This window comes from Zootermopsis nevadensis, unplaced genomic scaffold (genome assembly GCF_977971745.1).
Source record: "Zootermopsis nevadensis isolate Lab colony 2312 unplaced genomic scaffold, Znev_1.0 Znev_ptg000057l, whole genome shotgun sequence".
NCBI classification, from domain to species: Eukaryota; Metazoa; Arthropoda; class Insecta; order Blattodea; family Termopsidae; genus Zootermopsis; species Zootermopsis nevadensis.
The window spans coordinates 2,106,242-2,162,634 of NW_028259188.1; the positions used below are offsets into that span (position 1 = coordinate 2,106,242).

General features: G+C 35.8%; 4 protein-coding genes across 9 annotated transcripts; 2 read left to right on the plus strand and 2 right to left on the minus strand.

The window, feature by feature from the left end:
* Window positions 1–380: 380 nt before the first annotated feature.
* On the minus strand, window positions 381–15,531 carry LOC147871427 (sex-determining region Y protein-like). 4 transcript variants are annotated; one of them, XM_087361410.1, is made up of 8 exons: window positions 10,712–10,808; window positions 9,393–9,465; window positions 8,433–8,637; window positions 7,625–7,719; window positions 6,787–6,977; window positions 6,385–6,528; window positions 5,728–5,811; window positions 381–1,507 (listed from the first exon to the last, which is right to left on the minus strand). In XM_087361410.1, exons 1-8 carry the CDS (start codon window positions 10,736–10,738, stop codon window positions 1,442–1,444), a joined length of 885 nt encoding a protein of 294 aa, XP_087217536.1. In that variant the 5' UTR covers window positions 10,739–10,808; the 3' UTR covers window positions 381–1,441. The 4 variants fall into 4 exon arrangements, with proteins under 4 accessions (XP_087217536.1, XP_087217534.1, XP_087217535.1 ...); XM_087361408.1 differs by lacking the exon at window positions 381–1,507 and adding an exon at window positions 5,051–5,171; XM_087361409.1 differs by lacking the exons at window positions 381–1,507; window positions 10,712–10,808 and adding exons at window positions 5,051–5,171; window positions 9,707–9,843.
* On the plus strand, window positions 15,526–21,243 carry LOC147871428 (eukaryotic translation initiation factor 4 gamma 3-like). Its single transcript, XM_087361412.1, has 7 exons — window positions 15,526–15,681; window positions 16,202–16,260; window positions 16,966–17,124; window positions 17,726–17,863; window positions 18,346–18,561; window positions 19,131–19,195; window positions 19,817–21,243. Exons 2-7 carry the CDS (start codon window positions 16,240–16,242, stop codon window positions 20,280–20,282), a joined length of 1,065 nt encoding a protein of 354 aa, XP_087217538.1. The 5' UTR covers window positions 15,526–15,681; window positions 16,202–16,239; the 3' UTR covers window positions 20,283–21,243.
* A 6,054-nt stretch (window positions 21,244–27,297) lies between these two features.
* LOC147871429 (ankyrin repeat and LEM domain-containing protein 2-like) lies at window positions 27,298–41,581 on the minus strand. Its single transcript, XM_087361407.1, has 10 exons — window positions 41,330–41,581; window positions 40,787–41,124; window positions 38,714–39,025; window positions 37,571–37,723; window positions 36,488–36,708; window positions 35,089–35,699; window positions 33,986–34,156; window positions 32,892–33,039; window positions 32,338–32,469; window positions 27,298–31,414 (listed from the first exon to the last, which is right to left on the minus strand). The coding sequence occupies exons 1-9, from the start codon at window positions 41,376–41,378 to the stop codon at window positions 32,376–32,378; spliced, it is 2,097 nt and encodes a 698-aa protein (XP_087217533.1). The 5' UTR covers window positions 41,379–41,581; the 3' UTR covers window positions 27,298–31,414; window positions 32,338–32,375.
* A 71-nt stretch (window positions 41,582–41,652) lies between these two features.
* On the plus strand, window positions 41,653–53,107 carry LOC147871430 (uncharacterized). Of its 3 annotated transcripts, none has more exons than XM_087361248.1 (4): window positions 41,653–42,297; window positions 43,674–43,769; window positions 50,316–50,454; window positions 52,056–53,107. In XM_087361248.1, the coding sequence occupies exons 2-4, from the start codon at window positions 43,707–43,709 to the stop codon at window positions 52,343–52,345; spliced, it is 492 nt and encodes a 163-aa protein (XP_087217374.1). In that variant the 5' UTR covers window positions 41,653–42,297; window positions 43,674–43,706; the 3' UTR covers window positions 52,346–53,107. The 3 variants fall into 3 exon arrangements, with proteins under 3 accessions (XP_087217374.1, XP_087217376.1, XP_087217375.1); XM_087361250.1 differs by having other exon boundaries at window positions 41,653–41,790; XM_087361249.1 differs by lacking the exon at window positions 41,653–42,297 and having other exon boundaries at window positions 42,345–43,769.
* The last annotated feature ends 3,286 nt before the right edge of the window (window positions 53,108–56,393 follow it).

Sequence of the window (56,393 nt, forward strand, 5' to 3'; positions counted from 1 at the left end):
ATTTGACTTAGTCCCTCATAATATTCTTCTTGGGAAACTTAGAAACTTTGGACTATCACCCAGTTATGTTGATTGGTTCCATAGTTATCTTTCTGACAGGCAATCTTTTGTTCGTGTATCTGGAACTCTTTCGTATCCTTATCGTGTTAAGTGTGGAGTGCCTCAGGGTTCCACCCTAGGCCCCTTACTGTTTAATATATTCATTAATGACATCTGCGACTCCATACATAATTCACAGTGCCTTTTATTTGCTGATGACTTAAAGATGTATCGGAGTATCAGCAATGTTGATGACTGCAAACTGTTGCAGCACGACATCCATTGAGTGCAAAATTGGTGTCTTGTGAATGGGATGCAACTTAATTTAAGTAAAACGACTGTTATATCATTCACCCGGAAGACAAACAGTATTTATTTTAATTACAAATTGTGTAACAACCTGGTGGCACGCTCCCATTGTGTTAAAGATCTCGGTGTTCTACTGGACTGTAAGCTCTATTTTCACCAGCATATCAACTATATATTATCACAGAGCTTGAAAATGCTAGGTTTGATTCGGTACATTACTTCTTCCTTCTCCACTGTTGATAGCCTTTTGGTCTTGTACAGTACCTTAGTCCGTTCCAAAATTGAGTATGCTTCTGTTGTTTGGAACTCTATTACTAATACAGATTCCTTTAAATTGGAAAGGATTCAAAGGAAATTTGTAGCTCTGTGTTACGCGAGATTCTTTAATGGCGTTTGTGCCTATAATTATGACGATATATTAGTTAGATTAAATTTCTTATCGTTACATTTAAGGAGGAGGCTTTTGGATACTCTATTCCTCGTGAATATTTTTAAAGGCAAAATTAGTTGCTCATCTGTTGTTGATACAGTTAGTCTCTGCATACCTACTAGGTCTATCAGAGACTATTCTACCTTTACTGTACAACGTAATTTCAAGGCCAGTCCCTCTGCCAGAAGTGTTTCTGCTGCCAATGCAGTCTGTAGGACCATCGACATCTTTAACAAAGATTGCATTTTGCTTGCTGAGGTCAGTCAGCTTTTTAAACAATAATCATGGTTTTTTATTGTTTACTTAGTATGACATTTTATTGTGTATGTTGTTTGTCCAAAATTAAACTGTTTTTAGTTTAATTATTACTTTACTTGTCTATAACATTTAGTTTTTTACTTATTAGTTATTATGCAATAAATCAATATTGTACATTTATGTTTTCAGTTCATTGTTTGTTTGCTTTTGTATTGTAATGTCTGTATTGTTGTTAGTGCTTGGCTGTTATTGGCCTTTTTGGCTGTTGTCAAGCACTTTAATAAATGAATTGAAATATACAATATGTGAACTTTAACTGTTTAAATAAAACAAAGTAACTACTTAACTAAAGGAATGTATCTATTTAAGTAAACCTATTTAACCTTTTAATTACAAACTACGTAACTAAAGGGGCAGATTCATTATTTCTTCAATGAAGGACGCAAATTCAATGTCGGCCATTTCTGGATTCTGCAAAGGAAATAAACATTTGGATCAGAATAGGAACTGGAATTATGGGTAACAAGTATGGAAACACGTACAGCGAATATCTCGTGGTAGGCGATCTCTAAGGATGCAGGTTTTGAAGGAATTTGTAACGAAGCTCATGGTGAAAGACACTGAACTTATTCTAGTTACGTGGACTTTTATGTAAATTACAGGCTTCAACCTGATTCAGCATTTTTTGGGGTGACTTCTGTTTTACCCTCTGTTTCATCTACCTGTCATAACCTGACCTGGTGTTGTAACTTTTATGTCGTGTGATTTTCATCTGCACGGAATTTACAAGTCGGAGGGAGGGCTGGAAATAGGTCAAATGCAAGAATATAAAAATTACAAAGAGAACTTCAGGCTCATAGTATGCCTTCGTGGCCTATATATCATGTCTTCAGTTTATAATAAGGTAAATATAGATTTATGTAATCAATAAATTAATCATTATCCGTTAATTTCAACCGCCTGTGTAACCACTTACAGTTATGCCGACAAACACAGTTGCAATACTTATGGTTTCAACAGTCTCAGATCATATTTTTGTTCTCGTCTGAGTATCGGTTACTGAATTTAGTGACTTAAAACACAAGGATTGTGCCGTCATGCACCATTCGCTGGAATGACAGAGAAGAATGGACTGTTTATTTCTCAGTGCTCTGAGTTTTTACCCAGCAATGATATTTTGTGTGATGTCTGCTTAATTTGTTGGTTTGTCCCGTTCAGTGCTATGGCTTATTTTCAACAATATCAGTAGCTCGGACTACTGTTGGTTTCAAGGTTTTCATGAAGAATAGAATGTAAAAAATACACGGGCACTTTTTGTGTATGCTGTTCAGGAAAGGCAGCCTTAAAGTTATGTATGTAAAATTTCTCACTTATGTAGTAGCAGTAATTTTGTAGAAAAGTTTTCTGTACTTCTCTTCTGCAGAATTTTCTGTGTCAGGATTTGCCTTCTTCATTTCCCTGGTTTTTGTTAGAAAATTGAGAAGTGTGTCATGTTCATTTTGCACGTGACTTTGAATTTCTCTTATTTTGTGAATAAAATCTATACCCAGACCTGTCTGTAATGTATGAACCAAAATGTAAGAATTTGCGAACACAGAAAGAAATGGTTTGAGCAGAAAGACCTGTTACTATCATGAATGTACCTCATGACAAAATGAAAATGAGAAGTTTCATCCAATATTAGGTGGTTCCTGAATTTGTCTTGAAATGTCAACTAGCAACACTTCATGGAGGGCTTTTAACAAATTATTTTCAATGGCCAGAGATGTGCCTTAGCAAAAGGTCATTCAGCAGAGGTTCATAATGTTCAAAATATTCTTTACAAATACTTCTGTCAAGGGGCAACTCAGATAATTCATGACCTCTAAATGGTAGTTCTTGAACTGGCAGCAGACAAGTCATGTCACCCATTTCAATATTTCTTAATTTTTATAAATTCCTTTATTATATTCTGAACTACTAAATGCAAGTTGGATCTCCAGAAGCTCATAATTTCTTTGGAGACTTAAATAAAGAATGACCTGCATGTACTGTACATGTTTGGCGTAAGATTCGTGTTTTTCTTTTCTTTTCGTGAAGCATGTAAGTCATAAGTTTGTTAAAGGCCCCCGAAATCCAAAACATTTAAACATTTTTGGAAGATCAATTATGACCAGCAAATCAGTTTCTCTCAGATTGTTGCAAGCTGTTAACCACGGGTAAAAATGATATTGCAAAACAAAAGTTCCCAGTGTACATATTGTGTTCCTTATATTCATTCGCTCTTAGGGTTTTATATAGGTTGGTAATGTCTCCCATGTTTTAATGTTTTTAGTTTCTCCATGAATTTTCTTCTTGACAATAGTTTTTCTAAAAGACATTGAATAACATTTTTATCTATTTTCCACAAACTTCAAATGGTCTTCCAGTGTTTATAAACACGTAAACTTACATCACTGCAATTGTGTTTATGATAATTCCAGTTTGTGAGTGATTTTGGTACAGTTCACCTCTTCTTCAGTTCATGTTGAGGTCAACCTTTGTTGTGTTTAAGAGAATGGTAAAGACCTTTCTTTTTCTTATATTCACAATTTTTTAATATTTTTATTTGCATTATGCAATGCCAGAGCGTGTTAATTTGATTTTGCGTATTCAAATAACTTGTGTCTTTGATGTCAGCACGGAATAATTAGTTTGTAGTACCATGATGATGCTGTAAGTGTTGTGAATTTAGATCTTGCGTTTCAAAGTGGCAAGCCAGAAAATCATTATTTTATATTACGGTCATTAAATAGGACTAATTGTTTATATTTATACACAATCAAGCTGACTCCAGAGAGATGTTGGCAGAACACTGAGCTAGGTTTTGATACTTGTATGATAAAATAAAAAGTAAAAATTGCTTGCATCATCACAACCTCAAATCCTACATAGAACGAAATATGTCTGGTAATAAGACAAATGCAGAGGAGTGCGTTGTTAAACTGTGGGCCAAATTAAGCATGTCTTACATAAGCGAAAAGTGATTAAAATTTTGAGCCTTCTGGGTTGTTTTGGATCTCCTACAAGAACATGCATTCAGAGCCCGAAGTTTCAGTCATGTAGTGTAAGTAGCAGCGATGATTTGTTACCTTGAGAATGTTGGAATAAAAAATGTTCCCCCACATCAGAATATTGTTACTAATTGTTTCAGTACACATACTCGTGTTTTGTGGTACCAAGTTAAAGTATTCTGTCTTCCTGGTCTTTTCGAAGTGTGCATTTGCCAGTAGTGAGTGACCAGCCCACTGCCTCCACACAATTTCTAATCAGTCCTTATTTTTGTCTGCTAGAGCCATCTAGTAGGAATCAGGAGATATGTGGCCAGCGAGTTTTGCTTACGAAACATCTCGTTCATGCTTTTTCGTGCCCTAAATCTAAGGCATGGGACCGCCGGCTTTAATTCCCCTCCGAAGGAAGTTGTGCTATGGATTTTTATCACCCTTTAAAAATCCACCGACCTTGGCCGGATTTGAACCCGCGTATCTTGGGTCCAGTGGTGACCACATTAACCACTAGTGCAATGAGGGCGACAAGTTCGTTGAAATATTACTTTGCCAAAATAACAACAGAGAATTTTATGAACATGTTTTTTATTTAATATCCTTAAATATATAATTCATATTTAATTAGAAACTATTTAATAATTTAAGTGTTTAACAAAATCTAAAGAATTTAACTATTTAATAACAACTGTTTTACAAAAAATTAATAATTTAACTATTTAACAAAAACTGAACAATTTAACTACTTAAAAACAACTATTTTACAAAAAATTAATAATTTAACTATTTAACAAAAACTGAACAATTTAACTATTTAAAAAGAACTATTTTACAAAAAATTAATAATTGAACTATTTAACAAAAACTGAACAATTTAACTATTTAAAAACAACTATTTTACAAAAAATTAATAATTGAACTATTTAACAAAAACGATTAAACTATTTAACTAAAACGATTTAACTATTTAACTAAAACGATTTAACAAAAAAACTTTGTAACATATTTTCTAAAAAGAATCAAAGTATTTAAATACTAAAATCTTCTGAATTCAGAATATTCAGGATATCTTCCCAAATGGGGGCATATTGCTCATTGTCCATTTCTGGGATCTGGAAAGGAAATGAACATTTGTATCAGAATAGCAACTGAAACAATGGGTAACAAGTATAGAAACACATCTCTAAGGGTGCAACTTGTGAAGGAATTTGTGACGAAGCTCACGGTGAAAGACACTGGGCTTATTCTAGTTGCGTGGACTTTTATATAAATTACAGGCTTCAACCTGATTCAGCAGTTTTTGGGGTAACTTCTGGAGGGCTATGAGCCGGGATAGCTCAGTCAGTATAGTGACTAGCTGCCGGGGTTCGATCCCCGACAGGGGCAGAGGATTTTTCCTCTAGCCTCTGCGTCCAGACTGGCTCTGGGGCCCACCAAGCCTCCTCTACAATGGGTACCGGGGTCCTTTCCCGGGGGTAAAGCCCCCCATCTAGTGCCGAGGTCAAGGAAGAGAGGAGCTATACCTAAACTCACCCCAAGCGCCTACATGGCGCATAGCGGGACAAACTTTACTTTACTTTCTGGAGGGCTGGAAATAGGTCAAATGCTTCCACGAATCAGTGTTCGGCCCACGTAATTGTTGTAATCCAAAGGAGAGTTGACACTAACCTCATCATTAATGAACTGCTGAAGGTCGGCGTCCAGTAACCCTTCGTGAAATGGCAGTTCATATTCGCTGCTTCTATTTTGTCCCTGAAATTCAGAAAGTGGTGGATTAGTGGGCTGCAACCAATGAAACAAAGTATTGATACGACATGCAATATAATAGTACGATGGAAATTAATGTGGATATTTTGCAGATGCACGCTTTCCAAATGGGATCTGGTAAAAATGTGACAGAGGATTTTGATGTAAACCCAACAGAAATGGCTAACAGGAATAAAAGTTTAATTACAGGAGATTTCAGTGCTCAAGTAGGAAATGACGTAATATTCGTAGGTCAAGAAAAATGGTGAGTGTGCATAATTAATGTCCTTATAAATATAAACTTTTTGTAACATATATTTCCTGTCCACAGCCAGTTTATTTTTAAAGAAACAGAAAACAGATAAATTAATGTTTAAAACGTAGAGCAGAGTTTCAGGGATTTAAATAGTGGAATCTCCTAAATAAAATCCACTGCAATGCGCTCTTACAAACAGCGGCAATCGGGAGTTTACTCTGATCATCTTTCGCCTCTGACATTCCACACTTGTTCGTTTTCCATGTGAAAGCGACAGATGGCAGGCGAGTGAGTTCGTCCAAATAGTAATGACGACGACTTACCTCTGACGAAGCGACGCCTTGTGTGGCTGGGAATCCAAGATAGTTGTTGGGTGGGCAATATTCAGGAGACAAATTAAGCTCTTTCAGAATTTCTTGAAATGCCATGTCACTAATTGCACTTGGATTTATTGTTGCGTCAGAAATCTGGAAAGGAAGTAAACATTTGGATCAGAACTGCAATTGGAATTATGGGTAACAAGTATGGAAACACGTACAGCGAATATCTCGTGGCACGCGATCTCTTAGGATGCAGGTTGTGAAGGAATTTGTGACGAAGCTCAAGGTGAAAGACACTGGACTTATTCTAGTTGTGTGGACTTTTATATAAATTACAGGCTTCAACCTGACGGCAGATGGCAGGCGAGTGAGTTCGTCCAAATAGTAATGACGACGACGACTCACCTCTGATGATAGGACGTCTTGTGTGGCTGGGAATCCTCCCCATTGATGTTCCTGGATAGGGAGGGGAAGGGCGCTGCTGTTCTGCGCGGTGGTGGAGCGTCGCTTCCCTGACTGGCGTCTCAACTTCCTATCACGGGTCTCCTCCCGGAGGCGCTTTTGTTTGCGGACCTCATTTGGGATGTAGATGTAACCTGAAATCGGAAAGAATGACATTCAGGTCACAGCATTCCGTTAACGGTCGCTTGTGATCTCGTGATTTGACATCAGAGAAGGAAAATCAGCGACATTCATAAATCATATATTACAGAAAGACAGGAACAGAACAATGCATCTTTCTTCGAAACGTTGGCATCGAATTAGTCGCCGTGAAAGCTCCTGATAATACAAAATTAATATTTCTATTGCGATTGTTAAAACGAAGCAAAAATTAATGACACTGAAGTGGCATCAAAGGGAGGTCTTCCGGGTAAAGTACTGCCTCAGTGTCGAAGTTGAAGTCACTTTAAGACTTTGATGGGTTTTCGCGGTGGTGAGGCTGAGGATGATAATTAAATTCTGGATTTTGATACAGTGTAGACTTGGGAGGAAATGAACTCGAAATATAAGGAAAAAAATACGCCTTCTGTGCTTTTGTTGACTTTTGCCACTCCAGCTCTGATCGACTCAAATCTTAAAATATGTTGCTAAAAGTAAAGTCTCTTGAAAAGTTCTCTTACTTAAAATCGCTAGCAGTCAATCCCAAATAAATCTGAATCTGTGATTTTCCTCGTAATTCTCGGGTACATTTTTTGGAAGCTTCTTGCTGCTTTTTGAGGTTAAAAGAGAATTAATTACTTACCGGGATATTTCTTCTTATGCTCCGCGGCCGCCTGTCGCGCGCGGTCAAAATAATCGTCCTGCACACCTTTTAGTGCCTTCCACATACATCCAAGTCTGCAAATAGAAAAGCAGAAGTTGTAAGAACACAGGCAGTTTGTAGGACGCACCGGAGGACCATCATCCAAGGGCTGCAGCTGGGTAAAGGCAAAGGCAGTGGCGTATGACGGCGTGCAAAATGTTTCACCTGTTCTCGACGATCAGAACATTTTCAGCAAAGGGAAATAATATATCCAATTCGAATTCACCTCATGCTTTCTCTGTCAATTTTGGATCTTTGCACTTTTACAGTAAAAGAATAGTTCCGGGCGGACTTATAAATTCTACTTCTCTACTGCCCTAAATATCCTGTGTTCATTTTATAATAAGGTAAATATAAATTTATAATCCAGCAATGGAAAGCAAATTAGCCTTCAGCTTAAAGTGCTGACTTTGTGAATCGAATCTTGCAAGAGCCAATATTTTTTTAATTATTAGGTCTCATAGTTTATCAACACCGCAATTATCAGTGTCGTCACGAAATATCCCCCCCCCCCCCTCTTTTAGAAGTACAAATTTCTAAGTGCGCGTTCTGAACACGAGAAATTTCTCACATATAATTTTACAGGTTCGCACCGTCGCCATGTTTATCATCATTCACGTACGTTCAATGATCATACATGTCCGCTGAATTCAAATATCTTTGAAGACAATCTGTCATTCACGAATGCTCTGCACATTAAATTATTAACACGTAATTGTCCTGAAGTACATTTTGTATTACAACTTACCTCACGCTGATCTGATTGTTGCTGTCTGCAGGGTACAGGGCAGCCAGTTCTTTTCTCCATTCATTTGAGAAGATCATGAAGGCGTTAGGCGGCCTCTTTATCTTTGCGCACTTTGGTGTTTTTTGGCACCTTTTCGCCTTCCTCTTCCCTTCGATCTTCTCTGGCTGCCCTGTAACTTGCAGCTGCTGATGTTCCTGAGTTTTTCCTGAAAGAATGATGGAATCCATGTATAAAAACTATAATAATCAGAATATGGCCAACATTATATAAAGAAACATGGCTATCTCCAGTGTACTTGACGCTTTTTTTACTGAATAGTTACAGACATATGAAGCGTAAGTAATAAAATGCGCTGTTGACGTATCTGAATGTGGTTGTGTGTAAAGAAGGAGCGAGGTTTCAGTAACATCAGTATAACAGAGAATATGTGAATTGTGAATAAGAGACGCACAGTTTTGTGTTTTCATCTCAACGAGGACGTCGTTAAACAGGCTGGCTCTGATTGAGTCTTGCCGAAAGAGGGAATTGTGTCTACCCTGGGGGACCCATCAGACAGAGCTCTTCCTCGTCACTAGAGACTGAGGCCCAAGAAATAAGATGGCTTCTGACACGTGGACACAAAATTAAGTATTCTTGGTCTCAACTCTCAGAGAGCAAAGTAAAAGTACATAATTCACTAGAAAATGATTCTTTCAAGTCCAGCAAATTTAAAATGTCTGACAGTGACTATAATAAACCAAAATTGATTTCATGTGGAGAATTCTTATTACAGTCTATTTAACACTTTTTGTTTTCCCTTTGCTAACATCACTTAAAATAATGAAATAATGATATTATGGGGAGAATATCTGGACATCTAGAAAGATGCATAAGCATCATAATTGACAGAACATCATGCTGATGAGGTTTACAGACTATACTCCACAATTTACTGTATGCACAGAATTAAACGACACTTACTGTCTGCTGCCAGCCATCCAATGTTATTTTGAAGGCTCTTCAGCTCCCTCATATGCATTTCAGTAGGATTTACCTGAGGACAGACACAAAATGAGTTATTTTATAGTCCAAGAATTCTCTGCAACTTGATGAGGTTAATATTTATTATGAAATTGTTGTCCCAGTCACACACAAATCGCATGTGCCTTGGCTGTTTGTGCTGCACTGCAATTGATTTTCGTTTCTGCCAGAAAATATTAAGAAGACCTCACTTATAGAAAGAGAAATTAAGGCTGTGTCAGATAACGAGGCCTTCCTTGTAATGAATGATTTACCTTTAAAATTAGCATGTTAGGAAACGTTTCAAAGCTTTAATTGCAATATACAAGTCAGTTTATGATTAATCTGTAATACAAAACAACGATCCTGAGAAATTAAGCTGTTCACTCAACAATAACTTTCCTCTAGACGAAAAAATTAAGACTGAAAACAACCTTTAACAATGTCTGAATGCGACAAGTGACCCAGTCATAGGTCCCTATCAGCTGTTTAGCTTAGCCGGAATTCAAGTAACTTTGTTGATGATGGCGGACGTGTGTTGCTGCTAGCATTTGAATTCTTAAGAATGACATACAATCCCTCAAGATAACGAAATAATAATATTTGTTTAAATCTTGTCAGTCACAATCACAATAAAATTCCTATTAAATATTAAAATATTACTATAATTAGCATGTAAATATTTAAAATATATTAAATGATGTTCTCATCGAAATGTTCGATTTACATTAGATCATCACTTTTTACACGACATGTTTTGAAACAAAATTAAATTATCAAATATATTATTTTATTTTCTATTTCTAATTTTATTAATATTCATTTAGTCTTTATATTATTTACTTTACAGGATGATAACAAAACGTTCACCCACACAAAATCATGTTAAGCACGACATACATATACAGAACAACTTCGAATACGATATTAAAAAATACAATAAAATCTGGAAGAAAACTTCATTTGAAATCTGATAAACATCTGACTAAAAGTTGCATTTAAGAAATTATATTTAAGTTTATATAATTTTATACACCTGAAGATGGTTCTTTTAGAACTGAAACATGTCGTGTAAAAAGTGATGTTCTAATGTAAATGGAACATTTCGATAGAGAACATCATTTAATATATTTTAAATATTTAAATGCTAATTATAATAATATTTAATAGGAATTTTATTGTGATTGTGACTGACAAGATTTAAACATATATATATTTATCACAATATGACGCAACTTTATCATCTCAGAAATAATAATATTAATAATAAGTAGGCTCACCCATTGTGAAGAGCTGGAGACCTCCATGTCGCAGGCAGCAAGATTTGAATAAGAAATTAAACACGTTGCAGGAAATATTTTCACTATATATATATATATATATATATAGAATTATCTTGTTCTAGAAGCTGCTCACACCACCATTCGTTTCACACTGAGGAAAGCCAACCAACTACTGAGTAGAGCGGGCCGTGCGTAACTGCTATTTATACCATAAAAGTGTGACGTCACGTATGGCGCAACAGTCAGTAGAGGGAGTGCAATACGTTTCATTCAGGCGTGCATAAGAAATGAGAAATGAACCTTATGGCATGCCAGCCGAGATTGTTGCGCGTGTTCGTATTTTATAAGAACACCTGCGTTTCATATTTACACATTCTTTGTAGTTAAAGAAATACAAATTGAATTACTCAAAGTTATAATTTTTTGACATTCCATCATAAATGTAAGAAGTCAATTATTAATATTAAATATTTTCTGTGTGAAAGGAAATTAATTTAAAAGTAATGAAAGGAGGCTTGAAGTAAATTTTGCGGTTTAATTTGCACTTGTTTAAAAACAACGTCGTGTTTTTTATACTTTTTTAATTTTAAGACGATTATTGAGGGCCCCGGCCGCTGTTGAACCCATCGCCCCTGCGACAGGGAAAATGTTTCCTTCCTTCGAATCCCGACTATTCATTTTGACCAATAAGAGAACGCAGGAAGGTAAGAACTCTGGAAGAAGTGTCCTGAGTTCGATTTCCTTCAAGGGCGGTTCCTTTGGCTCCGAAACTAAGCGAGACAGAAGAAGAGTTTTTTGCTTCGAAGAGGAGATTTCGGAAACGAAGGCCTCGACACTGAGTTCGAGACCCGACAAAGATGATTTCTGTTGACGGGAAAGCACCCACGAGAAGAAATCGACGCCAAGGCAAATTTCTTTAGTTCCGGAGAGGAAATTACCGGGTCTAAGGTCACGGACACGAATACAGTCCTCGGTTCGAGTCCCTGTTAGGATGTTTGTTTCTGAGGTAATTTTACGGGCGTATTAAACGACGACGTTGACTAACACGGATGCCACCAGATGTCTCAAAAGTAAAGTGCTGTACAATTTGCAATGTTACAAAAATAACGGAAAAGTTTTTGTGGTAATATAATTTACCGCATTCGACCGGCGGATGAATAAAGCATGTAGTTTGGTGGATAAGAATAAAAGGTGTATGAAAATGCGCCCCACTGACAAGTTCTTGTTCATATTAGCCAACATAGACATATGCTTATTTTGCATGCATCGCGTTAAAGAGCAAATGAGCATAAGAACAAGTCATTTGTCTTTTATCTTTGATTGCGCTTAGTCCAGCTTAGGTCGTTGCAAATATTCCGTCCCAGTCAGAGGCCGTGGGGGTAAAAACTTCGAAGTCCTCCCTCTGTAGGCCTTATCTCCGCCTGGACCAGCTTAATTTCTCGATTTCGCACGCACAGTTCACGCTGAGGCGAAAAATCCAATTGTCGGCAGTTGGTAGTCAGTCCAGTGCTTTAAAAACATTCGTGTGCACAAGAACTTGTCAATGGGGCGCATTTTCATACACCTTTTATTCTTATCCACCAAACTATGTGCTTTATTCATCCGCCGGTCGAATGCGGTAAATTATATTACCACAAAAACTTTTCCGATATTTTTGTAACATTGCAAATTGTACAGCACTTTACTTTTGAGACATCTGGTGGCATCCGTGTTAGTCAACGTCGTCGTTTAATACGCCCGTAAAATTACCTCAGAAACAAACATCCTAACAGGGACTCGAACCGAGGACTGTATTCGTGTCCGTGACCTTAGACCCGGTAATTTCCTCTCCGGAACGAAAGAAATTTGCCTTGGCGTCGATTTCTTCTCGTGGGTGCTTTCCCGTCAACAGAAATCATCTTTGTCGGGTCTCGAACTCAGTGTCGAGGCCTTCGTTTCCGAAATCTCCTCTTCGAAGCAAAAAACTCTTCTTCTGTCTCGCTTAGTTTCGGAGCCAAAGGAACCGCCCTTGAAGGAAATCGAACTCAGGACACTTCTTCCAGAGTTCTTACCTTCCTGCGTTCTCTTATTGGTCAAAATGAATAGTCGGGATTCGAAGGAAGGAAACATTTTCCCTGTCGCAGGGGCGATGGGTTCAACAGCGGCCGGGGCCCTCAATAATCGTCTTAAAATTAAAAAAGTATAAAAAACACGACGTTGTTTTTAAACAAGTGCAAATTAAACCGCAAAATTTACTTCAAGCCTCCTTTCATTACTTTTAAATTAATTTCCTTTCACACAGAAAATATTTAATATTAATAATTGACTTCTTACATTTATGATGGAATGTCAAAAAATTATAACTTGGAGTAATTCAATTTGTATTTCTTGAACTACAAAGAATGTGTAAATATGAAACGCAGGTGTTCTTATAAAATACGAACACGCGCAACAATCTCGGCTGGCATGCCATAAGGTTCATTTCTCATTTCTTATGCACGCCTGAATGAAACGTATTGCACTCCCTCTACTGACTGTTGCGCCATACGTGACGTCACACTTTTATGGTATAAATAGCAGTTACGCACGGCCCGCTCTACTCAGTAGTTGGTTGGCTTTCCTCAGTGTGAAACGAATGGTGGTGTGAGCAGCTTCTAGAACAAGATAATTCTATATATATATATATATATATAGTGAAAATATTTCCTGCAACGTGTTTAATTTCTTATTCAAATCTTGCTGCCTGCGACATGGAGGTCTCCAGCTCTTCACAATGGGTGAGCCTACTTATTATTAATATTATTATTTCTGAGATGATAAAGTTGCGTCATATTGTGATAAATATATATATGTTTAAATCTTGTCAGTCACAATCACAATAAAATTCCTATTAAATATTATTATAATTAGCATTTAAATATTTAAAATATATTAAATGATGTTCTCTATCGAAATGTTCCATTTACATTAGAACATCACTTTTTACACGACATGTTTCAGTTCTAAAAGAACCATCTTCAGGTGTATAAAATTATATAAACTTAAATATAATTTCTTAAATGCAACTTTTAGTCAGATGTTTATCAGATTTCAAATGAAGTTTTCTTCCAGATTTTATTGTATTTTTTAATATCGTATTCGAAGTTGTTCTGTATATGTATGTCGTGCTTAACATGATTTTGTGTGGGTGAACGTTTTGTTATCATCCTGTAAAGTAAATAATATAAAGACTAAATGAATATTAATAAAATTAGAAATAGAAAATAAAATAATATATTTGATAATTTAATTTTGTTTCAAAACATGTCGTGTAAAAAGTGATGATCTAATGTAAATCGAACATTTCGATGAGAACATCATTTAATATATTTTAAATATTTACATGCTAATTATAGTAATATTTTAATATTTAATAGGAATTTTATTGTGATTGTGACTGACAAGATTTAAACAAATATTATTATTTCGTTATCTTGAGGGATTGTATGTCATTCTTAAGAATTCAAATGCTAGCAGCAACACACGTCCGCCATCATCAACAAAGTTACTTGAATTCCGGCTAAGCTAAACAGCTGATAGGGACCTATGACTGGGTCACTTGTCGCATTCAGACATTGTTAAAGGTTGTTTTCAGTCTTAATTTTTTCGTCTAGAGGAAAGTTATTGTTGAGTGAACAGCTTAATTTCTCAGGATCGTTGTTTTGTATTACAGATTAATCATAAACTGACTTGTATATTGCAATTAAAGCTTTGAAACGTTTCCTAACATGCTAATTTTAAAGGTAAATCATTCATTACAAGGAAGGCCTCGTTATCTGACACAGCCTTAATTTCTCTTTCTATAAGTGAGGTCTTCTTAATATTTTCTGGCAGAAACGAAAATCAATTGCAGTGCAGCACAAACAGCCAAGGCACATGCGATTTGTGTGTGACTGGGACAACAATTTCATAATAAATATTAACCTCATCAAGTTGCAGAGAATTCTTGGACTATAAAATAACTCATTTTGTGTCTGTCCTCAGGTAAATCCTACTGAAATGCATATGAGGGAGCTGAAGAGCCTTCAAAATAACATTGGATGGCTGGCAGCAGACAGTAAGTGTCGTTTAATTCTGTGCATACAGTAAATTGTGGAGTACAGTCCGTAAACCTCGTCAGTGTGATGTTTATGTACGTCTTTCTAGATGTCCAGATATGCCCCCCAGACTTCCAGCAACTCTTCATTATTTTAAGTGATTTTGTCAGAAGGAAAACCAAAAAATGTTAAATGCATTGCAATTTTGCTTTTTTAATAGTCATTCTCAGACATTTTAAATTTGCTGGACTTCAAAGAATCATTTTCTAGTGAATTATGTACGTTTACTTTGCTCTCTGAGAGTTGAGACCAAGATTAATTTTGTGTCCACGTGTACCTTGCGCCTCAGTCACAAGTGACGAGGATGAGGTCTGTCTGATGGTCCCCCAGGGTAGACACCCATCCCTCTTTCGGGAAGACTCGATGAGAGCCAGGCTGTTTAACGACGTCTTCGTTAAGAAGAATGTTTTCCGGTGACCAGCATGCAAATCCCAGTTTTAAACACTGCAAATAGCAATCAGTAATGCATTGCGTAAGAGACACTGGTTTTTCCAACTGGAAGTGACTCTTAAACTGAATTTGGAATTTGATCACGGGCAAGAAAAATGCAATTTCAAAATTACAAACTCTTATTACAGTTCATTTTTTTTAACTAAACTAACTCTTTTCTTTACGTAGTAATACTTAACTCCTGAAGCTGTTTCTTGAAATAACGTCACATGAGGAATTTAACAGACCATTTGATGCAGTCGTGAATTGTTACAGACACGGAACTCAAAAACCAAATCTTGTTTGAGCGCCGGCAAGGGGAGAAACACAAAGTCAGTCTCCGAGCCGTCAGAGAGGAGAAGGAGAAACTGAGGAAGGAAAGAAATCTGCAGGCTGAGCAGATCAAGGAGCTGCAAGCAGAAAGTATGTTTGCTCTCATTCTATTTAAGTACTAAGTCAAAGATTACAGGCTGCAAATTGCCTCAGTATGAAATTCTGTTCATTACCATGTTCCTGCATGTCTCATGAGATATCGAGATATTCTCCTAGGCATTTTGTTCTAGTTACCTTCGCCCTGAGTTGCAGACTAATTTATGTACCCAAAGAAGAAGAGAGTTTGCTCTCATATTTTGACCTCGAGCCTTAGGAGGTGAAAGGCATTAAAGTTTGAAATTATCCATTTCACAAAACATTTCGGTTGCAATCTCTGACCTGAAGAAGGCAACTCCATTGTTAGTCGAAATGTGGGATAATTTTCAACATTATCAGCTGCCACTCTTTACACCTAAGGCTGCTAGAGACATGGGTTTCTGGTCTTCGGAAAACCCTCTCGTCTTTTTCCATCTTTACATTCGTAACAGTTTCGAAAGACAAACTTTCTTGTTTGTTAACATATAGTCAAAAGAGGAATTTTACTATCTAAAATAATTATCGATTGTTACAGACTTTGCTGCAACACAGCTAATTGAGAAGCTGAAGGCAATGAAGGATGACAAAACTCAGGTACGTTTAAACTTTCTGTTGCATTGTGGGGCATGGCTCTGAGTTATTCTGTGCATTAATGAACGATTCCTTGAAATCGTAAATACTAAACAGTAACTGAAAATTGTCAGATATTGGAAAAATGAAGAGGTAAGTGCTTTCTAAGGCGTGTAAATAAAAGTGAGAAGTCAAATCCATTTCGGACTGAATCATTTGTTGAAGAGGAGGAGAAGGATTTCATCTGTAGCTGTCAGAGTGTAGTTTGTAGGACGAAGTATAGCTTAAGGCAGTTACTCGGTGACTCGCGATGTCGATGGGGTCGGACACGAGTATTCCCTGTCAAAAGAGAGGGTACCCAAAGCTTTTACGGATGAAATAGCATAATTTGGGTGTATCATCTTTCACTGATGATGCAGTTGTGAACATATAAACTGTGATAGAAAATAATAAAGTGAACAGTTCTACGTCAACTGCAGCAGAAGAAATGTTGTATTTTTTGTGAGAGGTGATGAACACAACACCTGGAGCCTAATTTCAGTCATGTACTGTTTAGGGCTTTATACATACAGGTCTCTTATTATCTGAGCTGTAGGAAGCATCGAGTAATGTATTAAATGCATGATTAAAGCCAGAAAATGGAAAAATTGTACGTAATACTGTGATCAAAACAACATTTAAGAGTGAACACTTTTGGTTAATGTTGTGTTGCTTTGGTGTCATTCACAGCAGCCTGCAGCAAGGCCAGCCACTGAAACTACAAACACCATGAGCACCAGGCCGGTCATTGAAATAAAACTCAATGAGGTGAAACTGGCGAGATGTGAAAACGCCTGGCGACCTGGGCGAAGGAAGCCGGCGACCAACGAGCAGGCTGCCCAGACTCAGGTATGTTCCTGGCATTCATTTAAGGACAGGATCCTGGAAACAGTCAATAATGCTGTATCTGCCCCAATGCAAGATGGCTGAAAGGAACAGTCCTGCGCTAAGAAACACGTTCACTCTAACTAACTAGGTGGCTTATTGAAACTGAAGGTTCATCACCAAATTAAGGAACAGGCAAAATTATAGGTCTATATTTTAATCTTGATGCTCTTAAAGATCAGACATTTCGATCTGAGAAGCTGCAAGCATTTCCGGAATTCGTCTCCTCCTAATTTCCTCATCACTTCTTATTGGAACTTTGCCACACTAAAAAATAAACTTTCTGTTTGCTTACTCTTTGATTTTAGAAGCAATGTTTACCTTTCCAAGTGTTTAATTGCATATAATGAGTATGCATTGTAATTATATTTCTCAATAGACATTGGCTTCTCATGACAACAGACTTCTTCTTCGGTGTAGACAAAACGCGGCTGGACGGCGCATGCAGAGCAACTGGCTCTAGGTTTTAATCATCTCTATGAAGGCTTTAAGGAAGTAAAACATGTTTCGCTTTATTTCTGTGTTTGCGTTCTGTCAGATGATGAGAGGGAACTTGATGTTGCAGGAGCTGTTAAAGAAGGCTCGCAGTTTGCTCAACAAACTCACGCCTGACAAGTTTGACAAACTAGTTTCCCAAGTCCAGGATCTGCCAATTGACAGCAGCGATCGCCTGAAGGGCGTCATCGACCTCATATTTGAAAAGGTGAGGCACCGGTCTTTAGCAGCTGATACATTCAGACAGAGACGTCATATTGATAGAAATTCCCTTCTTTTGTAACTTTGCAGCTCAATTTCTTAAATATTGAAGTTATCCTCAGTGTAGTATTGGAGACGCTAGGGGCAAGTGAAAATTATAATTGTTACTGTTCACTATGATAATAATCTTAAAAACCAGTAAGCTGATTGTTCTCTCTTTAAATACACCTCCAAGCTTAGAATTTATCTGCTCTCATCTAAAAATGTTTATCTTATGCAAGAAAATTAAGGCTGTCATGAAATGTGTCTTGCATCTGACTGAGATTTTGAGTTTCTCAGGTTTAAGGGATAAAGATTTATTTTGTTGAAGCTTCATTTAGGTGGCCATCATTTCATAAATTTAGTTTATGTAACGTATGCTCAACAGAGTTGTTTTTCATAAATATAACATGAGAGCAAAGTGATAATGTTGTGTGTTTTTATGTGCAGGCTGTTGATGAACCAAAGTTCACAGAGATTTATGCACGAATGTGCAAGGTTCTCTCCAGCATGAAAGTTCCGGCAGAGCGTGGGAACAATGGCGAACCAGAGGTCACCTTCAGGAAGTTGTTGCTAGGTCGATGCCGGGCAGAATTTGAAAAGAATCCTGAAGCAGAAATAAATCTAGAAGCCACACAGAAAGAGATTGAGGAAACAGCAGACCCAGTAAGTGCTTCTCTAATGTCTTTGTCTACGGTCATATGTTACTACGCGTCTGTCCACAGATTGGGAATAGCTCCGTCTGCTTGATCGAATGGAATAGTTGTCTCCTCCCTTTTTGCTTGAAGATGAATATCTATCATTTGAAAAATTATTATTCAATATGTTGTTCAGGTTTTAAGACTTCTTGAAAGACAAGAAAGAGACATAATTGATAAAGACTGAATGTAGAATGCACATAAACTTAATTTAAATTATTATGATATAAATGGTACCTCAAGATGAAAAAACATTTTCCTAACTTCTTAGGTTAGTTTAACTTCCTATAATGAGCACTTAATGTACTCATTTTTTTCAAAATGTTGTAAACTCTCATAATAATGAACTCCGGCTGCACTCGACATTTCTCATTAGGTCATGGCGTTCTTTTGGAGGCATAAAGGCAGGGGGCTTCGTGGACACAAACTTTAAAATGCAAACTTACATATGTTGAAAGCTGTGCATTAAAGAAGGGCTCTTACAAGATACCATCAAAAAAGGCGATTTCTAATCTTTTCTACTTATTTTTTCTGCAGGCAAAGAAAACCGAACTACAGCAGGAACTGCGAAGGATACAAATGAAATCAATAGGAAACATCAGGTAACTTACATTTTTCTTTGTGATTTTGAAGCTCTACATTTGATTCATCAGTGACTCTGAAAGTAGTGAACTTAAGAGTTGTGAATTAGGACAAGACACTGAGAGGAAATTTGAAATGTTAATGGGTTCTTGCTCTCCAGTATGCAAGTGTTCCACAAAATCCAGGACCAATTTCTAAATGTGCTTCATAATGCTGCTGCTTACATGATCACACACTATCATAAAGTCTCCACTTCCTCGGTATTTCTTCTTCTTCTTCTTGGTATTTGCATCGTGAAATGGCACTGATGGCTTTCCTCCATACAGAATCAAATGCAAATTACATAAAAATAATTATTTAATTTGAAATTTTCAATATTCTGTCTCAGCTGTTTTATATTTATAAACAGATACAGATTTTTACAGGACCACGTACAGAAATATTATATTTCACCTCAAAAATATATATCACACACAAGACACTGATTAAATTCCATCTATTTAAACAAAAGTTCTCATTATTTTAAGGCACAAATCTTTCTGTACCTTGTAGAGGCAAAGAACCTCGTTTCTCTTCTGTTGTTTGGACTTTTACTATTGTCTTAACTCAACCCAAGTGATATATTCTTCACTATGTTACAGGTTTATTGGCGAGCTGCATAAAGCAGATATGCTCGCCACAAGCACCATGCAGCATTGCATCAAGCAGCTTCTTGCAAAAGGAGATGAGCATTGCTTGGAGTGCCTCTGCACTCTTCTGATGACGGTCGGCAAGGATTTCGAGAGCAAGAGCCAAGTATGTTTGTTTTCATTTTTTAATACTTTTAGTTTTAATTTGCAGTTCTCCTACCGTGTAATTTATTGCCTTCCTTTGGGCTCTATGATGACCACAGGTTTATACGGAAAGTACAATGCAAAAAGCAGTAAGTGTGTCCCTTTGATCTCACTGACTTTCTGGCTTCCATTTTGTAACATGCAAGTCTTCTTAATTGTTATACATTCTTTGCACAAAATCATAGCGAGAAGGCATTATGGGCTGGTCGCACCTTCTCGTCCATCTGTCTTTCCAGTCCATTCAATTCGAGAACCAATGGACAGACTAGGATGAAATTTGATATGGAGTTTGTGGTATTCTGCACGACCTCGCATAATCCTATTTTGAATATCCTCCTAGGTAGAAAGTCAGGTGCTGCAATCTGGTGGCCAAATTGGGAACTGTCACAGAAGGTGGATTCGATGGTTGAAAGTGCACATTGTAAAGAACGCGTGAGGATGTTGCATCTATTCTGATATGAAATAACTTTCTGAGCTCGCTGACAATATTCTGAATAGTGTTTCTGTGTGATAAATGATCACCGTGACATGTTCTTCTGAAATTCTTCATACTCTTCTACACTCTAACATGTTTCATATAAAGACGCCTCATGCCGTGACTTCAACTTGTCCCCGTCTAGTGCGACGGGAATCTTGCTCAGTATTTTGTTACACTTTTACGTTTCCTCTCATCACCTCTGCTGAATCATGTCAGAATTCACTCAGTCCTGACAGGACAAAGCAGGAATCTGATCGAAGGGTCATGTCTAGGCTCAGCCACCAAAAATCTCGGTTTATGCCTTTGTTTAGATGAGACACATACTTACGTTTTGTTCGAGACAGCAACCTTCAGCTCTCAATTTAAATTTACACGCGCCTTCCCACACAGCAAGTTCTATGTGAACTACATGAGTAGTGGCAGAATTTTCTAGTTTTATGTGTAGGCTTATAAGCGTAAGAAGTTAATTATGCCCATGAAATGTGACTTTAAATTTTTGTTTTCTTGCAGGATCTGTCTGAGTTCCTTCATACAATGAAGGAACTAACAAATAAGAAGGCGATGCTCTCTAGCAGAATAAAGTTTAAGATCGACTACGTCATCGACCTGAAGCAAAGCAACTGGGCTCCAAGGAATGGACGTTAGATGAGATTTTTTAAATAAATAAATTATTTAGTTTTTTTGTTAAATACTTCAGTATTTAAATAGTAAAATAGTTTAGTTCTTTGTTAAATATCTGAATTGTTCACATTTGTTAAATAAATAAATTATTTAGTTTTTTTGTTAAATACTTCAGTATTTAAATAGTAAAATAGTTTAGTTCTTTGTTAAATATCTTAATTGTTCACATTTGTTAAATAAATAAATTATGTAGTTTTTTTGTTAAATACTTCAGTATTTAAATAGTGAAATAGTTTAGTTCTTTGTTAAATATCTGAATTGTTCACATTTGTTAAATAAATAAATTATTTAGTTTTTTTGTTAAATACTTCAGTATTTAAATAGTGAAATAGTTTAGTTCTTTGTTAAATATCTGAATTGTTCACATTTGTTAAATAAATAAATTATTTAGTTTTTTTGTTAAATACTTCAGTATTTAAATAGTAAAATAGTTTAGTTCTTTGTTAAATATCTTAATTGTTCACATTTGTTAAATAAATAAATTATTTAGTTTTTTTGTTAAATACTTCAGTATTTAAATAGTAAAATAGTTTAGTTCTTTGTTAAATATCTGAATTGTTCACATTTGTTAAATAAATAAATTATTTAGTTTTTTTGTTAAATACTTCAGTATTTAAATAGTGAAATAGTTTAGTTCTTTGTTAAATATCTGAATTGTTCACATTTGTTAAATAAATAAATTATGTAGTTTTTTTGTTAAATACTTCAGTATTTAAATAGTAAAATAGTTTAGTTCTTTGTTAAATATCTGAATTGTTCACATTTGTTAAATAAATAAATTATTTAGTTTTTTTGTTAAATACTTCGGTATTTAAATAGTGAAATAGTTTAGTTCTTTGTAAAATAGTTCAATTGTTTAAATCTTGAAATTGTTTATTTTTTGTTAAATAGTTTAGTATTTAAATAGTTACACTGTTCAGTTTTTTGTTAAATATCTGAATTATTCACATTTGTTAAATAAATAAATTATTTAGTTTTTTTGTTAAATACTTCAGTATTTAAATAGTGAAATAGTTTAGTTCTTTGTAAAATAGTTCAATTGTTTATTTTTTGTTAAATAGTTTAGTATTTAAATAGTTAGACTGTTCATTTTTTTTTGTTAAATATCTGAATTGTTCACATTTGTTAAATAAATAAATAATTTAGTTTTTTTGTTAAATACTTCAGTATTTAAATAGTGAAATAGTTTAGTTCTTTGTAAAATAGTTCAATTGTTTATTTTTTGTTAAATAGTTCAATTATTTAATGTTTTATGAATTGTTTCTAATTAATATATTTAAGAATATTAAATAAAAAACATGTTCATAAACTTTCCTGTTATTATTTTAGCAAAGTAATATTTCAACGAACTTGTCGCCCTCATTGCACTAGTGGTTAATGTCGTCGCCACTGGACCCAAGGTACGCGAGTTCAAACACTGCTGAGGTTGATGGAATTTTAAGGGGTGATTAAAATCCATAGAACAACTTCCTTCGGAAGGGAACTAAAGCCGGCGGTCCCATGCCGTAGATTTATGGCACAAAAAACAATGAACGAGATGTTTCCTAATCAAAACTCCCTGGCCATTTCTCACACAAGTCTCTCCTGATTCCTACTAGATGACTCTAGCAGACAAAGATAAGGATTGAGTAGAAATTGTGCAGAGGCAGTGGGCTGGTCGTTCACTACTGACAAATGCACACTTCTAAAAGACCAGGAAGACAGAATATCCTATCTGCATTACTATCGAAGAAGCAGTGCAGATATATAAAACTATACACGGACTGAAAGATGACTCTACCGAGTACGAAGCACCATTAAACAAGAAGGAATGGTCTCATCCAGCGGAAAGAATAACTCTTGATGAAGTGAAAGACTTCAATAAATACACTGTGGAAATCTATATAGATGGAAGTAAACACCAGGGAAAGGTAAGTGCTGCCGCTGTTATCTTCAAAAATGGAGAACTAATTCATAGCTTAAAAACCAAGTTACCCGATCATTGCTCAAACAATCAAGCTGAGCAGATCGGAATTCTAGAGGCCTTGGATGCAGTAACAACTTTAAGGGAAATCAGCATTGAGGAAAGAATAGTAGCGGTGTACACAGATAGTCCAGTTTCTCTCGATCTACTAAAAAACAACTTCAAACATGGCTTTGTAATATCTGAGATAAGAAATAGATTAAGGAATCTCAAAGATCAAAATTGGACTATTCATTTTGGGTGGATCAAAGCACACATCAGAATTTTCGGTAATGAAATAGCAGACAGATTAGCGAAGGCAGCAGCAGAAGATGGTGGAAATGTAGTATATGCAAAGAAGCCTAAAAGTACAATTATTAAAGAAACAAAGGAAGAAGGGATTATAAAACGGCAAAATGAGTGGAGCGCCACCAATAAAGGAGCAGCGTGCAAGAAATTCTTCCCATCAGTGCGACAAACAATGAAGCTAAATATTGAAATAATTCCTGAACTGGCAGCAATGACGACTGGACATGGCAAAAACAAATCATATCTACACAGGTTTGGAATCATTGACGACCCAAGATGCTCATGCCTGAAAGCAGCACAAACAGTGGATCACCTCATCTATGACTGCGAAAAACTACAACAACCAAGGCGGAACTTAATAGATGCAATAGTCAAGAATGGTGGCACATGGCCAGTGTTGCATGAAGAAATTGTTCAGAAATGTTTAGGTCATTTTAATAAATTCATTAAATCCATTGATTATAATACAGTTTAGCACAGGAACATAGGTGCAAACGGTGGCAATGGATCATGATATTAGAGTTGTATACTCTATTGAAGTGTTTTATATTAATGCATGTAATATTGCAATCTTGTAATGGGGCATGCTGAATAAATGTAAATAAAAAAAGACAGAATACTTTAACTTGGTATCGCAAATACACGAGTGTGTGTACTGAAACATTTAGCAATAATATTCTGGTGTAAGGAAACATTTTTTATTTCAACATTCTCAAGATAACAGATGATCGCTGCTACTTGCAGAACATGACTGAAACTCTGAATACATGCTCTTGTTGGAGATCCAAAACAACCCAAAAGGCTCAAAATTTTAATCACTTTTCGCTTATGTAAGACATGTTTAATTTGGCCCACAGTTTAACAATGCACCCCTCTGCATCTGTCTTATTACCAGTCATATTTCGTTCTATGTAGGTTTTGAGGTTATGACGATGCAAGCAATTTTTACTTTTTATTTTATCATACAGGTACGAAAACCTAGCTCTGTTCTGCTAACTTCTCACTGGAGTCGGCTTGCATGTTTATAAATATAAACAATTAGTCCTCTTTAATGACCGAAATAAAACAATAATTATCTGACTTGCCACTATGAACGCCAAGATCTAAATTCACAACACTAATAAATATTTCACTTACACATACAGTATCATCATGGTACTACAGACTAATTATTCCATGCTGACATCAAAGACACAAGTTATTTGAATACGCAAAATCAAATTAAGACTGCATAATAGTCACCTCATTTAAAAGACGCATCCAATGTTTGATAGAGGTCTCTTTAACGTGTGTTATTCACGGCACTCCCAGTATCGAAGAACATATACTCATAGCTGAGTAGGTAACACACACAAAGCACGTTAACTTTGTTAATTGAAGTATCATTACGCAACTCTCTAACACATAAACGGAACAGACCTAGTGACACCCACAAACACAATCTGCTTTAAAAATAAAGAATTCAGAGTTCTACAGTGTAAACAGCGATTATTTACTTCAAAAACATTAACCCTTGTAATGGCTGAGTTGTCTTCTTTGATTTACCACTGAATGTTAAAATATTATTTAGGCGACTTAAAGCTATAAAAATTGAGTATCTTATTGATGCTGATGTGGCTACAAAACAATCGCACGAGAAAAATGCAAATAAAAATATTAAAAAATTGTGAATATAAGAAACGTATAAGAAAAAGAAAGGTCTTTACCATTCTTTTAAATAAAAAAATGGTTGACCTCAACATGAACTGAAGAAGAAGTGAATTGTACCAAAATCACCCACAAACTGCAATTTTCATAAACACAACTGCAGTGACGGTGGAAGACCAATTGAAGTTTGTGGAAACTAGATAAAAATGTTATTCAATGTTTTTTAGAAAAACTATTGTCAAGAAGAAAATTCATGGAGAAACTAAAAACATTAAAACATGGCAGACATTACCAACCTATATAAAACCCTAAGAGCGAATGAATATAAGGAACAAAATATGTACACTGGGAACTTTTGTTTTGCAATATCATTTTTACCCATGGTTAACAGCTTGCAACAATCTGAGAGAAACTGATTTGCTGGTCATAATTGATCTTCCAAAAATGTTTAAATGTTTTGGATTTCGGGGGCCTTTAACAAACTTATGACTTACATGCTTCACGAAAAGAAAAGAAACACACGAATCTTACGCCAAACATGCACAGTACACGCAGGTCATTCTTTATTTAAGTCTCCAAAGAAATTATGAGCTTCTGGAGATCCAACTTACATTTAGTAGTTCAGAATATAATAAAGGAGTTTATACAAATTATAAATATTGAAATGGGTGATATGACTTGTCTGCTGCCAGATCAAGAACTACCATTTAGAGGTCATGAATTATCTGAGTTGCCCCTTGACAGAAGTAATTGTAAAGAATATTTCGAAACCGCTAGAACATTATGAACCTCTGCTGAATGACCTTTTGCTAAGGCACATCTCTGGCCATTGAAAATAATTTGTTAAAAGCCCTCCATGAAGTGTTGCTAGTTGACATTTCAAGACAAATTCAAGAACCACCTAATATTGGATGAAACTTCTGATTTTCATTTTGTCATGAGGTACATTCATGATAGTAACAGGTCTTTCTGCTCAAACCCTTTCTTTCTGTGTTCGCAAATTCTTACATTTTGGTTCATACATTACAGACAGGTCTGGGTATAGATTTTATTCACAAAATAAGAGAAATTCAAAGTCACGTGCAAAATGAACATGACACACTTCTCAATTTTCTAACAAAAACCAGGGAAATGAAGAAGGCAAATCCTGACACAGAAAATTCTGCAGAAGAGAAGTACAGAAAACTTTTCTACAAAATTACTGCTACTACATAAGTGAGAAATTTTACATACATAACTTTAAGGCTGCCTTTCCTGAACAGCATACACAAAAACTGAACGTGTATTTTTTACATTCTATTCTTCATGAAAACCTTGAAACCAACAGTAGTCCGAGCTACTGATATTGTTGAAAATAAGCCATAGCACTGAACGGGACAAACCAACAAATTAAGCAGACATCACACAAAATATCATTGCTGGGTAAAAACTCAGAGCACTGAGAAATAAACAGTCCATTCTTCTCTGTCATTCCAGCAAATGGTGCATGACGGCACAATCCTTGTGTTTTGAGTCACTAAATTCAGTAACCGATACTAAAACAAGAACAAAAATATGATCTCAGACTGTTGAAACCATAAGTATTGCAACTGTTTGTCGGCATAACTGTAAGTGGTTACACAGGCGGTTGAAATTAACGGATAATGATTAATTGATTGATTACATAAATCTATATTTACCTTATTATAAACTGAAGACATGATATATAGGCCACGAAGGCATACTATGAGCCTGAAGTTCTCTTTGTAATTTTTATATTCTTGCATTTGACCTATTTCCAGCCCTCCCTCTGACTTGTAAATTCCGTGCAGATGAAAATCACATGGCATAAAAGTTACAACACCAGGTCAGGTTATGACAGGTAGATGAAACAGTGGGTCAAACAGAAGTCACCCCAAGAAATGCTGAATCAGGTTGAAGCCTGTAATTTACATAGAAGTCCACGTAACTAGAATAAGTTCAGTGTCTTTCACCATGAGCTTCGTTACAAATTCCTTCAAAACCTGCATCCTTAGAGATCGCCTACCACGAGATATTCGCTGTACGTGTTTCCATACTTGTTACCCATAATTCCAGTTCCTATTCTGATCCAAATGTTTATTTCCTTTGCAGAATCCAGAAATGGCCGACATTGAATTTGCGTCCTTCATTGAAGAAATAATGAATCTGCCCCTTTAGTTACGTAGTTTGTAATTAAAAGGTTAAATAGGTTTACTTAAATAGATACATTCCTTTAGTTAAGTAGTTACTTTGTTTTATTTAAACAGTTAAAGTTCACATATTGTATATTTCAATTCATTTATTAAAGTGCTTGACAACAGCCAAAAAGGCCAATAACAGCCAAGCACTAACAACAATACAGACATTACAATACAAAAGCAAACAAACAATGAACTGAAAACATAAATGTACAATATTGATTTATTGCAAAATAACTAATAAGTAAAAAACTAAATGTTATAGATAAGTAAAGTAATAATTAAACTAAAAACAGTTTAATATTGGACAAACAACATACACAATAAAATGTTATACTAAATAAACAATAAAAAACAATGATTATTGTTTAAAAAGCTTACTGACATCAGTAAGCAAAACACGGTCTTTGTTAAACATGTCGATGTTCCTACAGACTGCATTGGCACCAGAAACACATCTGGCAGAGGGACTGGCCTTGAAATTATGTTGTACAGTAAAGGTAGAATAGTCTCTGATAGACCTAGTAGGTATGCAGAGACTAACTGTATCAACAACAGATGAGCAACTAATTTTGCCTTTAAAAACATTCACGAGGAAAAGCGAATCGAAAAGCCTCCTCCTTAAATGTAACGATAAGAAATTTAATCTAACTAATATATCGTCATAATTATAGCCACAAACGCCATTAAAGAATCTAGCGTAACACAGAGCTACAAATTTCCTTTGAATCCTTTCCAATTTAAAGGAATCTGTATTAGTAATAGAGTTCCAAACAACGGAAGCATACTCAATTTTGGAACGGACTAAGGTACTGTACAAGACCAAAAGGCTATCAACAGTGGAGAAGGAAGAAGTAATGTACCGAATCAAACCTAGCATTTTCAAGCTCTGTGATAATATATAGTTGATATGCTGGTGAAAATAGAGCTTACAGTCCAGTAGAACACCGAGATCTTTAACACAATGGGAGCGTGCCACCAGGTTCTTACACAATTTGTAATTAAAATAAATACTGTTTGTCTTCCGGGTGAATGATATAACAGTCGTTTTACTTAAATTAAGTTGCATCCTATTCACAAGACACCAATTTTGCACTGAATGGATGTCGTCCTGCAACAGTTTGCAGTCATCAACATCGCTGATACTCCGATACATCTTTAAGTCATCAGCAAATAAAAGGCACTGTGAATTATGTATGGAGTCGCAGATGTCATTAATGAATATATTAAAAAGTAAGGGGCCTAGGGTGGAACCCTGAGGCACTCCACACTTAACACGATAAGGATAGGAAAGAGTTCCAGATACACGAACAAAAGATTGTCTGTCAGAAAGATAACTATGGAACCAATCAACATAACTGGGTGATAGTCGAAAGTTTCTAAGTTTCCCAAGAAGAATACTATGAGGGACTAAGTCAAATGCTTTAGTAAGATCAAAGTATACCGAATCTGTTTGTCCTTGAGTACTAACTGAAGGTAAAACGGAATTAAGGTAAGTAACCAAATTTGTTGCTGTGGAATTAAATTTACGAAAACCATGCTTTGAGGGATTTAATCTGTACTTAAAATTTTTTTGCAAATGATCATAGACAATAAATTCAAATATTTTTGAAAAGTCATTAAGAATAGAGATGGGTCTATAATTACTAACAATGGAACTGTTGCCTTTTTTAAGCACAGGAACAACAGCTGTTTCTTTCCACAGGGACGGAAAGGTGGCACTAGTTACACTTAAATTAAAAATATAGGTTAATAAGGGAGTGAAAATATCAGAACAACCCTTAATTACTAACGAAGGAATTCCATCTAACCCCACACACTTTGAGGGTCTGAGGCACTTGATCGCCTTGCTAACTTCAGCAGGAGAGATAGGAGCGGCGGGCAAAAAATCAGAAGTAAAAGTATCGGTAGGAGTGACGGACTGGCAAGAAGTGTTAAAAATTGATTCAAAATGCGTAGCAAATTCATCAGCAATGTGTTTCGGGTCACTGACAAACTGATCACCAATTTTTAGCTGAATGAAGGAGTTATCTTTTCTTTTGAAATTTGAAACGTGTTTCCAAAAATGCTGAGGGTGAGTTTTAAGACTGTCATCAACAGACTTTAACCACCGCCGCCTATCAGACTTAATGGTAGCCTTAACTAATTTACGAAAGTGTGCAAAGTAGGAGTAATGTAATAATAATAATAATAATAATAATAATAATTCATTTCATTTCATTTATTAGAGTGCTTGGCAACATCCAAAAGAGGCCAATAACAGCCAAGCACTAACAATAAACATAAACATAACAATACAAAAACAAACAAACAATAAACTAAATATATAGATGTACAATATAATAATGATAATATATCAATTCATTAATTTGTTACAAAATAATCAACAAGCAAATGAGCTGAATAATATGCCTAGGTATATAATAATTAAATTAAAAACAGTTAAATATAAATAATACATACAAAATGAAACTTTAGTAAAAGAAAAAAGAAAAGAAAAGGAAATTGGCTAAATAAAATGCCCAAGAAAAATATTCTCCTTGTTAAAAATGTTGATGCGCTGACAGACTGCATTCGCAGCAGAAGCACACCTAAACAAGGAACTAGCTTTAAGACTACGATAAACAAAGAAACGAGAAGTAGTCCCTAATGGATCGGAGGGTACGCACAAAGAAACTGAATCCAAAACGGATGGGCAGCAAATTTTACCTTTAAATATATTAATGAGAAAGAGAGCATCAAGATGGCTCCTCCGCAGGTGCAGTCAAAGAAAATTTATCCTCACTGAAACGTCTTCATAATTATAGTCACTTAGGCCATTAAAAAATCTGGCGTGACATAAAGCAGCAAATTTCCTTTGAATTCTTTGAACTTTGGTAGAATCAGTGGAAGTAATAGAATTCCAAGTAACAGATCCATACTCCAATTTAGACCAAACAAGACTATTGTATAAAAACCAATAAGCTATCTAAAGTAGAAGTAGTACCTAATTAAATTTAGCATTCTATCTAGTCTAGCAATAAGATGTTTCAGTCTTCTTGGCAAGAACTGCTATAAAATTAATGAAACTTCACCACGAGACCCAGCTATAATAAAACATTTATGCAACTGGTTTATCCAGACAATGAATGAAGATTCACTGACCCACAAGTATTGTTCTTTACTGACAAAGCCTGGTTTTACTTAATTGGACATATGAACACACAAAATAACTGATTCTGGTAGTCAAAAAATTCCCTCATTTCATGGGCCATCACTTTTTCATATAATACTTTTGACCAACTTCCACGTATGCCTAATTATATAAAATTTCTAAACTTTAAAATGGAACCATATACTGTACAGTATTTATAATTTCATTATCACTGACCTCTCTAAACACTTTATGCAAAGTGTAGAGAAAAAAAGGTTTATATGCACGTAAATGAGTAAATAAATTATTTAAATTTGATCATTTGTCATGTAAATGTGCAGTAATAGTGATTAAATATCACTTATGAATAATAACTGACAATCATGTACAATTCTCTGCTAGCGATATTCTATAATTGCAGGTCATTATTGATAATAATATAATGGCAAGAAAAATTATACAGTAAACTGAGACAAAAAAGGTGAATGAATCACTGGGTCCTACATCCAAGAAGCCTAAAGTTTAATTTGTGAACATATGGAATTATCTCTATTTGAGAAATTTTTTTTAAGAAATACTCTTATTGCTGACTTCCTTTACTGATCAATTCTTCTTTTAAGAATCTTTTATTCCTTACCTGCATAAAATTTTAAGATCATGTGAAAATATCCCACATGTGCTTCCTACATAATAAACTATCCATTGCATTAAAATGTTCTAATATCTGATAATACAAATTTAACAATCCCATTCTTTATAAGTACAAACATCAGAATTTACTACATCTAGATATAGATAAACATATTTCTAATTATAAAATATAGGCTATTAGAATTTCATAAGTATTTTTCTTTTCAACCCCTGATGACTTAATGGTGAATATGATCCTGTAATTTTGTGCCATGCCTGTGGAGGAGTGGAAGACTGCATACCTTTTTGGTATTGTGAAGAATCTGCGACAGGTGTCTGAAGCATTCTAGTTCTTTCTTTAGGCCTCGAAGGAAGAGGACTGGACCATCTGAAAGTTACAAGACATATAATTAAAATGTTTTACCTTCTTAATGTCCATTGACAAGTTCTGTCCACCATTTCCACTTCTTTGTAATTCAACTTTATTTTCCATAGACATTTATTTAAAATTTGAAAAACATGTCTTCTTGTTGATGAAAGACTCGGGTTACAAGCCGCGTCAGGTGGCTGAATGGTGAATAGACCATATCTTCTGCCAACGTTTCGAAAACAACCCCTGCTCTCATCCTCAAGGCTGCTGCGTAACAAATCTGAGCCCTGAGGATGAGAACACAGATTTCTCTCACAATGTTGGCAGAAAATATGGTTCATTCACCATTCAGCCACCTGATATGGCTTGTAACCTGAGAGTCTATCATGAAAGCTTCACTTTATACATGTCTTCTTGTTATTATCCATATGCACATACGAGAAACTCTACTCTGGCAAAAAGGAGTTTTACAAAACTTTCTGTGTTTATCGAAATACAAGAAAAATATTAAATCAATTTAACAATCAGAAACTTCAAAGTGGAACATAACAGAAATATTATTAAAGCTGAAACCATGATCTTGTAAGCATAATTACACAATTTAACAATCCATTTCCACATGAACATTCCAAACAAGATATTTACTATTTAGTTTGAAAGTGAAAACAGATGAAATACTATGGATGGCTAGGAACGTGTTCAAAATTCTTTTTTAATTTAATTAATATTGTGTACAAAGATAATACAAATACAAACAATGGGTAACAAATTGAACTTGTACACTTCATACAACATAGAGTACTATGGATTGTCCATGGAAAATGCAGTACATACAAAAATTTAATGTTAAATTTTCTGGGAACCATAAAAGTTGGAATTATCGTAAATGTCATTTTGATTTATTACTGACTAATTTTATTTACATTAGACACATTACTTACATGGCTCTCACACTTTCAGAGTACAGCAAAACCAAATGTCACCATCTATAAATGTTAGGATATTCTATAGGGTCTATATTTAAGCCATCCAATGCCTGCATTACAGTGGCATCCAACTTGGTAGGTGAGTCACTAGAAAAAAAAATTATATTTCAATAAGACTATTTTGTGCTCATATACTTAGTATTCTGGGCACTCTTTAAGGTGGTTACAGATTTTTCATCATTAGATCTAAATGTTGCTAACCACATATAAGACTACATGGCAGCACAGGCGTTTGAAAATTACAAGATGAGGAAACAACAAAACACAGCTTCTAGCACTTTAAGTGATTAAAATTTTACTGTCTACAAAAATTAGGTAACAATTAGTGTGTTTGGGTACTTCACTGTCAGATAAAGATTTCATGAATGACGAACTGCTGACAAGGCAAATATGAATTCTATGCAGCGGGCAAAAAAACTTTCCCCAACATTTTGGTTAAATAAATGTAGCAGCAGTAGTGGGTAGAAAAATTATTCTACTCTTTGCTTTATGTGACATTCAGTATTTACCCTTGTATAAAAACATCTGGCCATTCGACTGGTGTTAACATTTCAGCGTCATCGCCATCATCATCATCATCACAGTATGAATGTACTTCATTTCTGCTGAGTTTTGCAGGTGTTGATGGTGGTGTGAAATATTCATCAATATCATCATCTGGAATACAAAGAAAACTCACATGCATAAGACATGATCTGTTAGAGGCTAACATCTATACATTTCATAAAATTATATGGTCAGAACCCCTACATTCTGTAAATTACAACTAGTCCCTTCAGGTCTTTATACAGAGTTAATCTAAATGATGTTCCCGATTTGAAACACATGTTACTCACGTTTAATGAAATTCAGATGCACAAAATTGGTACCGATGGAAAGAGAAACTCTCCAAGTTTATGTTGGTATACTTCGCGGCCGCATAGTAACACTGTTCGCCGCCAGGGGCGATATGACAGAAAATTACTGCCAACGAAGGCAGAGGAGCCTTTTGTGTCCTGGATTTCCACATTCACCGGACCTGACGCCCTGTGATTTTTTTCTGTAGGAGTTCACCAAAGATATTCTTCGTGCCACCCTCACCACAGACCTTGCCAGAAGCCATTACAGCAATCGATCATGATATGCTGCAACGTGTCTGGGAGGAACTCGACTATAGGCTGGATGTGTGCCGAGTTACCAAGGGGGCTCGCATTGAACACCTGTGATGTACTGAAACAAAACTTGGAGAGTTTCTCTTTCCATTGGTACCAATTTTGTGCATCTGAATTTTTTTATTGAACGTATTATTTCTTTCATATCGTGAACATCACTTAGACTAGCCCTGTATTCCACTAAACCAGGGGTTCTTACCCTTTTTCGCCGGCATACCACTAATTCTAATTTAACACACTAAAAGTACCACTAACCAAATTCGTTCAGGGAAATCTTATTTATGTTAATATTATCTTCTGCTTTTCTTACTTAGTTCGCATACCACCAGTGGTACGTGTACCACAGGTTGAGAAACGCTGCACCATACAATATTCAGTCTCCAGCACTTATATTAGCATAAATTCACATTTTAAAAAGACATGTACATAAAAACACGCATCAGAAATCTTACCTTCTGAAAACTCACCACCTGATGATATGTATGTCATTTTATGTAACTTATTAGTTTCTGAATTATATGTCTGTCTCTTTTTAAAGCTGCTCACTTTCAGATTACAGTGTGTTTCATGAATGGAACCTTCCATCTCACTAATTCTTGTACTATCACACTGCTGGTCAGAATCTAGTGGAAAGTACATAATTAATTAGCTTCATTATTTATTATAATGTACAATATGCTAATAGGATCAACAATAATGAATATGAGGAAGGAGATCAATTGTAACAGTAACTATATTGTCTAAAATCCCCTGAGTGTCACAGAAGAAGAATAGAATGCAATGGTATTTACAGCATTCACAGCACCATCTACAGAAGTAAAATATTGGTACTGCTAAAAATCTCTTTTTAGACATTCTAAACTTGTATGATTTTTCAAGAACAAATTGATTCTACAAACTCCACTCACTGGAAACCCTAACACTTGGAGGACTTATGTTTTCAAGAAAGAGACCAGTATATAAAAATTTGATTTGTTACAAAGGTCGCTCAGTTACATTTGGGAGTGTCAAAGACTTCAACCTACATCACACGAACTGATTCCAACAAAAAATCTGTAATTCTCCTGCTTCTTATTTGGGGCATATGATTTAAATCTTAGCCTGGAGACTAGTTATCCTAAGGTTTTTCATGGTTTTACTCAGGACTTCCCTGCAAATTCTGGGATCAGACCATGTCAACCTTCTTCCATATCCTTTCAAATTCATTATTCATTACTCATCTCATCATTTGATGCTAAGTAATCTCAACTACTGACAGTATCATTAAATAAACCACAAATAAATAAATACATACATACATAAACAATTTTTAGTCACATTCAGCATTTACTTACCTTAGTTCAGAGGTTCAAATAATGAAGAATTATCACTAGATGGAACTGAAATGGTGATGGATATATATTTATTTTCAGTGCTTTGTTAATCCCCGAGTATCACTACATTTTTAAGGTGGAATAAAGGTACCTTACATAAACTAATATAATTTCTACAAATAATAAATAAAATTAAATTCTACATTTATTTTATGCAAACAACGTAACAAATATGCACTCACCATTATCTTCTACAAATGTAAGTCGTCTTGTAATTCCATCTGATGAAGATTGTGTGTTAGCTTTGTCAGATGTAGACCGCACATGATTTCTCTTGAAGGACCAACCTTTCCTAGCATTTCTCATAAAATTATGATTTTGTCTGAAGCATAAGCACTGTGAAGCATCAGACCAAATCCTCATACATTCTTCTTCTGTTCGGACATGAATATCTTTCTTAGCACCACTGGTTTTGTCTGTGTCTTTACCATTTCCTTGTATTTCTAAGGCGCAAAGAATATACTTGGCATTCTCTACTAGTGGTTTAACTGGACTGGTGTCAGACAGACTGCACGCTTTAAAAGCAAGGCACAGATTTGACACTGGACTAATCTCATCATCAACTGACTGATTTTCACTATACTCTGTTAAAGATGATACACAACCATTCACTACACATTCGGAACTATCATAACACTCCTTGGTTGAATATGGTTTCTGTGCAGCTTCCTGAAATCTGTTCTTCAGATAAGCCTCAAGTTTCTGAAGCCCATCCTCAGAGGCCAAATTTGTAAATGTATCAAGAAATGGCCAATATTCATTCCAACCAACCCTGAATTCCTCAGCCAGGTCCCTGTAAGAAATCACAGGCACAAAATATATTACACTTTCGGGCAAAGTAAAGCAGATATTTTCTTCCTTTGCATTATGCTTCATGGTCAACATTTTCTTTGGCCAATAACATCAAGCTACTAACTGAAACTGTTTGAGCAGGACACCATTCTACTACTAAAACAAATATACTAATATTATTTCATGTCAAAATAGTAAAAACATTTTCTTGAATCCCATTATTTTTATATGGAAAAACTGAGGAACACTGTCAACAAAACTGAATGAATAATAAGAGGCAGAGAAACAGCATCAAGTAGAATAAAACACGCATCTAAATACAGAAAGATAAAATGGAAGGAAAGAATAAATGGCCTTGTAATTTACCATCAACAATGCTTGATATTACTTATGATTGGCTGATGTGTGAGTAGTGGAGTCAGCATTTTCCTGTCAAACAGACTGCCTCGTGAGGTTCTAAATTTTAAAATCTATACATTCAGTAACAGTAACATATCATTTTGCTTCATAATCTAAACTTCATTTGAAATTACATATGCACAATATTCGCTTTTAGAGGTTAACTGGGACGTGCAAGGCTAAAGGTTCATATGGGGCACCAAATACTCTTGCCCTTTCTCAGGTCATGGTGCATTTATCTTATAATACATAAGAATATAACTGTTTGTTGAGTAAAATAATTTCTATATTTGAAGCTCTGACTTCAAGAACCACTTAGATTTGGGCAAACAGTGTCTCACTAAAGCAAAGTGAAAGAAACATAAGCTTGAAGTCGTCCGTATCTCCCACCTGCCAACTCTTTCTAATCCTTTCTCAACATCCAGCAGTCTAAATGCATGACAACTCAGACTTCCTGTATATGCCTGTCTGCAGGCATTCTGCTTTGGAGTACGAGGCATCCGAGGAGGAGTCTTCCACTTCTTCCGGAACACGATTGCTTTTTCATGATTCATTGGTCCTGCATAAGCCCGGATTTCCATCCTTCCATTAAGTGGATCAGCTTTTAATACCTGATGAATAAACATTTTAGAAACATTTTAGAACAAACAGTAAATTAATAGAATGACGTCTCCTCTGATGATGAACCATGTTTGTATGAAGTTAATTTTCTGCATTTCACAGACTGTGTCTGCCTCCAACACCAGAGACTGACAGGTTGATTTCATTGGTGATTGGGTGGGTGTAGTATAGATATATATGCACTGTCAGCTCATGGAGCCCAGTCTCCTTGATCAAGAATGGACCAAGGGGACAACAGTAGGTGGTGTATGGCGATCACCCTACCTAAAAGGACACAGTCCCTAGATTATTTCCTATAGAACTGAAAACTGAAACACAAAGACAAATAAATTCAGAAGGCATTCAAAATATAATAAAGTCAAGATACAATTAAATAATGGAAAACAGCTATTAACCACATAAAAACAGAACATCTACAAAAAAATTCAAAAAAGCTTTAATCAAGGTGTTATGAGAGGAACACATTTAATCTGTACTCTTCAATGCGAGGCAATATGATGACGAAAAAAAAATTGTGACAAAACATTTCACGTTAAGTAAAAGATTTTACAAACTGTTATATTTGATAGTTTTGGTTACATATGAAGTACACACACAATACATGAGACAGAACATATAAACCTCCTTGCATCCATCAAATAAGCAGTGTGTGGGGTCTAAACATGGTAACAGAAGTAACTGTCAACATTCCTGCTAGAAATGAATCTCCAGACATCCTGTGAACACCCTGAATTGTCTCAGCTTCACTTTGAAAACTACGTGCTCTGATATGAGAGAATTCTCTGACTAATTTAAATTTCTCGACAGGACCCTGCATAGTGAATACATATGTAAAAACAATTTATTACCAACCAGAGGGCAAGCAGGAGAGAATGGATCACCAACAGTAGGCTGTACAGAATTATCCTCTGATCTAAGTACAGGAACATAAAACATGTCATCCAGTAAATTTGACAGTTTTTGCCTTAGACTTTCATCTGGAGAGGAAACACGACTGCAGATAACCTGGAAAAAAAGAAGAAGGAGAAATCATGAGTATGGTAAGTAAGATAGAAATAACGTTATGTACATATAACGGGTTACAGGAAGTAGCCACACTATTTTAATTGTTTCAGCTATGTAAAATCCTACATCTCAGCAAGCAGACTGGTCCTCTGGCAGCACTCCACATTTGTATTAGGGAGGTTAGCTAGTTTGAATCTTGACCAGTCTAATGACTATCTGGATTGTCATTTTTCTGTTTGTGAGTCTCTCCAGGCAATTTCATGGAACTGACATAAGCCATGACAGACTCTTATCTATTCACAATTCATAATTATCGTCACATCACATTCAATTATATCAAATTTCTAAACTTTAAAATGGAATCATATACTGTATATATATATATATATATATAATAATTTCATTATCACTGACATCTCTAAACACTTTATGCAAAGTGTAGAGAAAAAAAAGGTTTATAAGTACGTAAATGAGATCCTCGGTAAAACTCTAAAAGAAAGGCCTTCACAAATTCTTACAAACAATATTTTAAAATGTCAATGTGCTAAATACTTTATGATATACTTAATTTAATTTTTTATGAAAATCAATAACACTGGGTGTGAAATAAATTTCTGGGTTATATTATCACTTTTTTAACAAACTGAGAAATATTTTGGACCAACTAACTCCAAGGTAGAGGAATTTTCCTTAAAAATTTCTGTCATTCAAATAGTCAAAAAAATTCCCTCATTTCGTGGAATTTGATGCGCCATCACTTTTTCAAATAATACTTTTGACCAACTTCCAACTATGCCTTGACCTCTTGTCTTACGGTTTCCAAAACAAAACTTTGTACATATTTCTTGATTCTCCCATCATACTACATTACCAACCAATCACATTCTTCTTAGTTGAAGCACAGAGAATAACATAAATATTTTATACCAAGTACTCACTCCTGAAGAATACTGTGATGTATATATGATAATGAAAATACATGTTACTTGCATCTCTTGGTGTTTGTCCATATTTATTCCTCGCATGTCTATCACATTGTGGATAAGACACCAATACATCTACAACTGAAAGAGCTCCCAATTTAACTGCAAAATGTATCGGAGTCTCATTGAGGGCCTTATCAGGAGTATTCAGGTAAAGATCCAACAAGATACGAGCTCGGTCCTCACAGTTGGCAGCATCATCATCTCCATACAGCAACTGAATAAATGCAACATTGCTCACTGTCTGTAGAATTAGATCACATATTTGTGCGTCACAAGCCTTGGCTGCTACATGCATTGCGTTATACCGTGAGCCTTCCTAAACCCGGAAAAGACAAAGAAACAGTAAATAAATTATTTAAATTTGATCATTTGTCATGTAAATGTGCAGTAATAGTGATTAAATATCACTTATGAATAATAACTGACAATTATGTACAATTCTCTGCTAGCGATGTTCTATAGTTGCAGGTCATTATTGATAATGAATAGATTATTCACTTTTACCGTCAGGCAGAACAAAGCATAATGATTTATAAGTTTATAGAGTAAATTACAGCTAACGTAAAATAAATAAATAATATATAAATTAAAGACTGTGACACATCTTACTGTAGTTCCCAGTGGAATTAAGGTTGAAAGTACCCAGAAAAAATGGTAAATCCCCATAAGAGTTGAAATCAAAGAAGAACATGGATGTTCTTCTCTGTTTTACATTTGGATCTCAAGATAAATCTCAAAGAACAACATTGACTTTTATTTTAATAAAAATGCACAGCAAAGCACACTCCAGTTCACACACTGCTGCTTGCTGGGAAAATCTTGAATATTGCTTCCTCAATATTCTCTTTGATTTATTTTATGCACTTTGTCTTTCAAGCTACCCCATAAATAAAAATCACACAGTGTGAGGTCTGGGAAACAAGTTGGTCATAAACTTTCATTAATACATTTTTCAACAAACATGTCAGTTACTGTGGCCACAGAGTTATCGGTTGTGTTCACCTTTACTGAATCCTGCTGAAAGTAACCTTACACTTTCTTTTTTTCTGTTAACTTAAGGAAAATCCTTTTCAAAATCTAATTAACATAACTTCCTGAGTGAAGACTATCCATAAAAGAAAAACTGAGACAATTATTCACCATACACTGATTCCACACCAAACACCAACTTCTCGATTTTGAAGCAGAATATAATGAAGGACTCCAGGGTATTTTGAGCACCAGAATCAGTTATTTTGTGTGTTCATATGTCCAATTAAGAAAAACCAGGCTTTGTCAGTAAAAAACAATACTTGTGGGTCAGTGAATCTTCATTCATTGTCTGGATAAACCAGTTGCAAAAATGTATTATTATAGCTGGGTCTCGTGGTTGTTACAGAAAAAGGTGAAGTTTCATTAACTTTATAGCAGTTCTTGCCAAGAAGACTGAAACATCCTATTGCTAGACTAGATATACCAGTGATTTCTTGACAAATGCTCTAATCTTGCAATAGTATAATCAAGTTTCTCTTCTCTTTATTTTCTTATGCAATTCTAACACATTCCTTTGAATGTATTAACGAAACCTTGGGGAAATACCAACACCAGATAGTTTTTGTTTAAGTTCTCTGTGATATATACATAAGCTAAATTGGTTTTTTACATAATTATAAAAAATACAAAATAACAAGCCTGTATCTTGAACACACAAATAACAGAGGGAAAAAAAACAAAAACATTACTCATGCCAGTTTTCATAACCCTATCTTAACCCATGGACTTAAAATTTTTTTAACAAGCATGGTTTCTGTATATAATCGCCCATACAACAGCCTGGATTTCATTTAGTCATTCATAGATGGCTCCCAACTACACATATAAAAATAAAAGAAACACCTAACTTCAAAATCCCTGCTTCTGATGCTCACTCTTAATGTTGTGAAACCATTTTATTGCACAGAATGTTTTGGTAGGGCAGTCTGATTTATTTTTTGTGTATGAAAAGAGCATTAAAATCAGTGATGACCGAGTTAGGAATTCTATGTAGAATACTAACACATACATTTCAAAACTACTTATAAGAAAGCAACCTGCATACCTGAAGAATGGCTGGAGTATCTCCACTACTCACTAGGTAACGAGGATTATACCAGATGGTATTTGTGAATGTAAGAGTGTCACCACATTCTATCACTTTCCTCAGCCAAACCAAATCCTGTGATTTAGGTGCTTTGAAAGGACTTGGTTTTTCACCTATTACAGGACTGCTGGTTTCTAAATTTCCTGATAACACACATATGGGAACTACAATTTCAGGAGCTTGAACTGCAAATTCCACAGCCTCCTGTCTTGTCTTAAAGGAATTAAACCTCGCTTCCTTGTATTTTTTCACAATTTTCAGTGCTTCTGATTTGTCATTATAGACATGCAGAGTGTCTGAAAAATGAAGCAAAAATGTTTATATATACAAATGCTGCAGAAATCTGTCAATGGAAATTCAACAGACAGTAATTACCTATTTTACATCCAAAAGAAAATAATTAAAATAATGACAGGTTTTAAAAGCAGAGGCTATTGTAGAAAATTTTCTACACTTTCATTTGCAAGTGAATAAATACTCTCCTTACTATCATTTACTTACCATCAGATTCCAAGACAGTGTCACTAGGTATATTTACACTGTAATACATTTCTTCACAATTAGCAGTATCACAAAATTTTTGTTTCGAAATTGCCGCGTCCTTCACATAAAAACGTTGCGTTTAAATATAAAAATCTACTGTACACATAACTTTCATAAAACCCTTCTTAAAACAAGAACTTCAACGGAGTCAAGGTACGAAGACGTTAAATCAAAGCAGAAGCTTTATAAAACTCGAATTCAACTGTTTTTCCGTTATTATGCAATTACTAATACCAACCACAGAGACGTACCAACCTCGGGATGATAGACACCATTTCACGGACTGTAAAATGCTATTTTCTTTGGTAGTATATACATCATGCCTGATGAAATCTAAGGTTCTCACGGATTGAGTGCAATTGATTCAGTACTTGGGCATTCATATGCTAATGGAGGATTAAGTACAGGAGCTTATAAAAGTGTGAAGAAGTGAATTAATTGCATATATGAGGTTCTCACAGCAGTGAGCAGACATTACAATACAAAAGCAAACAAACAAAGAACTGAAAACATAACTGTACAATATTTATTTATTGCAAAATAAGTCATAACTAAATGTTATAGATAAATAAAATAATAATTATACTAGAAACAGTTTAATATTGAACAAAAAACATACACAATAAAATGTCATACTAAGTAAACAATAAAAAACCATGATTATTGTTCAAAAAGCTGACTGACCTCAGCAAGCAAAATGCAATCTTTGTTAAAGATGTCGATGCTCCTACAGACTGCATTGGCAGCAGAAACACTTCTGGCAGAGGGACTGGCCTTGAAATTACGTTGTACAGTAAAGGTAGAATAGTCTCTGATAGACCTAGTAGGTATGCAGAGACTAACTGTATCAACAACAGATGAGCAACTAATTTTGCCTTTAAAAATATTCACGAGGAATAGAGCATCCAAAAGCCTCCTCCTTAAATGTAAGGATAAGAAATTTAATCTAACTAATATATCGTCATAATTATAGCCACAAACACCATTAAAGAATCTAGCGTAACATAGAGCTACAAATTTCCTTTGAATCCTTTCCAATTTAAAGGAATCTGTATTAGTAATAGAGTTCCAAACAACGGAAGCATACTCAATTTTGGAACGGACTAAGGTACTGTACAAGACCAAAAGGCTATCAACAGTGGAGAAGGAAGAAGTAATGTACCGAATCAAACCTAGCATTTTCAAGCTCTGTGATAATATATAGTTGATATGCTGGTGAAAATAGAGCTTACAGTCCAGTAGAACACCGAGATCTATAACACAATGGGAGCGTGCCACCAGGTTGTTACACAATTTGTAATTAAAATAAATACTGTTTGTCTTCCGGGTGAATGATATAACAGTCGTTTTACTTAAATTAAGTTGCATCCCATTCACAAGACACCAATTTTGTACTGAATGGATGTCGTCCTGCAACAGTTTGCAGTCATCAACATCGCTGATACTCCGATACATCTTTAAGTCATCAGCAAATAAAAGGCACTGTGAATTATGTATGGAGTCGCAGATGTCATTAATGAATATATTAAAAAGTAAGGGGCCTAGGGTGGAACCCTGAGGCACTCCACACTTAACACGATAAGGATACGAAAGAGTTCCAGATACACGAACAAAAGATGGCTTAACCTTAAGTTATTTACTCTTTCAAATTCATTATCTGGGCCATTTTTAAATATAAAATTGCCAAACAAACGATGATTGAAAGATGAACTGTCAGACAGCACACAGCATGCTTATTTCAAGAAATGTGGCCCTTACATGACATTTATGTTTACATTTTTAGAAATGCAGAGAACGTTATCATTATTATTGATCATTATGCCACTGACAAGGAATCTAGCTGAAATAAGGTTGTAAATACTTCATTTCTGACATACACAATACATTATGCAACCCTATGGGCAAATGTTCAGATTTGAAACACTAAACATACACCTGTGACAAAGTTGGTGGAAGTTCAGCTGAACACAGCTTACAGATAGCAGATGTTAAAGAGATGGATCACTACACAGAAGTTGAGTGAACATAAATGTGGAATATGCTCAGATCAAAATATCACAATGTCCTGTTCTGTGATTTACTGATAATACCAAGTAATTGGTCCTTGAAATATTTGCACCACCCATATAGGTCCTGCTTGGAAGCTGTAGCAGCAATGTATCCTAGCTGCATATATAGCAGTTGGTGAGGCAGTCTGAGGGCCTTATTTCAATTTTGTGGTGCTTTGAAATCAAGTTCTCTACAAGTCTGTACTGGAATTCCAACCTAGTAATTTTGCCTTGCTTTTTCTTTTTTTTTACAGGAAGTAAGAAATGGTGCAATAGATGTCAATAAAATGATGAAAGTGTTTCTGACAGAACTTCTTCAGCCTGTTCATAGTGCTGCAGGAGCTTATCAGGTAAGCATTACTCATATTCATTCCTCCTATCACTGAATTATATTAAATAACTACTTTAGGCCTCTTGACATCTCGGTCTCAAACCCTAACATGGATCAATTTTTCATCATGAGTGATACTCTTGTCCTTCCCCTTCATGATCACCAATCTGTCCTTGCATACTGCCACATTATCTCCTTTCCTTAATTTGGCCTTCCTTGTTTTTTCTCATGGTGTCACTCTGTTTACTAGCAAACAAAAATTTCACAACCATATCACTTCACAGTCACTATCACTCAATTCACTCTCTGAATAAACACTAAATTAATCTCTGTTCACCACATATTTCATCATCTAATCACAACCTTTTTATTAGGTTTCACCATGATTTTGGCCAGGTAGGGCTTGAAGTCAGGACTACACAAACCACTTTATAATATTAAAAACTAAAACAAAGGGCCAATGAACATGGCATGTGTGTTTACACAGCTGAAAATCATTATATTTGTTGAATCTACAAACATCATACTATGGTAATTGTAGTGGACACACCACACCCACTGGACAGGGTAAAAGCATTGTGGTGTGAATTAAAATATAAAATAAACTTAATAATTTACCGACTGGTTCTGTGGGGAGTTTTTACCTTTCCAGAAGAATAACTGGTGATAGTGAATATTGCCATGATAATGGACTTAAACATATTTCACTATTACACTAACAATAATTTTGAAGAAATTTGTTGTCCTACTTCTTTTTCCATGAGCACAATACAACATTTTGTAGGAGAATGGTTTTTATGAAAGCACACATTAGCAGTGCATACTATAATAACTAAACTTGCTACACCTATAATTTTTGCTGATGATACTAGCATCCTATTTTCTCATTCTAATACAAACGACTTTAATAAACACATTCATGCAACATTTGAAAATATAAATAGATGGTTTAGAATGAACAGATTATCACTAAAGTTTAATAAGACACATTATATTAATTTTAAAATTAAGAGAAAAATGTCAGATACTGTCACAATAAGTTATAATAATAAATTCATTAATAATATCTTCTGTACTAAATTCTTGGGAATTATGATTGATGGTGCATTGACTTGGAAGAATCATATTGATCTACTTATTAAAAAATTGAGCAAGGCTTGCTATGTACTTAGAAATATGAAACCATATATGTCTATTTCAGTACTAAAGACAATTTATTATGCTTTTTTTCATTCCTTAATGAGCTATGGCATCATCTTCTGGGGAAATTCATCTCATAGTTACACTATTTTTCTCCTTCAGAAAAAGGCAATTAGAACAATGATGGGATGTGGCAATAGAGTATCGTGTAGAAATATATTCAAAGAATTAGATATCTTACCGTTGGCATCACAATATATATTTTCTTTATTATTGTTTGTATTACAAAACAAAACTCTTTTTCCATCAAACATTGACTCTCATACTATTGATACTAGACAGAGACAAAATTTGTATCTACCCCAAGCCAATTTAACTATCTATCAGAAAGGAGTTCACTATGTGGGTATAAAGATATTTAATAAATTACCCACAGAGGTTAAGAATACCTCAAATAATTTTAAAAAGTTCAAGGTTGCATTAAGGCATTTCTTAATTACTCACTCGTTTTACACTGTGGATGAGTACTTAATTGGATAACTATTGTAATAAAAATACTAATTATATTGTCTTGAATTTAGTACGCTGCTTGTCTAGATGTAATTTTTTAATGTATGTATTTTATGTTTTTATACTTGAGTTTGTGACGTGTTCTATATCCACTATTGGATTCTTGGAACTTGTAAATAAATAAATAAAAAAAAATAGAAAATTAGGACTCCCAGAATAAAAGTAATCATTTTTTTAAGATTGGCAAATGTATTGATGATGCAAGCAGAGTAGGAACAAAATTTTGAAGTACTAAACAACTGAAAGTACTATTTTTCTTATAATAGATTATGTACAATTAGAGCAAAGAGAAACACAACACAACACAACAAGCATACGATGGTAATACTGAAACATACCAGTACATGACATCATTCAAACAAAGCACTGCTTATTTACATGTATCCTTCAAATAATACAGCCAGTTCTTAAAATTAGATTTACAGACAGGAGCTTACATATCAACAACCTGAATAAGCTATTTCAGAAATAACAGCGTCCAACACAATACACAATTTACTTGTTTCAAATGAACACTGAATGTACAAAATTATTTATTTCCTTACACAATCAACAGTTATTTCACAGATCCACCTCGCAATTTATGCCACCAGCGTAATAGAGGTTCCCTCTTCTGCCAAATATATGCATTACCCCAATAACTCCAAGTACTGAAAGAGAAGAAAGACAGTCAATACTTCTGCAGGCAGCTTCTGCGACAGGCTCAGCCTTCAACGTGAGATAAGTTATAATATTATCACAGTTTCCTTGCCACAAAGTGTAGATAATGAAGCCCATAGCTACTATAACATTATTTCATTTTTATGTGAGGATCAAGCAAGTCTAGGAAAGAGCCACACATACAAAGTGGTACAGAATGGTCATGAAACTAGCTTAAAATCACAATTTTAATAATTCTGTAATATTTATTTTTATTTTAAGCATAAGTAACCTATTTCATCATCATCAAACAGTCAAGGAGTTTGGTCTTATTGACCTGTTCTGGTCTCATAGTCTAAAAGCCTCTTCTGTGGTCTTCCAGGGTTTCTTAGTCCACAGTGTGTGTAGTTTTTAATAATTTGGGAAGTCTGTCTCTCTGCATTCTGTTAACATGTTGAAGCCAATTGTTTTTATATTTCAAAATCTTGTCTAAAATGGGTTTTGTTTTTAACTCTTTAAGTGTGTCTTCATTTCTTTTGTAGGCCATCCAAGTGTACTTTGCAGTGCATCTCATAAATTTTATGTCAGCAGCTGTAATTCTGTTTTTGTCCTCTTTTTCATTGTCCAGTTTTCAATGCCATATAAAATTGTTGGTAGTGCCAAAGTATTATATATTTTTATTCTAGTTCGTTTTTGGACTTCTGATGGTTTAAAAATCATGCTGATAAGGCCAGTAACTTTCAGGAATTTTGAAAGTTTGATATCTATGTCTTTTTCTGCTTCATATGATAGGGAACAACCAAGGTAATTAAAAGTGTTTATTTGTACAATAATTTTGTTTTCTATTACTATTTTACTTCTTGCTGGTTCTCAGCCACAGAATGCCATCGTCTTTGTCTTTTCTGTTGAGATCGTCACCCTGTATTTATTTATTAACTTATTCATCTTATAAATTGATATTTGTAAATCTTTTCCTGAAGTTGAGATTAGTACTTGGTCAATAGCAAAAAGGATTGTTTTTAAGCTTGTATTCTTGAGATTGGAAATCCTTTTATTTTTTCTGTTTCCCAAACATGTTGTATTTCATTCAAATATACACTGAACAAAGTTGGGGATAGTGGACACCCACGATTGATTGGTGAAGATACAGATAACTTGGAATTAAATTTGATCTTTATTTTATTGTCTGTATAAATATCTAGTATTGAAGTAACTTACTTTTAAATTATAATTTTAAGTATAATTAATTCTAAAGAGTTCTGGTAGTGGTATGTTACTATTAGTACTGGGTTTCCAGACTTTTTCCATGGTCTAGTATTCCAAAGAGAATGTTTCAGATGGTGGATCTGCTTCCATCCTCAAGTGACAGATGCCACATTACACTTGCAACATTCCTTATGAATATGAAAGATGATATGTTGGTGACAGCAGTATAATTCTCGAAACATGCGCACTATCTCAAATAATCAAAACTGGTCCAACATATTTATGAAGATCAGTGGACAGGTTAGGATAAAGCTAGGATTTTGCAGATCAAAACTAACAGCAGGAAAATGAAACACAAGACATTGGCTCACATGGTGTGTATGACCAATTCGATCAGCCAACCTAGTTATGAGATCAATCAATCAGCAAAAAAGATTTGCAAGTTACAGGGCAGTCCAACAGGCCATGATAGGTTATTTAAGGTTCTGTATGTTCTGTGGGTGGGTACTAATGACAAGCAGGTATTATCTAATCATGCCAATTTGAGTGTTCAAATCATCAATGTTTCTGGCTTATGTTCTTTCTTTGGTTTTAATGATTTCTGATTCTGTCTTAATTTTTGTTCTTCATGAGTATTCCTATTTTTTTTGTTAATTTTTCTTATTACTTCCTGCTGAAAAAATCTGATCATAGTGACACATAACGTTTCAGTTGACTTATTATGTCCCAACAGGAGAAACTACATAAATTCAAGCTGATGTGATGGAGAACTTGACCATTCTCCACCCATGCTCAAACCATGTTGTTACAGTTTAGTCTTTTTTGTTCAATGCTTGAGTTCCTTGCAATCATGACAGAGTGTAATGTATAAGTGCAAGTATAAGCATGTATATAATCAGAATTATTTTTGTTAAACACATACTCCTATAATGTTTATGCTTTGAATCTCCTTTGGAGGGTCACTGACCCAGTCACACCAATTCCATGCAACAATCTGATTAATTTGCAACTTGAAAACACAAGTTAATTCTCGCAGTCCTTCAATGAATGCTGTTTAATCAATAATCAACGATAAAGGAATGTTGTTCAAGAGCGTACGGTCTGCAGCATTTTTAGTAATTTCTAATTTTCAGCTTGATAATGTAAAAGAAAAAAATACAATAAGTATCGCCATGTTTTAGTCATTTATCAACGGTGATCGTGAAATATTTTAGTAGAGCGTTATCACAACAGAGAATTAAAATATCATTTACATCAAAGGAAGAAGCAGGTCAGTTCTGAATATGGGTTCCATCTTATTTTTATCGCCCTCCACTGGCCCTTTACCTTTAGTAGGGGCTCTATTTACACTAACAACATTTCGCAGATAACACTCAAGAACAATGTCAGTCATCGGTTATCAGAAAGAGAAAGGTATCATTCACAGAAAATTTTGATTTCCTTAGGCTCGTCAGAACAAAATTCCGAACTGTTTGCAAACATCTTGAAGAAACAAACGTTCTCTGGTAAACTTTATGGAACATTATTAATCAAGACTTCGCTCTGGGTTTAAAGAGGTTATGATCCTACAACACTTGTTCATATTAGCAAATGTCAGAATGGAGTAACTCTTGTAACTGACGTCTAAAATATTGATTGTTTCTGCAGATTCGTTTGCGTAAATGTAAGTCGCGTGAGTGTTCCTAAACAGAGGCTGTATACACTGTTCGTTTTTGTGTGAATTATTTTTAAGTTCACAGTAATCTTGTTGTGGAACAAGCATGGTCTTTGTTGTTCTGATAATTTTAAATCCTGTACATTAATTTTAGTACATACAAATTCACTACCAGAAAATACACAAGGAAAGAAACAAAAGTATACTTGTTTCTTCATGCATTATCAATGACAGGTTTTTCATACTACTGTTTAAAAAATGTTAATTCTTGTCTTGTTGGCTTAAGGATGAAAAGTATTGGGTTTCTAAAGTGTAACTTTTTTTGATTGCCTAATATGCAAAATCAAGGTTCTTAATGAACTTTCAACCATAACACAAATATAACTGCAACAGTCACATCAACTTATGGAAACTGTGATACAGCCGTTCTTTATGAATTCAGAAGCTGAACAATTTATACTAATTGGGAAGGAGGATTCAAACAAATCAGGGAGGAACAGGCATCTTGTTAGATCCAAGAACAGAACAGACTACAAAGCACATTTACTGAATACCATAATAAGTGCAAAACTGCATTAAAGCTACAATTTGTTCATGAACATTTTGAAACTTAACCACCAAATCTGAAAAACCTTTTCCTGCTATACTAATTGCAGACAAATTAGAAATGAATCAAACTCATTTTTTTACAGCAATGCATGAAATTTCTGTGGGACATGGTCCTCAGAGATGGGCTGGCACTGTCAGAGAACTGTGTAAGTTAACTGACTGGAGTCAAATGCTGAGTCAAATTACTGTTCATTTTTTATTTTCAAACATTATTTAGAGGCAGGGTTCTTTTCCTGTCAGTATGGTATGCAACAGTATACCATACTCATACCTCCTTTCCCATAAAACAGAAGAATACATAATAATAGCATATATTGGTGAAAAACTTGAAGCTCCCTTACCTGAGTACCAGTGCCTTGTCTACTAGACAAAAGCAAGATACTGCTCAGAAGTAGTTATACATCCAGCGGTAGCAGAAATGTAAAATAACAGCATGTGAGTGGTCTGGCACATACATATAGGTTAAAAGATATGGTCATGAATCATGTGATATGATACTATTATAAAGTTACCTAATAATGGGGTGACAATTTTAAATAGAGAATTAAATGATAAACAGACTGTCAAATTATATGCCCACAAGTGAGAGCATTTTATTTTATATTGAAACAAACAATTTTTTATTCAATGAAACTTGAGCGCTGAATGGTAGATACTTTGCCTCATGTGTGTGTGCTTGTATCAGTATACATGTGTTACTGTGTGTATATAAAAATTATAAAAAAATGTCCTTATTCTAACACTCAGGTGTCCCTGTGGTGTGTGTACCCATTTCTTGTGCTGGAAATTGCTCGGCTAGTCTTCTTGACCACCAGCTTTGTTATTGCCATGTTACTGGTAAAGGAGAACATTGCAGACCTTGGTTTACTAGGAGGCTTTGTCTTATGTAAGTTCTAGAAATCCATCGTACAAGAATTTCATGCAATATAGTGTGGTTGTACAGTTTTTTATAATAGGTTAATGTGATGTGCTCCTTATGATGTTGATATTGCTCATAATTTTTAGTTCAGTGTTTTAATTACAAAAAGTTTAAATCAAAAATAAATAGGTATCAGAGTCCTTTAAATATTTTATCTACATTTCATTTCTATTTATAAAAAAATCTTTCTTATAATTTTTGATATGCCTCTCACTCAAAGCTATGATGTAAAGACCCAGTATACCAAGAAAATGGTTAACAATCATCTTCAGACTTACTGCAGCGAAAACCTCAAATCCTACAATCTTTATTATTCTTGCATTAAAACTTGCACTCAGTCCAGATCTAAATAAGCCACTTTGGCATACTGAAAACAGTTAGAAGTGAAACCTATATGTGGAGGTATTGTCAAATTATCATCATTCATGTACATTTCCACGTGGTTCAATTATCGTATGATAAAGTATTCTCCATTCTTCCATGTTCTTTCATAAAAACGTTTTCATTTCTCTTATTGTATAATTTCATCAGTTTGTTTTCACACCAGTCATGTATTCACAGTCTTAATTTTTTGTGCTCTCAAAGAATGCTGCTGTCATCTGTGCATAATGTACATCTCCACCACATTATACTCCATTTCACTTCACTAATTCTTTTCACAATGTTACTAAGTTTTTACCTGCAGATCTTGCCTAATATCTTGTTTTCAGATATTCAGGTCAGTCTGCTATGTACAGAAAGACATTACTCCTTTCAAAGCCTTGAAATTAGGAATATTACATTTTTTGGGACTTAAGGATTCCTGGCAATAAAAATATGGAATTAAATAAAATGTTAATTATCTACTAATTTCCTTCTTGCCGGTTACAGTGGCCACACAGTCTGGGGCGTGGGCTTCGTGCTCTCAGACACTGGGACCATGGGTTCGAATCCCACTCAAGGCATGTCTTTCTGTGATGTTCTGTTCTGTGTACAGGTGGACTGATCACTCATCCAAGGAGTTCTATCAAATGTCTAAATAGATCAAAAAACATCTGAAAGGAGGCCCCTATGCTCAACATAGGAATGAAAAGGGCATAAAGAAAGAATTTCCTTCGTCTTATCTTCCCCCAAACTTCGATGCAATCTTAAGGTGGAAATCTTCTGTTTTGTTTAATTCAATCCTGTTCTCCTTTCCTTCTCTAATTTAAGATATATTCACAAAATGAACACTAAAATTAAATTAATCTCTTGTCCTTCTACCCCCTTCTAATTTGAATTATTTTGGCAGAAAGTAACTATAAGAAGTAGCTAATTTAAACAGTAACATTTTCATGTTCAAGCAGATGCCTAGTTATTATGATGTAATAGTGTCCAGACTCACAGACAGTGTTTTCTAAGTGAGATTTGAAGTTTTCACATTGTGGCGAGGATGATGTTCTTTTTGGTTCTGGTGCCATGTGGACTGGCTGATAGATACCAGTGTTTCGGAGAAGCATACTGTCTCCATATTCAGAGCCGAAGTGACAATGCATTGTCCAATTGGGAAATAATGTGCCCACAGTACATGTTACTTCATTTGTTTGCAGTATTTCTCTTCTACCAGTGGTTCTGTGTCCTGAGCTTCATACAGATTGTGAAGGAACTTGAGCTGGTGCATAAGATGGGTCACTATGAAGAAGGCAAACTGAATTTTCATAAATACCAGCGCATGAATGTACTGGAGCTTGGGGCAGAACGTTATCCAATGAGTGAAGATTTTGTACCAGTTGCAGACTTCAGTCGCCACTATAATAAGAAATCAATTAATGAGAATATTCGTTCAAGATTTAGCATAGATAGTTATTATAATAATGTAATGGCCAGACCTGTATATTAGAGTAAGTCCTTGCACATTTCAGTATGGAGTCAGGAAATTCAAATGAAGACATCTGGTTCTCTACAAAATGTTTGCACTGCTTTACTGTGCAGGTAACTCTTATAAGTTGTTAGCACTGTCACCTTCTATCTCAGTGCATGTTTTCCAATGTCATGACGTCACTGTGTGGTCATGCTACATGCTGCACCTTCTCACTGAGTGTGAAATTTTATAAAAGAGACAAGTCTGTGAGGAGACTTCTTTGTTTTCTTGCAACATCTGTTTGAAATTACAATTCAGTAGTAGAAAATAGGTATATGCAGCGAACTGAGGGATGACTAACACAATTCCTCAGAGAACTATATAGGACAGAATATGTTGGAAAAGGGGATTAGAGGCTATCAACATGAAGATGTTTAAAACTGAAAGTTCTTTATTATTAAATAAAACCACTATTATACAGAAACTTTTACACTTACTGTCCAACTGGGTAGCAGTCCTTACAGTTCCAGCCTCCAACACATAAACAAAAGCTAAACCATGTTTTGTATTTTAAACAGCAGTGGAATTTTTTGTATGATATTACATGTTTGGCAAACCATGTATAATCAAATTTTCCATGTTCAACCAATAATTGTCCATATTTATTTTCACACATATAACGGAATGTGTTCTTTTCTGTATGCCCATTTGTTAGAAATTAAAATATAATTGCAACATGTGACATCTTTCTATTCTTAGTATTAATTTTTATAGCCATTAAAACTATTAAAATCTGTAATACATCACTGTTTAATTTATTTCAAACAGGTGAAACCTCTTTATTGTTAACTGTATGTTGTACTTTAAGTGTTTTTATATATTATTTATCAGAAACTACTTTTATTAACTTTTCCTATGTAAGTACATTTCTGATAATTTTCTAGCTGGACTCATATTCTTTTTCTGATGTCTAACTTATACTGCAGTACTGATGTCATATTATGTACCACAGTTCTTACAGTGTTGTGTACTTTAGAAAACATTAATAACAACACTTTCCAATAAATTCTATATAAAATAACACTTTGTATACTACCATATAATAATAACACAGTTCTCACTGCAGTGCTAGTCCCAGTTCTCACTGCAGTGCTCGTCCCATTTCTCACTGCAGTGCTCGTCCCATTTCTCACTGCAGTGCTCGTCCCATTTCTCACTGCAGTCCTCGTCCCATTTCTCACTGCAGTCCTCGTCCCAGTTCTCACTGCAGTCCTCATCCCAGACCCCACTGCAGTGTTTCTACCAGTACTCACTGCAGTCCTCGTCCCAGTCCTCACTGCAGTCCTCGTCCCATTTCTCACTGCAGTCCTCGTCCCAGTTCTCACTGCAGTCCTCGCCCAGACCCCACTGCAGTGTTTGTACCAGTACTCACTGCAGTCCTCGTCCCACTTCTCACTGCAGTCCTCGTCCCAGACCTCACTGCAGTCCTCGTCCCAGACCTCACTGCAGTGTTTGTACCAGTCCTCACTGCAGTGCTCGTCCCAGTTCTCACTGCAGTCCTCGTCCCAGACCCCACTGCAGTGTTTGTACCAGTCCTCTCTGCAGTCCTCGTCCCAGTCCTCACTGCAGTCCTCGTCCCATTTCTCACTGCAGTCCTCGTCCCAGTCCTCGTCCCATTTCTCACTGCAGTCCTCGTCCCAGTTCTCACTGCAGTCCTCGTCCCAGACCCCACTGCAGTGTTTGTACCAGTCCTCTCTGCAGTCCTCATTCCAGTTTTCACTGCAGTCCTAGTCCCCGACCCCACTGCAGTGTTTGTACCAGTCCTCACTGCAGTGCTCGTCCCAGTTCTCACTGCAGTGCTCGTCCCAGTTCTCACTGCAGTGCTCGTCCCATTTCTCACTGCAGTCCTCGTCCCAGACCTCAATGCAGTCCTCGTCCCATTTCTCACTGCAGTCCTCGTAACATTTCTCACTGCAGTCCTCGTTCCAGTTCTCACTGCAGTCCTCGTCCCCGACCCCACTGCAGTGTTTGTACCAGTCCTCACTGCAGTCCTCGTCCCATTTCTCACTGCAGTCCTCGTTCCAGTCCTCACTGCAGTTCTCGTCCCATTTCTCACTGCAGTCCTCGTCCCAGTTCTCACTGCAGTCCTCGCCCAGACCCCACTGCAGTGTTTGTACCAGTCCTCACTGCAGTCCTCGTCCCATTTCTCACTGCAGTCCTCGTTCCAGTCCTCACTGCAGTTCTCGTCCCATTTCTCACTGCAGTCCTCGTCCCAGTTCTCACTGCAGTCCTCGCCCAGACCCCACTGCAGTGTTTGTACCAGTCCTCACTGCAGTCCTCGTCCCAGACCTCAATGCAGTCCTTGTCCCATTTCTCACTGCAGTCATCGCCCAGACCCCACTGCAGTGTTTGTACCAGTCCTCTCTGCAGTCCTCGTCCCAGTCCTCACTGCAGTCCTCGTCCCATTTCTCACTGCAATCCTCGTTCCAGTCCTCACTGCAGTTCTCGTCCCATTTCTCACTGCAGTCCTCGTCCCAGTTCTCACTGCAGTCCTCGCCCAGACCCCACTGCAGTGTTTGTACCAGTCCTCACTGCAGTCCTCGTCCCATTTCTCACTGCAGTCCTCGTTCCAGTCCTCACTGCAGTTCTCGTCCCATTTCTCACTGCAGTCCTCGTCCCAGTTCTCACTGCAGTCCTCGCCCAGACCCCACTGCAGTGTTTGTACCAGTCCTCACTGCAGTCCTCGTCCCAGACCTCAATGCAGTCCTTGTCCCATTTCTCACTGCAGTCATCGCCCAGACCCCACTGCAGTGTTTGTACCAGTCCTCTCTGCAGTCCTCGTCCCAGTCCTCACTGCAGTCCTCGTCCCATTTCTCACTGCAATCCTCGTTCCAGTCCTCACTGCAGTTCTCGTCCCATTTCTCACTGCAGTTCTCCTCCCAGACCCCACTGCAGTGTTTGTACCAGTCCTCACTGCAGTGCTCGTCCCAGTTCTCACTGCAGTCCTCGTCCCAGACCTCAGTGCAGTCCTCGTCCCATTTCTCAATGCAGTCCTCGCCCAGACCCCATTGCAGTGTTTGTACCAGTCCTCACTGCAGTCCTCATCCCATTTCTCACTGCAGTTGGCGGTTGGCAACTGCTATTTATACCCATACAACGCGTGACGTCACGTATTGCGCAACAGTGAGAAAAGGCGATCAATTCGGTTCATTCAGGCGTGCATAAGAAATGAAAAATGAACCTTATGGCCTGCCAATCGAGACTGTTGCACGTCTGCGTCACAGGTGTGCTTTACGAATTCCAATCTTTCTCGCGCAGGTTTTCGTATTTTATAAAAACGACTGCGTTTCGTGTTTACACATTATTTGTAGTTAAAGAAATACAAATTTTAATTACTACAAGTTATAATTTGGTTACATTCCATCCTAAATATACGAAGTCAATAATTAATATTAAATACTTTCTGTGTAAAAGGAAATAAATTTAAAGGTGATGAAAAGAGGCTTGAAGTAAATTTTGTAATTTAATTTGCCCTTGTTTAAAATTATCGTCGTATTTTATGTTTTATTATTATTAGTGTTCTGTCTGACGACAGGTCCATATGAACAGGATCCTTCCATCCTTTCCTCGGACTGGGACCTGTTCATATACGTTCTTGGCAGATGATCCAGAAGTGGTTTGCCATTGCCTTCTTCTGTGTGTGAATGGAGTAATTGTTGGGATGCCACGGAGAAAATTGTTTAATTTTAAAGACGATTTTTGAGGGGCCCGGGCACTGTTGAACCCATCGCCCCTGGGCGAGGAAAAGTGTTTCCTTGCTTCGAATCCCGATTATTCATTTTGACCAATGAGAGATCACAGGAAGGTCAGAACACGGGAAAAGTGTCCTGGGTTCGATTTCCTTCAAGGGCGGTTCCTGTAGCTCGGAAACTAAGCGAGACAGAAGAAAGGCACCAGGATCAGAATTTTTTGCTTCGAAGAGAAGATTACGGAAACGAAGGCCTCGACACTGAGTTCGAGTCCCGACAGGATGGTTTCTGTTCACTGGAACGCAACCGCGAAAAAGAATGACGTCAATGAAAATTTC

Coding starts and splice junctions, on each gene's coding strand:
- LOC147871430 (XM_087361248.1), top strand. CDS start 43,707: ATGATGAAAGTGTTTCTGACAGAACTTCTTCAGCCTGTTCATAGTGCT. Junction 43,770..50,315: donor GTGCTGCAGGAGCTTATCAG/GTAAGCATTACT, acceptor TCTAACACTCAG/GTGTCCCTGTGGTGTGTGTA. Junction 50,455..52,055: donor ACTAGGAGGCTTTGTCTTAT/GTAAGTTCTAGA, acceptor ATTTGTTTGCAG/TATTTCTCTTCTACCAGTGG.
- LOC147871429 (XM_087361407.1), bottom strand. CDS start 41,378: ATGTATTACAGTGTAAATATACCTAGTGACACTGTCTTGGAATCTGAT. Junction 36,709..37,570: donor TCTCTCCTGCTTGCCCTCTG/GTTGGTAATAAA, acceptor TTTATTCATCAG/GTATTAAAAGCTGATCCACT. Junction 35,700..36,487: donor GGATTAGAAAGAGTTGGCAG/GTGGGAGATACG, acceptor GATTTCTTACAG/GGACCTGGCTGAGGAATTCA.
- LOC147871427 (XM_087361408.1), bottom strand. CDS start 10,738: ATGGAGGTCTCCAGCTCTTCACAATGG. Junction 7,720..8,432: donor AACAATCAGATCAGCGTGAG/GTAAGTTGTAAT, acceptor TTCTATTTGCAG/ACTTGGATGTATGTGGAAGG. Junction 5,172..5,727: donor AGCAGTTCATTAATGATGAG/GTTAGTGTCAAC, acceptor TTTCCTTTCCAG/ATCCCAGAAATGGACAATGA.
- LOC147871428 (XM_087361412.1), top strand. CDS start 16,240: ATGAAGGATGACAAAACTCAG. Junction 17,125..17,725: donor AGCAGGCTGCCCAGACTCAG/GTATGTTCCTGG, acceptor TTGATGTTGCAG/GAGCTGTTAAAGAAGGCTCG. Junction 18,562..19,130: donor TTGAGGAAACAGCAGACCCA/GTAAGTGCTTCT, acceptor TTTTTTCTGCAG/GCAAAGAAAACCGAACTACA.